This window comes from Lolium perenne, chromosome 5, assembly GCF_019359855.2.
Source record: "Lolium perenne isolate Kyuss_39 chromosome 5, Kyuss_2.0, whole genome shotgun sequence".
In the NCBI taxonomy this organism is placed as follows: Eukaryota; Viridiplantae; Streptophyta; class Magnoliopsida; order Poales; family Poaceae; genus Lolium; species Lolium perenne.
In genome coordinates, this window is record NC_067248.2 from 42,340,978 (window position 1) to 42,413,066 (window position 72,089).

Sequence of the window (72,089 nt, forward strand, 5' to 3'; positions counted from 1 at the left end):
TCATCATATGAATCTCAATCATGTAAGGCAGCTCATGAGATTATTGTATTGAAGTACATAGGAGAGAGATGAACCACATAGCTACCGGTACAGCCCCGAGCCTCGATGGAGAACTACTCCCTCCTCATGGGAGACAGCAGCGGTGATGAAGATGGCGGTGGTGTCGATGGAGAAGCCTTCCGGGGGCACTTCCCCGTCCCGGAAGCGTGCCGGAACAGAGACTCCTGTCCCCCAGATCTTGGCTTCGCGATGGCGGCGGCTCTGGAAGGTTTTTGCGTGTTTCGTCGATCCTATCAGGGTTTTCGTGACGGAGGCTTTAAATAGGCGGAAGGGCAAGGTCGGTGGACTTCTGGGGGGCCCACGGCCGCGCCGGGCACACGTCTGGTGGCCCTGTGGCCCCCCTCTGACCTCTCTCGGGTGTTCTGGAAGCTTCGTGTGAAAATAGGATGCTGGGCGTTGATTTCGTCCGATTCCGAGAATATTTCCTTACTAGGATTTCTGAAACCAAAAACAGCAGAAAACAGGAACTGGCACTGCGGCATCTCGTCAATAGGTTAGTTCCAGAAAATGCATAAATATGACATAAAGTATGCATAAAACATGTAGATATCATCAATAATGTGGCATGGAACATAAGAAATTATCGATACGTCGGAGACGTATCAACCATCAGTGTCATAGTCATCATCGTCTGGAGCATTTGGATCAACATCATCTCCAGTCTCATACTCATTGTCCTCATTGATAATCATGACTTTGCGGTTAGGACAATCTCTCTTGAAGTGACCCTTGCCACCACATGTATGGCAAAGCATATCGCGGTTGCGCGCTGTAGACATGCTAGAACCACTCGTACTTCCAGCAGATTCGGACTTCTTTGCATTAGATACATTGGAGACCGGTTTGCTAGGCGGAGTACAGTAAGGAGCGGAGCGCGTCGAAGGCGCCGGCGCTGTAGAAGGCGCACGGGGTGTAAAACGCCCACCTCCCGTAGCACGTCCCTTAACCTTTGCTTCTTCAGCCAACTATGATTCAGCTTCTCTTGCATGATGTAACAATTGATTCATATTGGTGTAGGTGTAATGACGAACAATGCCTTTAACATCATACTTCAATCCATTGAGAAAACGCTGCATTGTCATCTCTAGAGATTCACGGACACGACCACGCTGCATAAGCATCTCCATCTCCATGTAGTACTCATCAACAGTCTTCACACCTTGCCTCAATAGCGTGAGCTTATCAAATATATTCCGCATGTAATTTGTAGGCACAAAACGAGAAGTCATAACCTCCTTCATAGCACGCCATGTACGGATAGGTTGTGCACCATCTTCGTCACGGTTACGAACCAAAGAATCCCACCAACGCAATGCATAACCATCAAATTCAGAAGAAGCAAGCTTGATCTTCTTATCTTCAGAGTAGTTGGGATGTAAGCTCCATAACTTCTCAATCTTGAGCTCCCAAGTGAGATATTCTTCAACATCAGCTCCTCTTTCAAACTTGGTTATGGAAAACTTGGGCTTACCCAATCCATCTTCTTCATCTTGTCCACGACCATTGCGGCCAAGTGGAACCCAGCCACGAGGACGATGACCACGAGGCGCACCACGAGCATTGTGTGCGTCATCTTCAAGCTCAGGATCTTCATCATCGTCTTGTTGTTGTTGTTGTTCAGTCAAATTCTCAATAGCGAGGCGCATATCTGCAATATTGCGCTGGATATCCGTCATTTGATCAGCCAATCCAGTGACGGTGACATTAGTAGCATCCAGCGTTTGTTTGATCTCGTCAACTGTACCCTTAAGCTCATCATCCTTAGTGCGGAATTCACGTCGCATCTCATTACGAAGAGCTTCATACTCCCTCCATGTGATGATATCTGCCGAATTCTTGTTTTCCTGGTTAACAATCTTATTATCACTAGCAGACATGATTAGTAGGTTAGTGCACTAAATCAAAAATATATGGTGGTACTCTCACAACTCACTCAAAACTGATAAGAAAAGGAAATCTTACCGTTCCAAAGTAAATTAGTATTGCTTACCACTTGTAGTAACAACTAATGCACGGATGTAGCGAAGCGAATATCAAGGGTATAAGAACAATCACACGACAAAGCAGGGTATATGTGGGGCTGTAGGTAGGCTACCTATTTGCACCAATAACAAACTCTAGCGCTGACCGTAGACAACCAAAGATACTCACACAAGGCGATATAATGGGGCAATGCAACTATATGGAGGAAAGGTTGCAATGCACTAGAGAGACGCTAGCAAAGCTCAACGAGACAGGCACAAGATTGCTCAACTACGGGTGCAGTAAAGTAAACTTAGGCCTTCACTTGATTCAACTAGCACTTCACTTTTCTTTTTGGATTTTTCTTTTTGTATAACACACGCAGCTATGTAGCTCTTTTTGCTTCTTTTCAATTTTCTCTTTTTTTTTTGATATATGACACAACTCCTTGATAACACGGCCAACAGAAAAATGCAAAGCATCTAAAACCTAACGAGCAGCCTGTCGAGCGGTAAAACTAGTCTCTTCTGGGGAAGTTCCTAGTCACTTTATATCGATAGGCTGTGTCTATGATTGGAAACAAGCACACTGTACGCTATGTGGACTCGGAGTAACAAAAACTGACACACTATGATAAACTAGATGATAGAGAAAACACAAACCCTAACAATTCTACTAGAAGAAAGATAAAGATACGCAAAAAAAACTACGAAAAGCAACTAAAACTCGAAATTAGTGCAAGCTATGGCTATGGCAAACCCTAACCCTAATTTTTTTTTTGGCTTTTTCTGTATAGGAAAACACTCACAACTCAACGATGGGGTGGATTGTGGATGGCTTACCGAGGAAAACTGGAAATCTGATACCAAGATGATAAGGGGTGGCCCGATCTTCTCAGTAAGCAACGGTGGTGATGATGATTACGGGGTGATGGCAGCGGAGAAACACGACGATGTAGTGGATGATAACTTGTATGACGCAACGAGATCTCTCGATTGGTCCCTGTCGCCAGATGCAACAGCTCTCAACCCTGCAAGATATTCGCAACTCCACACACTTGCGCACGTAGCCGCCGACCACGAAGCGGTAAGTTGCAATCGTCTAATTCCCAATGGAACAGCAGATCACACAAGACTTAAACAGGATCTACACAATATCCAAGCAATATGGTGTAGGGAATTCAATAGTTTTGCAGAGCAAACAACTAAGAACTAGGGTTTATCTTAAACGTGGTCTAAAGCAGCTAGGGGGTCGTCCAAGGCACTTATATAGGCGTCCGGGACGAGTTCTGGTCGAAAAATACAAGTAAAACCGACCCAGAATAGATCTGGTCGAGACAGACTCGGGACTGGTCCGGTGCGGAATCCGGTCGACCGGGCTGTGGACCGGCCGGTCCGGTCGGTGGTCCGGTCAACCGGTCGCCAACCGGAAACTGCGAGTTTCCGGTTTACGCCCGATGATGCACTCCCTCCGGTTGGCGGCCGGTTGGCGGCCGGTCGACCGGGCCAGGGACCGGGCGGCCCGGCGTGGGGGCCGGTCTGACCGGGCGCTGGACCGGCCTGGACTTCTTCTTCTCCTCTCGCGCATTCCTCCCACTCCTCCCTCGCGTGTCCATGAGATATCTTCATGTCCAGCTCCTTGTCCAGCTTCACGTCCATCTTCACGTCCAGCTGCTCCTCTCCTCCTCGTGTGATGCTTGTCTCCTCTTCATACCTGATGATACATAAGTAATAGGACTTAGGTAGTATAAAGTTCTCATCAATCAAGGTATCGTTTAGGAACAAATTCACCTGTTGTTTAAGTAGCTTCGCACGAGCTCGTGTCATTGGTCCAATCCTGACTTCATTGGACTTGAGCTTCACAGCAGGTTCATCTTCAGTTGGTAATGACGGAGGTAGTAGTGAGGTAGGGATGTCCTCATCATGCATGCTTGCAGGCAATGGATGCATGGAGGATGCTGCATCGCTCGGCGGCGTTGGCTCGCTCGGGCTCGACGTTGGCGTAGAAGAGGCAGGCGGCGCCGGTGAGGAAGAGGCAGGCCGTGGCGGTGGATTGCTACCAAATCATAACCTACCAATTTGTTGGTCGTGACTAAAATATTTGTTCTTATTTGGATAGTTGCCAACTTTTTTAGCTTGTCATTGCTCCACTACCAACTCCAGTCTATTTTTTAGCCAATATTAACCGATTTATGGGCAAGAAATAGCTCAACGGAAATTTTGGTAGAGCAATCTTGGACACAGACCAAACACACCCCGCGTACTGCAGCCACATCATTTGGCTTCCCTATCCCGTACCCACCAGCAGCAGCAGGAACGACTACGGGATCGAATTCCTTGGCGCAAAAATGACGAAATTTTGTCAAAAGAGACCACCTGCCCCAATTCATTGACAAAAAGGACCTCCTCTGAATTAAATTGGCAAAAAAGACCACCTCCTACGTGGCGGCAGGTCCCCCAGCCGACACGTGGAGCTTGCCGCCGGCTGCTGTGGCGGCAGGGACCCGCCGCCGACCGGCGTGGCGGCACGTTAGCTGCTCCGGCTCGCCGTCACTTGCCGTTCGCTCCGGTGGGCCATGCCGCCGGCGCATGGGGCGGCAAGCTGATGTGGCACTTGCCGCCACACCAGATGGAGGCAGGCCTCGACTTTGCTAATTGAGCGGGAATCAGCCGACACCGACAGGTCCCATCACATGACTTTGCTAATTGCACTGATTTTGATGCTGATGGAGGCAGGCGTCGACTTTGCTAATTGAGCGGGAATCAGCCGACAGGTCCATCACACTGACTTTGCTAATTGCACTGATTTTAATGCTCTTTAAGTGCTCGGTGTATGCAGCAGTTCCCGCGCGAGAGAATCTGTCCGGACAGACCGACATCATCGCACTGATTTTTAGGCTATACTGTTGCAAATTGGTATGCTTTCGGTGGTGCTCAAACTGTTGCTAATTAGCCAGCTTTCGGCACTTAAACTGTTGCTAATTGTTGATTTCGTCGAGATGAGTTGAGTCTATATAAAGGCTGTCACTGTCCGCGCACTCTCACTCTCACTCTCACTCTCCGCACTCTCACTCTCACTCTGTGCACTCTCGCAGCCTCTCACTCTCACATCTCTTCGGGTACTTAGTATTTCCTCACGTAGTTGATGTCTCCTGCTCGCAGCTGATATCAAGGTAAGGATTTGAAGAAGCAAGCATAATTAGTTGTATAGTGTAATTAGTTTATGTAGTTGCATGCATGCATATGAGTCTGTAGTTTATGTAATTGCATAGGTATTATTGAGTCTGTAGTGTAATTAGTTAATGTAATTGCATGCATGTAATTAGTTTAGTTAATGCATGTTCTGTAGTTGCATGCATGCATGCATAGGTATTATTGAGTATATAGTTTATGTAATTGCATACTCCCTCCGTCCCAGTTCGCAAGGCAAAGTTCCAAAAAATATTTGTCCCAAAATGTCTCACCTCCTAGGCACATTTGCATTTAATGTGGGAGTAAAACTGATTCATTATTGCATGCAAAAGACTCCTCCTTTCGTATGCCACCGTGTAAAACTAGGCTCATTAGTACTTTGCATGCACCATTTGTGAATTAAAGGGTAGAAAATAAAGTTCTTTTTAATTTCCCAATTAATTGCAGCGCTGACGTTAATGTTTTTACATGGAAATTTAGAGCCAATGAGAATTCACCTTGGGCCAAGATATTTGAAAACTTTGCCTTGCGAACTGGGACGGAGGGAGTAGGTATTATTGAATCTGTAGTCTAATTAGATTATGTAATTGCATGCATGTAATTAGTTTAGTTAATGCATGTTTTGTAGTTGCATACATGCATGCATAGGTATTATTGAGTCTGTGTAGTTATGTTTTATTTATGCAACATGCGTAACATATAGGCTACGATTTTATGTGCGTAGAAATATATCACGTACGAGTGATGAACTTGTAATTAGAAATATGACGCTGAAAAATTAATGGTCTAAGTAAATATGTTGAGCGTGTATTTTAGATCGATTATTTAAAATTGTTAAATCACATGTTAGTGTTGTAATCTAACATTATTTTAAAAATATGGTTGTGCGGTAGGTACGATGAAAACTGTGTTAGTGTCACGTCCTAGGGGGTCCCTCTAAGCTGGTTGGTCAATAATTTTCAAGAGTTACCAGCTGATGCAGATAATGCGACCATGATGTGACATCTTTTTGCGTATTTACTATACCTATTTGGTATAATGTTTCCTTCGTCCCATGGTGACATTGTTCTCCCAGGTCTAATTAAGATAGTCGAGAACATAGTAGATTCGCCTCCACCTCCCATCCCTATATACAGCCTTGGTTCTGCAATGCTCGCGTATACCTATAGGGGGTTGTGTGATGCTACAAAGAAAACCAATGCATCTTCAAAGGGGCATATACTTGCTGTAAGCGCAGAGTTTCTTCAGTTATGGTCGTGGGAGTACCTCACCGTTGGGCGTCCCCAGATAATGAACCCAATTCACCCCTACGGTGGTCACACCGAACAATATGCCCCTCTTACTTTTGGAAGTCGATGGGTACATGCTAAAAAACGGTGGTCCAATAATGTGGCACATGGTTGCTACCCAGAATACCACCAACAGTTTGAGGAGCTGCAGGAGACCATGGTTAAATGGGACCCATATACGGAACACGACGTGTACATTGTCTGGGGTCTTGTTAAACCACTACCAGATATGCTGCGAGACAGACGGTTGTGGTTCACACGATGCAACCTACTGTTTATTTGGATGGTTGAGCCATATAACCCAGAGCGTGTCATGCGGTAGTTTGGTCTGCATCAGGATGTCCCCCACCATCACCAAGACGACTTGTTGCTGATGTTCATACGTAAGTTCACTCACTCTAATAGAAACAATGAATTGCATTTGTATTACTCTATTTCATTATTTAATGAAACTTATTGGATTGTAGACAAGATAATAAAGGCATGAGTTGTTTCGACTCGAGTCAGCGTAATCAGACATGGATTACAAAATGGATTGATGAAGCAGAGTCCGATGGAATACGCGAAAATAGGTAATTATATATTTTAATTCATCTTATCATCATGTACGTGCTAACGTAATTTATCACTAATGCAGACGGTACAACGGTGAGATATTGGCAGCGTATAATGAATGGTACCGCGCTAGCACACGGACTCTGCTCACCGGTCCCCCACTATCGAGTCCGACACACCTCACATGGGCCTCAGATTACCACCGTGACACTTCGGTACTTTCTATATAAACATAATTCAGAAAACTTGTGTTCATAGGCAATATTAATTTTTTTATTTCATTCAGATTGACGAGTTTAGGCAGATCGCAGAGGATGCCCAGAACACTTTGCAGTTGCGCAACATGGATAGTTCGGAGGGAAATCCATGGTAAAACGTATTTTTAATACTGCTATTAAAGGGCTTATGCGTCTTGGTTGCAGCTGTCACGATGATGTTGTCAGCCGAGCATTCGACATGCCGGAGGCACCGTCGAACAGACCGAGTATGGTACGTGTTAGCCAACCATCGGCCACACCGACCGTACCAGTTCCCTCTACCTCGCATACATCTAATCCACGACGTGACTCATCTCTACTTGAACGATCAAAGTCCGCACACATATCTCAACGCCATGGCGCCACACAGGTAATCAACTTGCGTACTGATACGTCCAATTTGCATCACTATTTTATATCATAATTTGCTGTTATTCATTGATATATTTCATATTGGGGCACAATACTTATGTTATTTCATCTATTTTGCATGTTTCATCATTATTGGAGGATCGAACACCGGAGCCGTGGATTCTAACTGGAAAAAGCACCGTCAGAACGCAATATTTTGGAAGATCAACTCTGGAAGGAAATTATACCAAAAATCCTATTTTTCAAGATGACGGAGGAAGCCAGAAGGAGGAGCCAGGGTGGGCCCACACCCTAGGGCAGCGCGGCCCAGGCCCTGGCCGCGCCGCCATGTGGTGTGGAGAGCCCACGGCCCCTTTCGCCTCCTTTTCTTCGCCAAACCCTTCGTCCCGAAGACCTAAGCCACAGAGGGTACCTCGCGAAGAGTTACAGCCGCCTCTGCGGGGCGGAGAACACCAGAGAGAAAAGAGCTCTCCGGCGGGCAGGAATCCGCCGGGGAAATTCCCTCCGGGAGGGGGAAATCGACGCCATCGTCACCGTCATCGAGCTGGACATCATCTCCATCACCATCATCATCATCTCCACCATCATCACCGCCATCTCCACCGCTGGACACCGTCACCGCCGTAGCAATTTGGGTTTGATCTTGATTGTTTGATAGGGGAAACTCTCCCGGTATCGATTTCTACTTGTTGTTGATGCTATTGAGTGAAACCGTTGAACCAAGTTTATGTTCAGATTGTTATTCATCATCATATCACCTCTGATCATGTTCCATATGATGTCTCGTGAGTAGTTCGTTTAGTTCTTGAGGACATGGGTGAAGTCTAAATGTTAGTAGTGAACTATGGATGAGTAATATTCAATGGTGTGATATTTAAGTTGTGGTGTTATTCTTCTAGTGGTGTCATGTGAACGTCGACTACATGACACTTCACCATTTATGGGCCTAGGGGAATGCATCTTGTATTCGTTTACTAATTGCGGGGTTGCCGGAGTGACAGAAACCTAAACCCCCGTTGGTATATCGATGCAGAGGGATCGCAGATCTCGTAGTTTAAGGCTGTGGTTAGATTTATTTCTTAATTACTTTCTTGTAGTTGCGGATGCTTGCAAGGGGTATAATCACAAGTATGTATTAGTCCTAGGAAGGGCGGTACATTAGCATAGGTTCACCCACACAACACTTATCACAACAATGAAGATTATTTAGCCGTATGTAGCGAAAGCACTAGACTAAAATCCCGTGTGTCCTCGAGAACGTTTGGTAATTATAAGTAAACAAACCGGCTTGTCCTTTGTGCTAAAAAGGATTGGGCCACTCGCTGCAATTATTACTCTCGCACTTTACATACTCGTACTTTATTCAACTGTTACATCAAACCCCACGAATACTTGTCTCCGTGAGCATTTACGGTGAATCCTTCATCGAAACTGCTTGTCAACACCTTCTCGCTCCTCGTTGGGATCGACATTCTTACTTATCGAAGATACTACGATACACCCCTATACTTGTGGGTCATCAAGACTATTTTCCGGCACCGTTGCCGGGAGTGAAGCGCTATTGGTAAGTGGAATTGGTAAGGAAAACCTTTACTTGTTGTGCTGATTTTATTTCTGCTTGCTATAAGTCATTATGGAGAGATCTTCTCTTCATTTTCTATTTGGGAAATCTACTACTACTGCAATGGTAGTGGATGAAGCGCCAGGTGAGGAAGTGATACCATATAAAATACCTATGAAAATTATTGAACGTGTTATGGATAACCGCTATGAAGGGGATGGAACTGTCCATCCCGGTGATCATTTACTGTTTTTGCATGAATTATGCGGGTTATTCAAATGTGCAGGTATTGCTATGGATGAAGTGAGGAAGAAACTATTCTCTTTATCGCTGTCCGGTAAGGCGGCGCATTGGTATAAATTACTGGATAATGGGGATTCTCTTGAATGGAATGATATTGTGCCCCGGTTTTATTCTAAGTTCTATCCTCCAAGTGAAATTCATAAGGATCGGAATCACATATATAATTTTTGGCCTCATGATGGAGAGAGTATTGCCCAAGCTTGGGGGAGATTGAAGTCTTTAATGCTCAAATGCCCCATTCATGAGCTTCCTGGTAATGTTATTATTGATAATTTCTATGCAAGACTTTCTTTTCAAGACAAGACCTTGCTGGATACTTCTTGTTCTGGATCATTTACACGCAACAAAGAAGAGTTTAAAAGGGACCTTCTTGATCGGATCCAAGAAAATACTGAAGGATGGGAGAACGACAAAGATCGAGAATTAGGTATAATTTATGATTATAAATGCATTGAAGCTTTTATGGATACTGATAAATTTCGTAATATGAGTGCTACATATGGTCTTGATTCTCAAGTTGCTGTAAATCTTTATAAAGCTTTTGCCTCTCATTATGAATTGCCAAAGAAGAACTTTGATAAGTATCATGAACCGTATAAAGATAAAATTGATTCATCTATTAATAAATGTGTTGTAGTTGAAACTGCTGATAATGTTATTCCTGAAGCTTATATTGAAAAAACTCCTTTCCCTGCTAAAATGAAAGAGTACTCTGTTATAAATAGTGCGGTTCATAAAAGTGAAAAGAAACCTGTAGAACCTGAAGAACAAATAAAAATTGAACTCATGTTGCAATAGTTAAAGATCTTGTGACTGAAAATGTGGAGGATGGTCATATTATTTTCTGTGAAGATGCTTCTAATATTGTTTCACATCCTAATAAACCCAAACAAGCTAGTGTTCCTATGATATCTGTTAGAATTGGTGATCATTGCTATTATGGATTATGTGATATTGGTGCAAGTGTTAGTGCTATTCCGTATGAGCTTTACACGGAGATTATGCACAAAATTGATTCTTGTGAACTTGAAGATATTGATGTGGTTATTCAGCTGGCTAATAGAGAAACTATTTCTCCAATTGGTATTGTTCGAGATGTGGAAGTTTTATGCGGTAAGATTAAATATCCTGCTGACTTTTTGGTACTTGGTTCTCATTGCTAGTGATTATTGTCCTATTATTTTTGGTAGACCTTTTCTAAATACTTGTGGAGCTATTATAGATTGCAAGAAAGAGAAAATTTTGACTAAATTTGCTGGTGAATCTTATGAGTTTAACTTCTCTAAATTTACTAAAACTCCTTATAAAGCTGATTTGCCTAGTAATGATATTAAAATGGAGCAATGTGCATCTATTGTTCTTGTTCCTAATAATCCTTTGCAGCAACATTTGGAGGATAGCGAGAGCAAAATTTTTAGGAAAGAAAGAGATGAGCTTGAGGAAATTTTTCTTCGCCAACCTATTCTCAAGCATGATTTACCGGTGGAAGATTTGGGTACAACACCACCACCAAAGGAAGATCCTGTTTTTGATTTAAAGCCTTTACCTGATAATCTTAAATATGCTCATATTGATGATAAGAAAATATATCCTGTTATTATTAGTTCTAAGCTTTCAGAGATTGAAGAAGAAAGGTTATTGGAAATATTGAAGAAGCATCGAGGCGCTATTGGCTACACTCTTGATGATTTGAAGGGGATTTCTCCTTCTATTTGCCAACATGCTATTAATATGGAAGATGATGCAAAGCCTGTTGTTGAACCTCAGCGTCGTCTAATTCCAAAGATGAAAGAAGTGGTAAGGAATGAGGTACTACGACTCCTTGAAGCTGGTATTATATATCCTATTGCTGATAGTAGATGGGTTAGTCCTGTGCACTGCGTTCCCAAGAAAGGAGGTATGACTGTTGTGCCTAATGATAATGATGAGCTCATTCCTCAAAGAGTAGTTGTAGGGTATAGAATGTGCATTGATTTTCGAAAAGTTAATAAAGTTACTAAAAAAGATCATTACCCTTTACCATTTATTGATCAAATGCTAGAAAGATTGTCTAAAAATACTCATTTTTGCTTTCTTGATGGTTATTCTGGGTTTTCACAAATTGCTGTTAAAGCTAAAGATCAAGAGAAAACCACCTTTACTTGTCCTTATGGAACTTATGCTTATAGACGCATGCCTTTTGGTTTATGTAATGCTCCTGCTACTTTTCAAAGATGCATGTCTGCTATTTTTCATGGTTTTTGTGAAAGTATTGTAGAGGTATTCATGGATGATTTTTCTGTCTATGGGAATTCTTTTGATAGTTGCTTGCGAAACCTTGATAAAGTTTTGCAGAGATGTGAAGAAACTAACCTTGTTCTTAATTGGGAGAAATGCCACTTTATGGTTAATGAAGGAATTGTATTGGGACATAAAATTTCTGAGAGAGGTATTGAAGTTGATAGAGCTAAAGTTGAAGCAATTGAGAAGATGCCCTATCCGAGGGACGTTAAAGGTATTCGTAGTGTTCTTGGTCATGCTGGGTTTTATAGGAGATTTATTAAAGACTTCTCCAAGATTTCAAAGCCTCTTACTAATCTTCTTCAAAAAGATGTACCATTTGTTTTTGATGATGATTGTAAGGAAGCTTTTGAAACTCTTAAGAAAGCCTTAACAACTGCTCCTATAGTTGAACCCTGATTGGAATTTACCCTTTGAAATTATGTGTGATGCTAGTGATTTTGCTGTAGGCGCTGTTCTTGGACAGCGAGTAGATAAAAAACTGAATGTTATTCATTATGCTAGTAAAACTCTTGATGCTGCTCAGCGAAATTATGCTACAACTGAAAAAGAATTATTAGCTGTAGTCTTTGCTTGTGATAAATTTAGATCTTATATTGTTGATTCAAAAGTTACTATTCATACTGATCATGCTGCAATTAGATACCTTATGACAAAGAAAGATGCTAAGCCGAGGCTTATTAGATGGGTACTTCTTTTGCAAGAATTTGATTTACATATTGTAGATAGGAAAGGTGCTGATAATCCTGTTGCTGACAATTTGTCTAGATTGGAAAATATTGCTTATGATCCTGTTCCTGTTAATGATAGTTTTCCAAATGAACAATTGGCTGTAATAAAGGTGAGCTCGCGAGACAGTCCTTGGTATGCTGATTATGCTAACTTTATTGTTTCCAAGTACTTGCCTCCAACCTTTTCAGCTCAGCAAAGGAGGAAATTCTTTTATGATTTGAGGCATTATTTCTGGGATGACCCACACTTATATAAAGAAGGAGTGGATGGTATTATGCGAAGATGTGTCCCTGAATATGAACAACAGGAGATATTGAGTAAATGTCATGGTAGTGCTTATGGAGGACATCACGCCGGAGAAAGAACCGCGCAAAAGGTTCTACAATCAGGTTTTTATTGGCCAACTCTCTTCAAGGATGCGAGAAAGTTTATTTTATCTTGTGATGAATGCCAAAGGGTTGGTAATATCTCCAGACGCAATGAAATGCCTATGAATTATACTCTTGTTATTGAACCGTTTGATTGTTGGGGATTTGACTTCATGGGACCTTTTTCGTCTTCAGAAGGTAACACTCATATACTTGTTGTCATGATTATGTTACTAAATGGGTGGAAGCTATACCTACAAAAAGTGCTGATGGTGAGACCTCTTTAAGAATGCTTTTAGATATTATTTTTCCTAGATTTGGAGTACCTAGATATATTATGACTGATGGAGGTTCTCATTTTATTCATGGAGGTTTTAGAAAAACTCTTGCTAGGTATGGTATTAATCATAGAATTGCTTCCGCTTATCATCCTCAAACTAGTGGCCAAGTAGAATTATCAAATAGAGAGATTAAATCTATCTTGCAAAAGACCGTTAATAAAACTAGAAAGAATTGGGCTAGTAAATTGAAGGATGCACTTTGGGCTTATAGAACTGCTTATAAAAATCCCATGGGAATGTCACCTTATAAAATGGTTTATGGGAAAGCTTGTCATTTACCTTTAGAACTAGAGCACAAAGCTTATTGGGCTGTTAGAGAATTAAATAAAGATCCTAAACTTGCCGGTGATAAGAGGTTGTTGCAATTGAGTTCTCTAGATGAATGGAGAAGTGAAGCTTATGAAAATGCTAAACTCTTTAAAGAGAAAGTTAAAAAATGGCATGATAGGAGGATTATCAAAAGAGAATTTAATATTGGGGATAAAGTCCTATTGTATCGGTCTCGTCTCGCATTCTTTGCAGGAAATTACTCTCGAAATGGGAAGGACCATATGTTGTCGAGGAGGTGTATCGTTCAGGAGCAATCAAAATTAGCTCTCTCCAAGGCAATGCTACGCAAGTGGTGAATGGACAAAGACTCAAGCATTATATCTCGGGTGATTCTTATAATGTTGATGTTGATATTATTCAAGTGGAAACACCGGAAGATTTCATCAAAGGGCAAACCGACAGTCCGCGTAACTCGACTTTGAATAGGTAACAAGATCGGTAAAGAAAAGTACGCAATTTACTTTCCGAACAATATTTTTGCTGTTTTTGGAAAATATGCGAAATTACGAGTTCGAAACGGAGTGGAAAGGACGCACGAGGGGGTGCCACCATAGGGCGGCGCGGCCTGACCTGGGCCCGCGCCGGCCTATGGTCTGGCCGCCCCGTCGCCCCTTTCCGACTCTGGTTCGATCTGGTACTTTCCGTATGTCGTAAAAAATTTTGCTATATAATCCCCCGGACCCCTGGAGGTCCGTATATCGTGTTTTCGACGTGTTTTGTTTCGAGCTGTTTCTGCCAGGATCCGTTTTCAGTTTAGAAGCACCATGGCCTCCAACGACAAGGGCAAGGGGCTTTCGGAGGAAGAAGTGAAGGAGGTGCCATCAAGACAAGATCAGCAAGCCGGAGGGAGCAAGCAAATCTTGGTGGGATCTGTTGACGCTCGACGTTCTTTTTCTCATAACTTGCAGGGACCTTTACCACCCGCTCTCAGCCTCGACTCCTTCCCCATGATGGAAGAAGTTCTACGGGTTACCGATGAGTTTTGTGATCAATATCGGGCTCTGAGAAGAGAAGTGGAGATACTCCAGGAGGAGAACTGCCGTCTTCGAAGATTGATTGAATACCACTCGATTCGCGTCACAAGGTCGTCATCGCCAACTTCGGATAACAATGAATCTCTTCGAATCTTAGTGCAGAATTATCAAGCTGAGAAACTGAAGACGAAGGAGCTTATTAAGAAGCTCGGGAGGAATTCATCACCACCATCACCGCAGGAGTAATTCATCATCGGTATTGGCATCCCCTTGGTTTGTTCCAAGCTTGGGGGAGTGCCGCGGTATCATATTATCACTACCTTTTACTTTTATTGTCAAGTAGTGTCATATCATGAGTAGGGAAGTTATCGTATAAGATGGGTTGCGTTTGGAAGTATCTCTCCTTTAGTTGTCTATGTATCCCTTGGTGTGAGTTATCGTTATGGAATATTAATGAGAAGTCTTATCATTTACATATTGCACATCTTATTTTAGTTTGCAATCTCTACTATATGATTCACCTTGTTGTTAGTATTGGTATCACTTTGGGAGCATTGAATAAATCTATTTGGATTTGGCAAACTTAGCATTGGTCAATAGCAACAACACTTTGAGGTTCAAATAGAAAAGAGAAATACATGTAGTTGTTTCATTGTCTTTCTTGTTAGCTCATAGCTTATTATTCTGAAGTTAAAATTGTTTGTGCTTACAAGGAAGATGCATGATTGTTTCTATCATATGTATATTTGTTTGTTTCCCTCGACTCTTATGCTTGCTAATTAACCTTGCTAGCCAAAGACCTGTACTGAGAGGGAATACTTCTCGTGCATCCAAACCTTTAACCAAACCTATGTCATTTGTGTCCACCATACCTACCTACTACATGGTATTTTCTGCCATTCCAAGTAAATACTTCATGTGCTACCTTTAAACAATTCAAAACTTAGTATCTCTTATTTGTGTCAATGTTTCATAGCTCATGAGGAAGTATGTGGTGTTTTATCTTTCAATCTTGTTGGGCAACTTCCACCAATGGACTAGTGGCTTCATCCGCTTATCCAATAATCTTGCAAAAAGAGCTGGCAATGGGATTCCCAGTCCCAAATTAATTAAAATAAATAGACACTCCTCCATGGTATGTGATTGATGGACGGCACCCGAAGGATTCGGTTAGCCATGGCTTGTGTAAGCAAAGGTTGGGGGGAGTGTCATCATCATCATAAAACTTAAATAAAAAGGCACTCCTTCATGGTATGAGATTGTTGGCAGGCACCCGAGGATTCGGTTAGCCATGGTTTGTGAAAGAAAGGTTGGAAGGAGTGCCACACAAAATAAAATAAAATGGGAGCCGCTCTTTGAAGGTTGTCTGGCAAGGGGGTTAGAGTACCCGCTACCAGTCGTTGACAACAACAAACACCTCTCAAAATGTTACTTTTATTCTCTTTATATGATTGCAAAACTGAAAAAGCTCTAGCACATGATTTAATCCCTGCTTCCCTCTGCGAAGGGCCTGTCTTTTACTTTATGTTGAGTCAGTAAACCTATTTCCCTCCATCTCAAGCAAGCATTTGAGTAGTTGTGATCAAACCATTATATTGTGATTTGCTACATCATGTCTTTTATTCTTCCTTGTTTAGTACAAGTTTTATCTGAATGAATATAGCTTTGCAAGTTATCAATGATTATGAGAAGACCATTACGATTGAGTATGCAAGTTGTGCCTTATAAACTCTAACATGAGAGTGCTGCTCAATAAGATAAATATAATCTGTTAGTTGTTCTCTGACCAAGAATGAAGTTTGCCATCACCAATCATGATTTCTCATGCACCTTTACTTGTGATTACCTTATACTTGTTTCAATATGAGTTATAAGAGGTTGTTTACTATAATGTCCTGTGTGAATGAATATGATGCTTCTTGTCCGTATTTTATTTATCGACTCTTCACTCCATAAACATGTGGTCATGTCTATCGAGCTCAGTTTCGCTTGGGGACAAGCGAAGTCTAAGCTTGGGGGGAGTTGATACGTCCAATTTGCATCACTATTTTATATCATAATTTGCTGTTATTCATTGATATATTTCATATTGGGGCACAATACTTATGTTATTTCATCTATTTTGCATGTTTCATCATTATTGGAGGATCGAACACCGGAGCCAGGATTCTGCTGGAAAAAGCACCGTCAGAACGCAATATTTCGGAAGATCAACTCTGGAAGGAAATTATACCAAAAATCCTATTTTTCAAGATGACGGAGGAAGCCAGAAGGAGGAGCCAGGGTGGGCCCACACCCTAGGGCAGCGCGGCCCAGGCCCTGGCCGCGCCGCCATGTGGTGTGGAGAGCCCACGGCCCCTTTCGCCTCCTTTTCTTCGCCAAACCCTTCGTCCCGAAGACCTAAGCCACAGAGGGTACCTCGCGAAGAGTTACAGCCGCCTCTGCGGGGCGGAGAACACCAGAGAGAAAAGAGCTCTCCGGCGGGCAGGAATCCGCCGGGGAAATTCCCTCCGGGAGGGGGAAATCGACGCCATCGTCACCGTCATCGAGCTGGACATCATCTCCATCACCATCATCATCATCTCCACCATCATCACCGCCATCTCCACCGCTGGACACCGTCACCGCCGTAGCAATTTGGGTTTGATCTTGATTGTTTGATAGGGGAAACTCTCCCGGTATCGATTTCTACTTGTTGTTGATGCTATTGAGTGAAACCGTTGAACCAAGTTTATGTTCAGATTGTTATTCATCATCATATCACCTCTGATCATGTTCCATATGATGTCTCGTGAGTAGTTCGTTTAGTTCTTGAGGACATGGGTGAAGTCTAAATGTTAGTAGTGAACTATGGATGAGTAATATTCAATGGTGTGATATTTAAGTTGTGGTGTTATTCTTCTAGTGGTGTCATGTGAACGTCGACTACATGACACTTCACCATTTATGGGCCTAGGGGAATGCATCTTGTATTCGTTTACTAATTGCGGGGTTGCCGGAGTGACAGAAACCTAAACCCCCGTTGGTATATCGATGCAGGAGGGATCGCAGGATCTCAGAGTTTAAGGCTGTGGTTAGATTTATTTCTTAATTACTTTCTTGTAGTTGCGGATGCTTGCAAGGGGTATAATCACAAGTATGTATTAGTCCTAGGAAGGGCGGTACATTAGCATAGGTTCACCCACACAACACTTATCACAACAATGAAGATTATTTAGCCGTATGTAGCGAAAGCACTAGACTAAAATCCCGTGTGTCCTCGAGAACGTTTGGTAATTATAAGTAAACAAACCGGCTTGTCCTTTGTGCTAAAAAGGATTGGGCCACTCGCTGCAATTATTACTCTCGCACTTTACATACTCGTACTTTATTCAACTGTTACATCAAACCCCCCTGAATACTTGTCTGTGAGCATTTACAGTGAATTCTTCATCGAAACTGCTTGTCAACACCTTCTGCTCCTCGTTGGGATCGACATTCTTACTTATCGAAGATACTACGATACACCCCCTATACTTGTGGGTCATCACGTACATACATTCCTCCTGAACTTACAATAATGACACATTTTTTCCCAATTGTATTAGGAGAACGATCATTTTCCGTCATATCCATCTGGACAATGATACTCCTACACAGAAGGCGAGTACTCGCAAAGATTCAACACTCAGGTATGCTCATATTTAATAATTACCTACCAACACGTGATTATTTACATGCCTACTAATAATATGTCGTATACGTTCGCAAGAATCTATTGACCCTACGTGATCCAACATGGGAGCTGGTTTAGGCCACAATATGCCTCCACTGCATGGTCGTGACCACATGTAATCGCAATACCCAACTCAGGTTAATTCATGTTAATTACATACATGATTATTGCATGCATGTTTCTGACGGAGCCATTCAATACGCAGGAATCTTTAGTCCCGACATGGCCCGATATGACGCAGCAATCACAATACTACGGCAGCACTTCTCAACAACCTCGCGATGATGTTACCGGGATAGTTGAAGAATTCTTTGGAGGTGCTATTTTCGGCACAGATGCCAGTTTGATTCCCCCAAATCAGGAATCTCCATACATATTTCAGACTCCATCGTCAGCAGATGAGACACGTACAGAGGATGAGGAAAATCAGTACGGCCGAGGTTTGCATCCACCTCATCCCCCTCGTCCCCGGTTGTCGCCTTCCGGTCCAAGGCCACGGCAGCAACGTCGTCGTCGTCGACAGGAATGATACAAATGGACCTTACTTCTATGTATCATATATTTATCTATGCGCGCGACAGACATTTAATCTATGTATGAGACATTTTTCTATGTATCTTAGAGACATATTAATTTTAGTTCCAATAAGTTTAATTTCTAAATTAACTCCAATAATGAAGATACAAAATAAGTAAAAACGTTTAAGATACAACATAATAACTGCAACGAATTTTAAGATACAACGCGAAAGTAAAACTGAAATTAACATACATAGCTAGTACAACAGATCACTCTATTTGCCCTGTGTCCACCGTGGCCATTTTCCGGACTTGTCGCCGCGTTCTTCTGCCGCTTGCGCCTCGGCAGCTCATCCCTTAATCTCTTCCTCTCCGCTTCACGGGCCTCTCTGCGCACCTCTTACTCTGCATACCTACGTGCAGCCTCATCATCCATCCTCTTCTGATTCACCTCACGATTTCGAGCTTGCTCCGCCCTTAATTTTTGTATCTGTCTCTCTCTGCTTTAGCATTAGCAACAGCCTTTTTCCTACGCTCTTCCTCATGGAACATTACCCATGCACGCCGCTGTTTTTCCTCCACCTCACGGCGTGCCCAATCCGACTGCTCCTGGTCTATCCAATGAAACCACATGCAAAGGGGCGGGGGAGACTACAACACAAATAATACGGTTAATAGACGAAAATTAATGACATACAATTAAATTTTTTAATCATGCTGTTAGAACATACCGCAGGCCTCGAGGACGATGAACTTGGTTGTCTGGGTGGATCATGATCATAGCTCGCGCACATGAAATATTTCATGCCGAACTTATCAGAAAAATCAACCACCTCCTTCACCTTCGCAAGGCGGCCGCACCAACACCTCTCTGCTCTCACCCCCGGTGGCAAGCTTGCATTCTTCCCCTTCATCGGCCTAAAATCCTGGTCCGAGCAAGGCACACTCATACTCACTCCAATATTTTGCGCACGAAACAGAGACGCGGAGAAGGCAAACTCGATCCTGCTGCTTTGATTTGTATGCGGGGAAGCCGACTTATATAGCCTTCAATTAGTGTGAGCAGTACCAAAAAATTAGTGCAGAATTATTGGTATCGGCTGTCGGTGCTCTAATTGCTGTATCAACACAGAATTCCTACGCATATAGGCCGCTTTCGTTGATCAATTTCCTGTATCGAGCGGGAATCTCCGACAGCCACACGTCTCGTCGCACGGAAAGCAAACTTTCAGTCGCGTGGTAATTAGCGTCGTCGATCGTCGGGCCCTGCCTCCACCGGAAGCGGAGGCAACCTCCACGTCATCCTGCCACCAGGCCATGGGGCGGCATGGCCCGCTCCGCGTAACGGTGACGGACGGACGACTCGGCCGGCTAACGTGCCGCCACGCTCTTCGCCGGCATGCCCTGCCGCCACGCCCTCCGGCGGCATGTGGCCACGTGTCGGCAGGGGGCGCTGCCGCCACGTCAGAGGGGGTCTTTTTTTTGCCAATTCGATTCACAGGTGGTCCTTTTTGTCATTGAATTGGGAAGGGTGGTCCGTTTTGTCAAAATTTCCAAAAATGACAGCTGGAGAGTCGAGACGGGAGCAGAGCAGAGTTTCAGGTTAGGAGCAGAGCATGAACACTGTCAGTGCAGGCATGACATGATGGATGAGTGCTTACCTGCTCCTCGCGATCGATGCGCAAGTCCAAACTTGTTCAATTACTCGTTGCAGCTGACTAGTTACACTCAACAACTAATTCTTGATCGACACAGAAGCGTCAAGCGTGTGCTGTTGGCAGCAAATTAACCCATTATATTCATGGATTTTCTAATTACAGCGTTCGTGAACTGGACAGGTACCTACTCGTATGTCACAGGCTTGCAGCTACAGAGGAGACTCGCTGGTCGCTAGCAGTACTGATCAGTACCTCTAACCGATCCAGCTCCTAGACCGGCATATATAGCCTATCGGCGGTCGACGGAGGCGCAGGGCTCGCCGGCCGCAGGGACGTCGTCAACATCGGAGTCATCCTCCTCGGCGATGGTGGCAAGGCAGCCCGCGGCGGCCCGGCGGAGGCGTTGCAGGCGCAGGACGCGGAGGGTGTCCGTGGGCGCCAGCTCGTCGGCGGCGGCGGCGAAGGAGTAGCAGACGGCGCAGGATAGGGAGGCCATGGGTATATGCGACAGAGATCGTCTGATCTGATCGGTCGGTGGTGCTTGTGGTTGCTCTTGTGCGGCGGTGGTGGTGGTGGAAGTCCGGCGGAGGTATATATCCTTCTTTATATAGGCCGGCCGGTGCGGCGAGGTCCCTTGAGCACGTACGCATCCGGTGATCGATCTGGCGCCGCGTAGGTAGTTTCTTGGTAGTCGGGTTAGCTACCTTTCCATGTCACATGTCAGTCACTTTCGCTCATCGCGATCGTGCCACGTACACCACTCATATGCACGTGGCCACGCGTACGTACGTGGCCTAACAAGCGTGACACGTTTGGTTTTACGCACGAGCAAAACGTGCTCCTGGTTGGGCTGTACGTATACACGCATGCAACGGAAGCTCACTTGTTTTCGCCTAGGTTGCTACATTGTTGGTTGCCGTCGAATCAAATCAAATCTTGGACGACCTTTGTTGTTCCATGGGAGATGAACTACACGTCGTGATCCATATGGGTCGGCCGGCCGGAACTAATTAATTAGGTTGAAATTATTCAAACCAATCATCATGGAGAACTTGTAACGTACTAGTATTCTGTTTTAAAATAAGGGTCATAGTCTTTTTTTTCTGCACTACAGGAATGGCTCGCGTAGCCATATTGGGCTGTCAATTTAGGCTACGCCGAGGGCAATCCTCGGCGTAGCTCCTCAGGAAAGATCCACCTCAACAGAGCCACGAGGACCTTTGGCGTAGATCCGGCCCTCGGCATAGCTGTGACACGCCGACGGTGGCTGTCGGCGTCTAGATGTACCCTCGAGGCAGGCCACGTCGTCCCGTCCGCTAATTTTAATTTTTTAGAAAAATATTTTTCAATTTTTTTAATGTCTCACATGTATCATTTTAATTCTAACTGCATTTAATCTTAGGTCAAATTACTTCTTATAGTCAAACTAACCGAAGTAGAGACTTCGCTCTTTCGGTTGTTCCTCGGTGTGTAGCTGAATGCCTCAATAATGGTCTACTCTCATAACGATACTTCATCTTTCAGATTAGCGTGTACACTAGCTTTGTAAGCGTCCTATCGTTCTAGGCTACTCACACAGTCACACCTCACATGAACAAAATGATTTTGGCCACTAGCTTCCCGGCAAAAATGAAACAGGAACAACCATAAACGAAAAATAAAATATCAAAGTCACGCAGTATACAAAAGGCAGCAATTTTCTCCTCGCAACTGAAATAGAGCTCGTAGGCGTGCGAATATTCGATCGAGCGGACGTTACGGCGCCCGGACTCAATCACGCCCGTCCGGTACAGGAGGAGATTCGCGCGCAGCCTTTTTGCAAAAATACCCCTCTAGCTTTTTTAATTCGGAAGTAATCCTGGGCAGATGCCTGTATAAAAGGCCCAAATCGGGATGAACCCTAACAATCTTCCCCCAAATCTCCCCAGCCGCCGCCTTCTTGGTTCTCTCCGCCGCCCTGCTCGTCGCCGCCGGCCGGACTGCCGCCCATCCTCCGGGGTGCCGCCCATCCTCCTCGTGGCCGGCAAGGTCGCCGCCGCCACGCGCCGGGCCGGTACGGCACGGCACCGCACGCCGCACGCCGTCGGCCGCCGTTGCTACTGCTGCTGTTCGCTGCCGTTGACGAGTCGCCTGCGCCACCCCCGAGGGACAGCCCGAGCGTCTGGCCGGCGTCTTGAACCTCCTCCTGCGCCCCCGAGATCCATTTTTTTCGTTTTCTTTCTCTGGTTAGGATCTTGTTAGGATCCGTTGAATTGATTGGATCTAGTGGTTGTTAGGATCTTGCTTTAACAAATGGATCCAAGGATTGTTTGTCATGGATCCAGCACTTGGTTTGTCATGGATACTTTTTTCATGGATCTAGATATTCATGCTAAATCTGGTTTGTTATGAAGATCCATGTAGAACTTTATAGAGATCTGTGGTCGAAATAAATGTATCCAATGGTTTCTTATGATTTTTCATGAATTTTTTGTTGTGGAAAAAAAGTTACTTATACAGGGATATATGGATACACACTGCATTTTGTGAAGATCCTTTTTCACTGTCCAAATTTGGAAATCTTCAGATGACAACAATGGATCCACATAAGAAATTTGTGATGAACTTTTTAAACAATAAGGACTGCTAGATATGAATCTGGTAAAACCTAGGATTTTTTTGCAAAAATGAATCACCAATCTTGATGCAATGGACGGTGAGAGATAGAGTCTGGGCGCCATAAGGTCCTGCATTGCGGCCCACACAGCCCAACCCATATAACTTCGGCAGCAAATATAGCAAACTGGCTGGCGCCTTCTTATTTCCCGCCTTCCTCCAACCTCCTGTTACCTCGATCTCCTTCCGATTCCGACTCCTAGTCCTACCTCGACCTATATAGGAGTGGGCCTCTCGGCCTCTCCTGATGATTTCGTAGATCCTGCAACAGATCGAGGCAAAGTCCACCCACCGGAGGGACACCAGACAAGCGCGCCAAGGCGATGCCTAAGCGGCGGCGGCAGGGTTGCCGCTGCAACTGCGGCGGCAAGAGGCGGCGCAAGCACCTCTACGTCGTCCTGGATGACTGGGATAAGGGGTTCAACGTCCACAAGCTCGACGCCCTGAGCCTGTTCGACTCTGACTCCGACTCCGACGACGACGACAGCGGCGGAGGGCTGAAGCGCCTCCCGGATCCTCCGGCGGTGCGCATAACCGAGGCTCAGCATTCCCCCACGCTCTTCGCCGGCATTGGAAGCTGCATCTTCGTCGCGAACAAGAGACAGTACTCGCCCGAGACCAGCGGCGCCCTCGTCTACGACACGGAGACGGCCGCCATGTCCGTGGGCCCTCGCCTCCCGGAGATCCCGTGCTGCGTATTCGTCGCCGCCGCCGCAGCGGCAGCCGGCGGTGGCGGCAAGAAGAAGAAGAAGCCAAAGAGAGAAAAGGAGAAGACGCTGTACACGCTGGCAACCATAAACCCCGGAGACAGATCACAGCACCCGAGCGGGCACCTGCTCGGCGTGTCCGTCCACGCGCTGTCGGCGCCGTCCCCGGCCGCCTCCGCCGAGTGGTCCTGGGAGACCGTCCCCGCGCCACTGGCCCCGTTCGACGGCAACGAGGAGAATGTGATCGCGTACGCGGTGCACCCGGACGGGCGCACCATATTCCTCTCCACGAGAGATAGGACGTCGTGGCACGGCGGAGGCACCTACTCCTTCGACACCGAGCGCCGCGAGTGGAGGTCGCACGGGGACTGGAAGCTGCCTTTCACGCAAGAGGGCTACTTCGAAAGGGAGCTGGACGCGTGGGTCGGGATCGACGACGACGGCTACGTCTGCGCCTGCCAGGTCGCCGCCACCGACTCCGACGGCGACGGCGCCACCGCGGCGCCGGAGTGGATGAAGACGGGGCAGAAGCTGTTCCGCAAGGGGGACCCGGAGCGGTACTTGCGAGCAACGCTCACCTACATGGGCAACAACGAGTTCTGCCTCGTCGAGAGCGTGATACGGGAGGACGTGAGCCTCAGGCGCGCCTACGGCGACGGCCATGGCTGCGCGCTCCATGTCACCGTGTTTGGCCTCAAGTACAGCCGTGAGGGAGAGCTGCAGGCCACGCTTCGCCGAGCCACCAGCTCGTATGCGGTCTGCAAGTATACGCTTTTCTCTCATGTATCATTCTGGATGTAGGATCACGCGCTTGGCCTCATCATCATAGTATTCCGGTCTATAATTCATTGATCTCCGGTACGTTCTTTTTTAATGAAAACTGCAGGACTCTGCGAGATATATTAATAAAAAATCACAGATAAAAGATAAATTATAAAATCCGGCGGTTCATCTACCCAAATACACGGGAGTGAAATCGTCTCTCTCGATAAACTCACAACCAAAAAAAAATTGAGGATTGAACGTAAATGTTGTCCAACAAAGCCGCAACTACAATCAACGGGAAATCTCCTGATTGAATCGTTTCTATGACGTGCACAGGCTGTCTAAGTGAATAATTATCCGGGAACATCCAATATCATTACTCTAGTAAGGGCTAAAACTCATCTAATAGCACGAGCTTTCAGGGTGTTTTCATCTATGGCATAATGAACTGGATCATTGCAAGCTGCGATGAAGCTTTATTTATTGTCCCAAAGCACCGCTCCAACTTCACCTATTTTCTGGTTTAAAACTTGCATCCACATTTATAAGGATAAAATGTTCCATCAGTTTAATCCATGTACTCTTCCACTTAGCATAATGCTTCCTCGTTGCCCTTGTATTATTATCAGTAATTACACGGATGGACATAGCGGCAATTGGAGTTGGTGGTACTCGCTCGTCATGCACTATTTATCTTCTCATCCACCAAATATACCATCACGTTGTGACGATTAATTCTTTTGCATCATCAGCATGTTGTTTCACCAGAAGTTCCTCAAGTACCGCACTACCCGCTCTATCAACTTGTAATGCATTTTCAAGAATTGTTAATACACCCAATTTTGCATAAATTCAACTCGACACGTGAGAGCATATGCTCCTGCCACCGCCGCACCCCGCCGCACCCCTCCCAACCCTAAACACACCCCGCCGCACCCCGCCGCCGCCGGTAGCGCCACCGGGCAAAGGCCGCGGGGCGTGGCGGCGGCGGCCTCTCCTTGCTGCCGCGCTGGGACGGCGACCGGGATCCCTCGACGCTCGCTGCGGCCGGACGGAATTGGTGATGGGCGGCGGCGGCCAGACCTCGCGCGACGGCCTGAAGCGGCAGCCCTTGCCTTCCGCCGGACTTCACCGCAGCACGCCGGAGGGGCTGGTGGCGGGCAGCGGCCAGGCCATGATCTACGCCACTTCCCCCCCGCCTCTAGGCCGTGTGTGGAGGCGATCTCGGGTTTCTCTCGCGTCACGAGGTCGCCCGAGGCAGCAGCCTTGGGTACGACGGTGGAGGTGGCCATCTTCTTCGTCACAGAGGGTCGGCTTGCGGTTGGTGGTGGTGGATCTATCGATCTATCACCGCTTTCCGGCGGCATGATGGAGGAGCTTGGAAGCTGGCGTCGGTGTCGCCGGTGGTGGGTTGGAGTGGCCAGCCCGGGATGCTCGCCGACGTGGGGGTCCGACCTGAATAAAGGCGGCTGTCCTAGGGCCTCTCTTGCGTGAAGAGGAGGATCTACCGGAGGCCTGGACTCGTGATCTGGCCAGAGTGTTGAGTTCTGGAAGGCTCCGCCGATGAATGTAACAGTGCTTTTGCCTGGAGTTTGTTGGATCGGAGGTATTCGGTCGTGCGCACCCATGTTTTTATTCCGACCGATTGGTTCTGGAGGGAGCTGCGCGAAGCGCTTTTTCTTTGATTGACATCAAGTGACTATGGATCCATGATGAAAGTCGGAAGAAGAGAATTTCATGAAGGTCAGAGGGGAGGACTAGCTAAGGGAGGTTCAAGTCTTTGCGATGTTGAGGGACTTGCTTGGTGTTTCGGGCTTCACAGCAGCGGTATGAAAGTGGGGGCGACAACACAGGTGAAGTGCAGAGTCCTACCTTTCATGGTGAAAACCCAAGGTCTGGCCTAAATTGGTTGTGCCTGGCAATGTCCTTGGTGGAGGCATTTGTTTTGAGAGCGGGGACTAGTCTGTAATTCAGGTGTTGTCTTGGCGGTGGATGTATTGCTGTTGTTAGGCCCGAGATACTGTAGCGGGACTTTTTTTCTTAGTTTTCTTTTCTTGTTTTTGGCTGTGTGCATCAGTAGTGCCATTAGTGTGGTGCGTTGTTGCAGAGGCTGGGTGTAATTGGTATCTTCTTGATATTAATATATTCCCTTTATCGAAAAATATGCTCCTGCCACCGCTAAAATATTTTAAAATGTTACAAAAGCAAATAAAATCGCTAATTCTGATTAGAAAAAAGAATTAATATTTGAAAAAAATCGCGCTTACGGACATTCTACGTGCGCACATCAAGTTTTGCAAAAAAAACCCGACATTTTTTGTGACTTGCATGAAAAGACAAAAAAGACATCATGTACACAACCTTATTTTCCACCAAAAGTTTGTCTTTTTACACATGACACTAAGAATGTCGGTTTTCCGTGAAACCACTTTCTGAATGCGTATAATTTTAAGATATATCCATTAAATTTTGTGTCCAGATTTTACAATATTTTAAAAGTGTATTTAAATCGGAATTTAAAAACCGGGCTCCTGGGTGCCAAAACACCACTCCTATTTTGTTCAAATTTCCTTTGCATGTACACAGCCAAAAAGAACATGTTTTATATCTTCACAATATATAGTACACCGTGAGCATTGACTTGAAATAGGGGCATGCCTATTAGCTAGAACACCATAGCAAAGAAGAATACAATGCAAATATTTTCATGCAAAAAAAAATTACCTTCGCCGAAACTAAACTTTTCCATAGAGAGTCCCACACTCCGTTTGTTCGTGATTGTCCGGGAGCTTGTGAATTTCTCTCATTTTCTCCAAACTGGTGCTTCCATTCTCCGTGATATGCAGATCAAACAGGAAAAAATGAGATTTTATTATGTCTCCATGCTACAAAATCTTCCATACCATTGGATGATAAACATATTGATAGAATTTTGTTTGCATCCATCATAAAGAAGTTCTCACGTATTAATCCCTCATCCCGTGTTTCAGTTATTGGACCGATCAGCTCCTCCATTGGTGTTACAATTCTCCCATCCGCACTATTAGGAATTCAAGGATCATCCCAAATATCAATATCGAATTGTTTCCCACACGCCAAATACATCCTCTACTAAAATATTGAATGCCAGCTATAATGCTTTTCCATGTAAAAGATGCTCCACTTTTCATCTTGTCTTTCAATAATTTATCATTGGGGTAATATTTTGGTCTCAACACTCTTGCATATAAGGACCCAGGCTCACACAAAAGACGGTAGACTTGTTTTGCAAGCATTTCCAAGTTGAAACAGTGAGGATCTCGAAAACCAAGTCCTCCTCTCCTCTTGGGAATACATATTTTTCATCATGCAAACCAAGGTATCTTCTTGTCATTGGCATCATCAACCCACAAGAATTGCGAGATTGCATCCATTATTCCTTTGCAAATGTTTTCAGAATTTTGAATACAAACATCGCAAATATTGATATTGCTTATGACACTGTTTTAAGAAGAACCTCCTTTCCTCCCATAGGTAAAGTTTTATTCGTCCATCCCGCAATAATCTTTTGAACTCTTTCAACCAAGTATTTAAAACAGCCAGTCTTGTCCGCTCCCACTATAAAAGGTAGGCCACGGTACCTGTCTAAGATGGCCTCTATCATAATATCAAGAATCTTGCATATTTCCGCCTTGATATCCACATATCTATTAGTGCTGAAAAAAATACACTTGATTTCCAACACTTACTAAATTGTCCTGAAGAGGCACATTAGGAATTTAAAATGTCTCTCATACACTTTGCATTTGCTTCATCCACCTTCACTAAGATCAAAGAGTCGTCCGCAAATAGAAGATGTTATACCGAAGGAGCATCACGGCAAACCTTAACACCCGATCAAGTATATACATTCCTCCTCCGCATGCGATAACAAACTCGATATTCCCTCTGAGCATATCAAAAAGAGATAGGGGTAGTGGATCCCCCTGTTGCAACCCCCTTGTTGGATTGAATTCGCTGGTTTCATGTGAGTTGAAACGCACACGATACGCACTCCATCATCAAGTTGATCCATCTAAATATCAAATCCCAGCTTCAACATCATTACTTTTTAGAATTTTCCATTTAACTCTATCATACGTTTTGTGCATATCAAGTTTGACAGCACAAAGCCCTTGCTTCCCTCTCTTCTTCTTGATAGTATGAACACATTCATAGGCTACTAGGATGTTATCAGTGATCATCCTACAAGGAACAAAAGCTAATTGTTCTCCGCCAATAATTTCAGGCAATATTTATTTCTACCGATTTGCAAGCAATTTAATTATTAGTTTATATATAACATTGCTGAGGCTAATTGCCCTATATGCAATCACTTTTTTTGGGTCCTCATTCTTTGGAATTAAGACAATTACAGAGTCAAGCGCTTGCACAATCTGAGCTACAAGATCCTCCTCCACCATGGGCCAATTACGATACAAAATGAACTAATGAAATGTTATATTATTAGGTAATTTTTGAGTCAGTTTAATTACAGAAAGCAACGTCACAAATGTACTAGCATACTTAACCATACACATCAAAATGGGCATAATAATCCCTGGTAGACAACCGACGCCAAGAAACACGAAAGCCTCATATTACTTAGGTAGTACAGGTAGTATCTCGCCAAGCAATCCAAGTACAAAGAACTTCTGTATTCCATCAGGCGATAAATTCCATTAGAATAGGGACATCAATCTTGCAAGGTACTATAACTCAAGTAGTTTAGAAGGCTGGTCAATTTAGGAAACCAACACATAAAGAGCTGCAAAAGAAAAGGCCATAATCTGATCCTCTATTTTGGAGACTTCATACACTTTTTATTAACAAGGTTTAAGAAAGGCCACGGCAGTTAATTATTTCTGCATATATCGAAGTAGTAAAAAAATCCAAAATGGATTTTTTTAAGGAATGAACCCCCCCCCCCCCCCCAAGTCATTTGTTTGGTTGCCTTCTTCATCATCATCATCTTCGTCCATGTCGCTGCCAGCTGTTCAACAGACGTGCTCCATCTCACAACGGTTTCTCGTCATAAAATTTCTGGCCCAAATGTTCATAGGACTTCTCTAACTCAGAAGAAAGGCACTCCATTTATTTGATTCCCGCAAGAAAAGAAAGAAGTAAAGACACTAAATATGTGGCCATGTATGGACAAGCTACCTCAAATATACAGGGATTGGGCTGACAACAAGCTACTCCTATGTCTGTCTAACAAGAGGAACTTCCACAGGATGTCTCTATGGTCCATCCCCATCCCTGATACAGCCTGACTCAATTTTACTTCACCTGCCACAGCTAACAAAGAGCTCCTCCTACTAGATGTAACATGTCAAAAGAACCAGTCACTTTCCACCCCTTTCAAGTAATGGACAAACTAATACAAGTATACAAATCATTAGCAGTAGTAGTCATATAAAGTTGTCAAACCTTTGGAAGTTCATAGATAATATATAATAGTCTTATGCTGAAACGCAACACAAATGTGCTCTGATCGACAATTGCTGCTTTCGACTGATGCATGGAAAATGACACTATTTTTTCCTTAAAAGACACACAAAAAATATGTTCCAGTTATAGCAGAAGGCACACCGATTTATCTAAAAATGAAACTTTACGTGCTATATCTCCAAAAAAAAAAATTTAAGTTGAGAACTCTAGATGACACTATTTTACACCATTCTTCTCAAATAGGCTCATCACATCTGAACCACATGCCACAGCTACCATACCAAAAGTTTCAGTGATAAGTACCGTTATATAGTAGATCCCAATTACACCATTATAATTTGTAATCCCTCACTGATGTCTTCAACTCTGCACAAAACTGTCACGTTTTTAGGCATAGTTCAAAACACAGGACCATTATATAGATCCCAATTACACCAAGTTTACTCGAACGAAAATTTCAGTTGCCATGGAGTACAGCAAGGTAATTGTAAAAAGAAAAATACAGAATAAAGACAAAACTTAGCTGGTCAAATTTCAGTTGCCATGGAGTACAGGAAGGCAATTGTAAAAAAAATACAGAACTGAAACATAAACTTGTCATGAAAAACAAAGTAAACTATGATCCTGTAATTCAGGAACAGTGATTCCTTAGTTGTTTGTTAAATGGGGAAGTCTGAGGCGTTATGTACAGTAAGCCCGATTTATCCTTGAAAAATGGTTAGTGGACTTACTTCCAGCTACACAGATGCAAGAAAAACACTGAGCACAGCATATTGAAAACTAAATAAGGAACACTGGTAACAAAAACTCCAGCAAGATGGTAGTGTAACTTATAGATGAGCCCTGACAACTTTTAGTTATTTGTCAGCATATTCAGTGTGCATCCTTCGTTGCACACGTAAGCCTAATCCCTACCAATAGTCCCCACAAGAACAAACTCCATCCTTGAAATGGTGGAATCTGCTTGAATCTCTTACAATGATGTCTCTGTTCACAATCTTCGACATCATCTTGATGGCAGCATGGCAGTCTAGGCAGGCAGATAGATTCTTCATAACTCTAATTGGCGTCCCTGGTGGGGTGTTGATCAGAGCAAACGCAATGGCCAATCTCTCACTATGGTATTTCAGTGACTCCAACTTTAGGTCATCATCCACTTGATGCAAGGCACAGCTAGTGTCAGGCTTATATCCTTGTTTATCCATCTCTTTGTACAACCTCTCTAGCTCGTCCTTAATCTCAGCTATCATTGGGTTGGTTTGGTCATTCGAAGAAAAGCTGTAGATTTTTTGTTTGAATTCAACCCAACTGTAACCCGACTCTTTCCTAAGTCCTCGATCTCTCATGGTCTTCTTCACACGTGCAGCATCTTCCCATTTACCAGCTTTCGCATATATGTTGGACAGTATAACGTACGGTGTCGCGTCTGTGGGCCCCATGCTGAACAATTTCTCAGCTGCAACTCTAGCTAAATCCTGGTTTCCATGGATCCTACACGAGTGAAGAATAGAGCTCCAAATGATCGGATCATCTTCGAATGGCATCTCACTCAACATTTTCTGAACTTTATCGAAATGTCCCACCCGACCTAATGTATCGACAACACACGAATAGTGTTCCTTCCAGGGGGACATGTCATACTCATGCTTCATCAATTCAAAGTATTTCATACATTCTTCTGCAAGACCGTTGTGACTGCATGCTGACAGTACACTCAAGAAGGTGACTGAATCCGGTTTAAACCCATAGCGAAGCATACCTTCAAACATCTTGATGGCATTCTTTGCCTGCCCATAGTGCGCGTAGGCTGAAATAACAGCATTCCACGAGATGGAATTCCTCTCAGGCATCTCATCAAATGTCTGGAGCGCCTCTTCCAAACAGCCACACTTTGCATACATGTCAAGAAGGGCACTTCCCGAGAACACGCTGGACATGTGGCCTGATCTTATGAGATAGGAATGCAATTGCCTGCCTAACCCGATCATTGCAAGGCTCGAGGAAGCCTTGATGATGCTTGAAAACGTCGCCCTGTCTGGGCTCAGACCAGCTCTTCTCATGTCACAGAACAGCTGCAGAGCTTCTTCCTGCTGCCCATTCTGGACATGGCCAGTTATCATCGCTGTCCACGAGACGCCAGTCTTGTCATTTTTGTGGGCAAAATTGGCCTTTGCCGCATCCAGCATGCCGCATTTCGAGTACATGTCGATCAGAGCGTTGCCGACGAGATCCTCTGAAGAAATGCCAAGGAGGACCAGCTGAGCGTGTATCTGCTTCCCAATCCCAATGTGAGGCAGTGAGCCAGCCACGCTCAGCAAAGTAGCATAAGGCAAGGCCTGCCTGTCGAAACCGAGCAGCTGCATCTCCCTGAACAGCCGCAGCACGGTGGCAGCGCACCTGCTCCAAGCATAGCCAGCAATCATGACATTGTACGAGACGTTGTCGCGCTCCGGCATCTCCTCGAACAGCTTCTCCATCTCGTCGAGGCAGTCACATTTGGAGTACAGGTCCAGCAACGAGTTGTTGACGAACACGTTGCACGCGGAGATAGATCTGGCGACGAGGCCGTGGACCTGGCGGCCGAGGCAGAGATCGCCGGTGCCCGTAGCCACGGTGAGTACGCTGGAGAAGGTGAACTGGGTGGCGCCGAGGCCCGCGCGGCGCATGTCGGCAAACAGGTCCAGCGCCTCCCCATGGAGGCCCTCCTTGGAGCACCCCATGATGATGGCATTGTAGGTGATGGCGTCCCTGTGCGGCGTCTCCCGGAACACCCTCCGGCCGGCGGAGAGGAGGCCGTGCTTGCAGTAGGCGTCGAGCAGCGTGTTGCAGACGACCACGCTGGAGCGGAGGAGGCCGAGCTTGACGGCCAAGGGGTGGAGCGACGCGGTGGTGGTGGAGTCGGCGGGCACGTTGAGGACGGTGGAGACGGCGACGCGGTCCGGGGCGACGCCCTCCCGGAGCATGTCGCGGAAGAGGGCCACGGCGTCGGCGGCGCGGCCGGGGGCGGCGGCGAGCGCGCCCATCATGACGGTCCAGGTGACGGCGTCGCGGAGGCGGGGCGGGGAGGAGAGGAAGAGGCTGTGCGCGGCGGAGGCCTGGCCGAACCGGGCGTAGCCGGAGAGCATGCGGTTGAGGGAGAAGGCGTTGCTCCGGTGCGGCGCCATTCGGTCGAACAGGTCGCGGGCCTGCGCGAGGCGGCCGGAGGAGATGAGCGAGTGGAGGTGCAGGTTGAGCCGGTAGGTGGCCGGGTCGAAGCCCGTCTTGACCATGCGCGCGTCCGGCGGCGTGGCGGCGCCGCCGCTGCCGCCGCCGCCGACGCTGGCGGCATTGGTGGCGGCGATGGTGGTGGGTCTGAACGGAGGAGGCGTTGTGAAGTCTTCGTTAGCGATGGAGGAGCAGGGCGTCGGCGAGGAGAAAGAGCACGCAGTCTCCGTCGGGGAGGTCGACCGGCGATCGTCCACAGGTACCAGCGGTGGTCGTGGCTTCCCTCCGGCCACAAGTACAGGCGGGTTTCAGTTCGAGTCAAATGCAGCTCTTGGGTTCAGTTCGGTGGCCACAGGGGTAAAAAGGGAAATTATCTTTTCTCTAGATATATTACCTCCGTTCTAAAATATATTTTTTTTAGAAAACTACTCCTAATTTAGCTTTCTAAAAAAGTTTATATTTCAGCATGAGAGTAGTATCCTTTTCACGACTAAATTATTTTATATTCTATAATCGGCAAAAAGGAGTGCATTTTCTAACAGAAGCGCGAGCGCTAAGGGTTTGCTATGCCCCTAGGAACATAGAGAACTAATCCTACTCACATGTCACAACGGGAAACCATGTCATATGGATTACCAACTTTCCTAATTATGTAAACAAATGTTTATGTCGTGTCTTAACGGAATACAAGTGTTTCATGTCAAACAAAAGTCACAACGGGAAACATGATAAATTGGTAACCATCTAGGGCATGTGAAATACAACATAATTAAACTATAGTTTCACCAACAAAGATCAACGTTGTGCCAATTAGTAGCATTTAAAAACAAAACCAAAAAGTTACTCAGGGTTCGAACTACACAATTGTGTGAGGTAATGGGGAAGGTAATTGATGTGAAGATGGTGATGGTGGTATTGATGGAGATGGTGTACGAGATGATGCTCGCCACATTGATGAGTTACGGGTGTAGAATTTGAGACTTGATAGTAGGGGTGGGCATAAAAACAAACACTAAACCTAATTAATCGGAATCAAAGCTAAATTCATCGATATGGAATTAACCGAGTCTAATTTTGGTGCCTAAATGTCATAAACCGAAATAAAAATAGGTAAATTCGGTTTTGACACCTGTTTGACTGGGGAAAAAACCCAAAACAGCTGAGATATAGGCTAGAGAGAGTGAAACCTTCCATCGAGGTGTCCAATGTTGTGTGTCCGTGCTAGCTTGCATTTGACTAGAGCATGCATTTACGCACGGCTCATGATCGCGTGTTGTGGTTACTACTTACTACTGCTCGTCTTTCAGATGGCTTCTGACCGTGGTCAGTGTCTAGCTGGCTGCATGGCAACATATGGACAAGAGTTAACTGTCATTCAATACTATGTTTCCCTATCAGTATGTCATGTTCGGTTAGATTTGTTGAAAACCAAACACATAACTGAAACTTTGGTTAACCGAACTATTGGTTAATTAGAAAGTTGATATTATTTCGGTGCTTATTTCTTATTACCCGAATTATTGAAGAACCGAACTGACTTTTTTGGATAAAACCCAATGGCCAGGCCTACTTGAGAGGCATGTGAAATGTAGCACAATCTAAAAATATAACTTCACCAACAAAAAACATGCATGGTATCGATTAGTAGCATTCAAAAACAACACCAGAAAATTACTCGGGGTTTCGGACTACAAATGAGAGGTAATAAGGAAGGCAAGTGATGTGAATATGGTGATGGTGTTGTTGATGGAGACGGTGAAGATTGTGTTAGGGATGATGATGCTCGCCGCTTATGGTGTGCTCTGAAAAAACAGTCTACGCTACGCGCCGACTCTGGGAACGTGTACAACCCGGATACACTTGGCCCTGCGACCGGCCACAGCCGGTCACCTCCTCTGCCTATAAATACCTTCTTCCCACAACTACCGCCTGCTCTCCGTCTCCGTATACCCCGGGACACCTCGCCTACCTCGCGGCCAAACCCTAGACACAACGCCTCTGATCCCTCTCCCCCCGATCTCATCTCTATAAAAGGCCAAGGATTTCGAATTCTTCCCGCGGATTCCCACCGCGCCCGAATCGGAGCCATCCGATCGGGATCCTGCAGGAGCCGCCGATCAGGCTGTGGTGGGGGGATCTTGGGGGTGTCGATGGCGGCGGAGGCGGCGCTGGAGGGAAGCCAGCCGGTGGATCTGTCCCAGCACCCCTCCGGCATCGTCCCCACGCTCCAGTAAGTCCTGGATTCCCCCCTCCCATCCCTGCTGAAAGATCCTGTCGCCGGGGGGATTTTCTTGGCGGCCGGCGCTTCTTTGACCGTACGGGCATGGACGAACGATGAGCTCAGTTTGATTCGACCCCGGGGGTTTGTGATTGCACTAGCGGGGAAGATAGAAGGTCCTTTTATAGATCGGTCTAGTACAGCCATAAGTCCATAACCAAGAAGGTTCATGCCTGGTTCAGTTATGCGCGCTGATGAGAAATAGTTTACTACCAAACTAAGATACATTCTGTTAAAAGAATGCATCAGCTGTAGCTGAGGTTGGATCGATCTTCTTCCCCGTGGGTGAGCTCGATTGGATCTGGTTTAGGGGTTGTTCATGATGTTTGGGTTGATTGCGCTGACTAAAAGTACATTAAGACTAGTAACAAACTTCAAGGTTGAGTTCAGATTCATGCCTCAGCGTGAGTTAAATGCTCTGGAATGCATGAATGAAACCTACACAATGCTATGCTATCCACAGTTTGGGGTGGGGAGAAGCAGTGCTAAGATACACGTACTTGAATTTGGAAGGAAAAAAAAGCATGCGTAATTTGTTATGCTCGTTATCACCTATGCGCAAACTTGGTCCATGCAGAGTGTTCAAATTCGCTATTGGTTTTATTTTGTTTCTGGTATATTGGGTTTCGGGAGCAAATAGAGTTCCTTGATGTGTTTTTTACCACTGACGTTCTTGATGGGTTCTGCTTTCTGGTGGTGTTTGCTCTGATGACAGGAATATCGTGTCCACGGTCAACTTGGGCTGTGAATTGGACCTGAAAGCAATAGCTCTTCAGGCACGCAATGCAGAGTATAACCCCAAGGTGAAATCATTATCCTAACACATTCTTCGTGACCTTTGTTTCTCTTTGTGTCTCCTACTTTGTGAATGACCTGGTATAAGAGTTGGTAACTTTGTGCATGTGTTTTTTCGTGGAGCCGATAAACTAAATGCTCTGCCGAATTCATGCTTGTGGACTGATAAATTAGAGAACAGTTGTCACTAAATAGATTAAACAGCGTCTCATGCTTTTCTGACTCATGCAACTTTTTTCAGCAGCATATACTTTATGCTTTCTTTTGCTAACTGTCTATTTTAAACAGCGTTTTGCTGCAGTCATCATGCGTATAAGAGAACCAAAAACTACCGCATTGATATTTGCATCAGGAAAAATGGTAAAGCTTAACCTCTTGTACATCTGATGCAATATAAGTTACTTCTGTTGTTTGAATACTAAATGTCTCTGGAGCTGGTGATTGTACGTACATGGGTAGCTATTTATATGGTAATTATTTGTATGTTGAAATTTATTGCCAATTCCCCATGGACACGAAACGATTATATGTTCTGCCACATCTTTTCAATAGTATATGTCAGAATTAAATCTTTTTAATTAGTAAAAACGTACCCTCTAATTATCATCTTCAGTTGTTGGAAATAAAGCAAAGTTTTGTTGGGAATGGTTGGGATTAGATTGATACTTGAATTCAACTAAAATTTCTTGGGTATCCCATTCACTTTGATGGAAACCTACAAAAGTGTTCTGATTCAGGGGTCTTTGTCAACACTTCGGTAAAAGGGGTTTCATAGTTGTATCAGTTACGTACTGTCTTAGTTCCTCCTAATTACACACTGACGCAAAGTATTTTCGGTGCTGCATTATCAGGTTTGCACAGGAGCAAAAAGTGAAGAGCAATCTAAACTTGCAGCTAGAAAGGTACTGTCTAGCTTTCTTTCCTCTTATACATATAAGAGGTACTTGCTTCGAGGTTTCTGAAACTGTAAATGCGTTCCTGTTTTCAGTATGCTCGTATAATCCAGAAGCTTAACTTTCCTGCAAAATTCAAGGTACCTATCCAATACTTTTGTAAATCGTGCATGTGTTCATGCCTTAATAAATTGATGTTTGCTGAATATTTGTTGACTGTAATCTCAGGAGTTCACGATACAGAATATCGTTGCGTCTTGTGATGTCAAATTCCCCATAAGGCTTGAGGGACTCGCATATTCTCACGGCGCCTTCGCAAGTGTAAGTTACAAAACTGAATTCTGTGCTTCTTGTTCACACTATTTTATCACGTACGTTATTTTCTATCTGTTTTGGAACTCATCCATTTCCTTGTTTTGGAACTGATATTTTATATGGTTGCTCAACAGTATGAGCCAGAGCTATTTCCTGGTCTGATCTATCGGATGAGGCAGCCGAAAATTGTCCTGCTAATTTTTGTTTCGGGCAAGATTGTTCTGACTGGAGCAAAGGTCGGTACTTGTTTTCTGTCGGTTTTCTCTATTACTCAATAATTTTGATAAACCTAACCTATTCCCTTTCTAGTTTCGAGAAGATACCTATACTGCCTTCGAGAACATATATCCTGTCGTCTCAGAGTTCCGAAAAGTGCAGCAATGATGGTATAATTCCTATGACTGTATGTTTTAATGGACAATGTTATGCTGGGAATAGAATAGGAAATATCTTTTTTCCATTGACAAGTTGGATACTTAAAGGTGGATTTGTCCTTTTTTGCTGCTCAAGTGCCTGTGGTGTTTGTTCAGGAATTAATAGTACAGATTTTCGTCTTGGCAGGTGACTTTGGAAGTAAGCAGAATTGGAGATGTTGCTTGCGGCCTGGTCCAACCTCCAAGTGTACATATAACCTGGATTCTGGTGGAGCCTAAGTCCATCAGATTTGGAGTACCTGTTGTCGTAGTCGGCTCGGAGTCTTTTTGTTATGGATCATAGTTGAACATGTTAGGTCTATTATAGTATCGTTCATCGACAGTTGGTATCACCCGCAATGCTCTGTGGGAATCTAACGAGACCAAGAACATTTTGCTCCTGGATCTTAGTGTCTTTTCTGAATGCTTCTGATGATGAAAAGGCAACCTAGTGTATATGTACTTGACGTGTTACATCTTGTTAAAAGGACTTCTACCAATGTCAGGCAAAACTAATGGGTCAACTAGGAAAATGAAATTTGTGTTACCTTTTTTTGTTGTTGTTTTGTCGCTTCTTTGGTTGCAACCATTTTTCTTAACCTACGTTGGTGTCCCAGCCCTCTAAAAAATGGGCATTAACATCTGTTGAAGAATTGTGTAATGTGGCATCAGCACCATGATGTGTCCCTTTTCAACCATAATCAGCAGTGAAAACAATGGAGAAGTTATAAAACCAGGTAGAGCCAGAAAGCTAGAAAAGTCACACATGCTCAACAAAATGCATGACAGCAACGAACAGCATCATCAGCTTAACTTTTTTTTATTTGAGGAACGGGCAGTCATCCGATTAGATAGAAAGGAGTTTTAATTACAAAAGATCCGCATGCGGATCGAAAAACAAAGGACCAAAAAGGAAACCAAAAGCACTAGGCAGAACTCCCGTCCCCGGGATCCTGGGTGTGCGCGTACGCCCTCTGGGCAATGTCCTCCTTGACAAGAGCTGCCACGGCCGTCGGTTGCAATGCGGTGTTTTGAAACACCCGCCTATTCCTCTCCTTCCACACTCCCCACATGGAGTAGATGATCGCATCGCTCGCCTCTCGCTTCTTTTCCTTTGGGAGGTGGGAGATCGTCTCATCGCACCAGTCGTTAAGCGACCTCCCGCCTGGAGGCTGTGGGCCGAAGGTCCCATTCCAAGCGAAGATTTGTTCCCTCACGGTGGTCGAGAAATGACAGTCAAGGGTGAGGTGTTGCACCGTCTCTTGGTGGATATGGCACAACTTGCAGATCGGGTCATGTGGCCAACCTCGAAGCGCCAGATTATCGGCAGTGAGCACCTTGCCATGTAGAGCTAGCCACGCAAAGAATCTGCACTTGGCCTCGGCATGGCCCTTCCAGAACTTGGCCGAGCGGAAAGGAGCGCAAGATCCCGTGAACTGGTAGCGGTAAGCAGAAACCGTCGTGTAAACGCCTGATTCCGTCCATCTCCAGCGAATCAGGTCCAGGTGTGGCTGCAGTACCACCCCCTGCATGATTGTCCAAAGCGCAATGAACTGCTGCAACTGCGCCATGGTCGCAATGCGCGCAAGAGACCTGATCCAATTTTGCTGGTGGATCTCCTTTTGCACCGTTCTCCTCTTTCTAGTAGAGATGGCGAAGAGATCAGGAACTGGTGGCGCAGTGCACCGCCCGGGCTCCACTGATCAGGGAACTTCTTTTTTCATCTAAATTCTAAAACAAAAGGCTTCACTTCTTTTTGTCGACACATGACAGAAATGCATTGCATATGCAATTCACAGCATCAGCTTCACAACTTTTTCTTCAAGTTGTGTGTGTTGTCCTTCGGGAGAAAAGGAAGGGCAGTTCACACAAGTTTGGCATCTTTGCCTGCCCTGCCTTTTGCTTGCTTGTCATGAAAGGAAGGGAACCAGTACGAAAAATAGAATTAGGTTATGTACGTCCAACAGAGAAATAAATTGAAAGAATCTGCTAAAACAATATGTAAAATGCATTTAAGGTCAAGTGTTTGGGTGCCAACTTAGTCTCTCTCGACATCTAGCCTGCTAAAGTAAAGTGAGTAGGGGTAATGAATTGAGAAGCAAGAGGCATGCCCTTTAGGGCGTACCGGAGTGACCCGAATGGGCCAGCAAGAGTAAGCGATGTGGTTGATTTCTCTTGAACAAGAGAGGAGAACAGATTGACCGGCGGGTAGGTTAGGGAACGGAAGAAAAATAAAACGGAGAGAGGTCTGCCTTTGATCGTTTTCAAATAGTCTATGCTTGCCTTCCTTATCCATTTTGCCAACCAAAAGTATATTGAACTGCCTCGAAGGTTTATAGCCCGTACTCCCCTTATACATCTATAATAAGAAAGTAATATTCGCTAGCTCCAGTGTATGCGTTACAAGGCAACTAGCATTTTGTAATGGAAGTTCTTAAAAGAATGTTCTTGTTTTTCGTTGAAAAAACCAACGCCGACATCAAGATCGGTCTTTTTTTTAACATGTTCGGGAGTAGAGCTGAAAAAGACATGAAGTTTCTATTTTAGACACCCACAAGCAAAAGCTAAAAAGATCAAGGTTTTCCACATAGGGAAGGAGAAACTGATAAGAAAAAGGAGCCGGGTTTCGAAAATAGTAATATCATCAAAGCAAGTTCAAGCGATAGTTAGTTGTTCCGGAAAGCAGGTAAATTGGTCTAGGCTTAGGAAATCGAAAAGATGCCATACAATCGCTCCTGTGAACGCACGCATGCATACCCTACCTCTATGACACACCTAAGAGACTGAGTCCAAGAAACTGATCTGGAGGGTCTTCAGATTGACGAAGTCACCACACATGTCTCGCTACCGATGAGTATGTCGCCTCCCACTAAAGAATCTTCCGACTTTATAAAACACATGCGATGCAGATCTCGCACGAGCGGGGGGCCGGGATGGAGGCATGCTGCCTCCTCATGGTGGCCGAGCGGCAGAGGCTGCTTGAGCTCAACACTCAGCGCCAGGCCGAGGCAGTTACCCGCAAGGAAGCGTGGCTCGCCTTGAATGCGGAGGCCGAGATGACGATTGTGCACCGGCAGCAGCTACACGATGTAAGGGCGGAGCGGTGGGCGGGGATTCATATGTCAAAGAGGAAGAAGGCCGGACGGTGAGGCAGGCATATCAACGCACGGCCGAAGGTCAGTACACTAGTGTTATTACTTTTAAGTCAGTTTAGTTTAAATTCCACCTAAGTATGAAGACTTTCATCAAATTTCATTGAAATTTGTCTTGTTATTTTTATTTCATCGAATTTTGAATTTGCTTTGGGAGGCCAGCAGGAAAACATTGTCCCATAAAAATCGGCCTATCAATGTCTCGTATACGGCCAACAAAACAACTTTGCCGAATAAGGCAGGCGAGCGGAGATGCTCTCCTAAATGTATCTGTGCTCCCTGTAAATCTATGTTGAAGTGTCGCTAGTCACGACATATAGGGCATGTTTGGTTGCTCGCAAAGTGGTTTCCCGGTTCCGGGTTGGATCCGCACGTTTTTCCGCTTCTCTGCTTCGCGTGATTATTAAAGCACCGTTGAGCATGTATGAGGAGGCACACTCAATTCGGGAGTTCTTGGCAAGCCAATCTCTTCTCGCTCTCGCAAGGGGAAATTTGCGCCGAGCTCGGGCGAGCGAGAGATGGCGGGAGCTCAGGCGCGTACGGGGAAATCCCGAGGTTGAAATTCGCTCACTTCCCACCGAAACTTCGCCCCTATTTACACCGCCGCGCCTCACCGGAAAATCCCCCGCCACCATTTCCCCCTTTTGAGGTTTCCGTCCAGGGCATCTGCTCATGGCCAACAAGCAGGTAAGCGAATGCATCTTCTCCGGCTGGTGTAGCCCCTCCGCAGCAAGTCATCCTCCTCTTCTTCGCCGGCATGTCGACTTCTTCCGCCTCCTCGGATTGTCAGATCCACGTGAGTAACATAGAACCCTAACTTAGATCTATTTTCCTAGGCTTGTTTTGCTTAGATCTGGCTAGTTTGCTTAGATTTGGAGGCTGTTAGTTCATGCTAGATTAGTAGTTTCTTTACGAAGCGTTTGGTAGTGGCATATCAACGTCTTCTGTCTGTGTTCGTTGCGAAGTGTGATCTTCATTGACATGTAGGCCACGCATAAGTGCAATAGTTGGTACGCGATTGCTTCTGCAACGTGTATGTGCTCTCCTTGTACCAGCTTTGAACTTATACATGCTGATATGTCCATTTTGCATCACTATTTTATATCATAATTTACTGTTATTCATTGATATATTTCATATTTAGAGATGATACTTATGTTATTTCATCTATTTTTCATGTTTCATGATTATTGGAGAATCGCGCACCGGAGTCAGGATTCTGCTGGAAAAAGCACCGTCAGAAGGCAATATTTCGGAAGATCAGCAATTGACGGAAATTACACGGAAAATCTTATTTTTCCAGAAGACGGAGACAGACAGAAGGAGGAGCCGAGGAGGGCCGCCATGGCCCCCCCCCCATAGGCCGGCACGGGCCCAGGCCTGGCCGCGCCGCCTTGTGGGGAGGGGGCCCATAGCCCCCTCTGGCATCCTCTCCTTCGCGTACTTCTTCGTCCCGAAAACCTAAGCTCAGGGGAATAATCGCGAAGAGACACAGCCGCCTCTGCGGGGCGGAAAACACCAGAGAGAAAAGAGCTCTCCGGCAGGCTGAAATCCGCCGGGGAAATTCCCTCCCGGAGGGGGAAATCGACGCCATCATCACCGTCATCGAGCTGGACATCATTGGGATCATCATCACCATCATCTCCATCATCATCACCGCCATCTCCACCGCTGCACCTCGTCACCGCTGTAACATCTAGGGTTGGATCTTGATTGTTTGATAGGGGAAACTCTCCCGGTATTGATTACTCCTTGTTATTGATGCTATTGAGTGAAACTATTGAACCAAGGTTTATGTTCATATTGTTATTCATCATCATATCACCTCTGATCATGTTCCATATGATGTCTCGTGAGTAGTTCGTTTAGTTCTTGAGGACATGGGTGAAGTCTAAATGTTAGTAGTGAACTATGTTGATTGATATTCAATGTTATGATATTTAAGTTGTGGTGTTATTCTTCTAATGGTGTCATGTGAACGTCGACTACATGATACTTCACCTTTATGGGCCTAAGGAAATACATCTTGTATTCGTTTGCTAATTGCGGGTTGCCGGAGTGTGTTATCACCAGAATTTGACCGAGTCAGAGGTGGGCCGCGATCAAGATGAAGTTGAAGAATTTATACATGGAAGAAATACGTGAATCGGCCTTATGTACCAAGTTGGGCGAATTGCCCGTGTATCTGTAACATATTAGGATACGTGTCGGTTAGTTAGAGTTTTACCCGTGCACGGTTAGGTGCACGCCTAAATTAGAAAGTCCCCTGGACTATAAATATGTACCTAGGGTTTATGGAATAAACAACAACCAACGTTCAACCAACAAATCAATCTCGGCGCATCGCCAACTCCTTCGTCTCGAGGGTTTCTACCGGTAAGCAACATGCTGCCTAGATCGCATCTTGCGATCTAGGCAGCACAAGCTCCACGTTGTTCATGCGTTGCTCGTACTGAAGCCTTGTTGATGGCGAGCAGCGTAGTTATCATAGATGTGTTAGGGTTAGCATAGTTCTTCGCGTAACATGCTATCGTAGTGCAACCCTTGCATGTCTAGCCGCCCTCACACCTATCTTAGGTGTGGGGGCGGCACCCCGCTTGATCATTATTTAGTAGATCTGATCCGTTACGATTGCTCCTTGTTCTACAAGGATTAGTTTAATATCTGCAATAGTTAGGCCTTACAAAGGGGTGGAGGATCCAGCGGCACGTAGGGTGTCGTTCGCTGGCCCTAAACAGGATGTTCCGGGGATCAACCTTGTGTTGGTTTTTAGGCCTTGTTTAGGATCGGCTTACGATCACCGTGCGTGGCCGCGAGGCCCAACCGTGAGTAGGATGATCCGATTATGCGGTGAAAACCCTAAATCGTCGTAGGTCTCATTAGCTTTATCTTGATCAAGCAGGACCACCATATATTCGTGCACCTCGTACGAATCATGGGTGGATCGGCTCCTTGAGCCGATTCACAGGATAACCTGAGAGCCGATCGAGGCTCGTATTTAATGTTTACGTGTATGCCATGCAGGAAACTAAGCGAGGCATCTCCATCACCTTCCTGACCAGGTATAGGTCAGGTGGCACACCCTTGCATCAGCATCGGACGTGTGACCAGAACGCTTTGCGGGCCGTCGCTCGGAGGGACCTCAGCCAGCCGCAGCTCTAGGTTGTTCCCGGCTCTACGGTGTTGCCCGTCGCTGCCCGCCGGTGGGTTTCTGATGACAACACATTCTGGCACGCCCGGTGGGACTAGCTTCTACATCAACCACATCGCCATCTACATCTGAGATGGCGGACGGCACGCCAGTCACGTACGAGGATCTGACGGACGAGCTCAAGAAGAAGTATGACGAGATCAAAGTCATCCTCGAAGCCGACCTCATCGGCTCTTTCCACGTAACCCGTTCACATGGCATCGTGGAAGGGGTTCTCGCCTAATGGTGCACCGGATGGGATAGACCTCTCGCCCGTCGGAAGAACGCACCAGGTCCTCGCGGCAGAGATCAACTACTTGGTGGCTCACTCGCTACACCGCCACTCGAGAACCTGGTCAACACGTTGGAGCGTGTCGCTCTTCGCGTGATCCAGAGATCATGAGGCACCGTACTCGCCGTCAGACCAGCTCTCGGGACGCATCAAGGAGAGTTGCCACCCAGTCCGTCCACCGCTGACATACGCGTTGGCAGCACCAGAAGTGCCGGCTACACCGGCATTCGTCGTCTACAAGATCGGTGGTGACCCTAGTGACTACCAGTTCTTGCCCGAGGCGCCTAAGGAGGTCCCTCACGGGTACACGTGCACGTATGTGCCAGACTGTGGCAACTGGGCACTCACAAACCAGGCCACAACATCAGGGACTTCTGGGAAAACAGGAGGGACGTCAGCGACAGAGCTTGAGAAGCAGACGTGGCTAACTAAGTACGCCACCCCGACGAACCTCCGTAGCTCAGCTCCTGCAGCTTGGCTCGTAGCTGGAAAAGCAAACATAGCTGGCTAAGTACGCCACCCCGGCGAATCTTCGTAATTCAACTCCTGCAGCCAAAGACAATGGATCAGATCGCACCATACTCGAGAGACCACTTCGGCAAGGTGCCGAAACGAAGCGCCAGGGGATAGTCCATGCCGTACGCCGTCGCCTCCGAGATGATCCCGCTACCACCTAAATATCGGCTCCCTGACTTCTCCAAATTCAGTGGATCAGATGGTTCCAGCTCCATCGAGCACGTGGGCCGATATTTGGCGCAACTAGGACCGGCGTCAGTGTCGGATCAACTACGCGTGAGGCTCTTCTCACAGTCCCTCACGGGATCGGCTTTCGGATGGTACACCTCTTTGCCACCAGACTCCATCCGGACTTGGAAGCTTGGAAGAGCAGTTCCATATGCAGTACCATTCGTAGGCTTCCGAGTCCGGCATTGCCGATCTAGCACAACTACGTCGAAGCGCGGAGAAACCGTGACAGAATCACATCCAGCGCTTCAGGAATCTTAGGAACCGATGTTATTCGGTTCGTATAACCGAAAAAGAAGCGATCGAGTTGGCAGTAGCAGGCCTTGCAACACAGCTCAAGGACATGGCCTCCCAAGCAGATTATCCCTCACTGGCGCACATGGTTCAGAAACTATCGGCATATGAACAGCGCCACCCGGACCTGTACCAAGACAAGTTCAAGCGTGCAGTAGTCCTGGTCGATGCAGAGGAAGACGAAGTTCTGCGGGAGACCAAGAGGTAGCAAGTGGCTGAATGGACTCGGGGAGGAACCCCGTATCCCGCAAATGGGTAAAGCCACCAGGCCCGCCCAGGATTTGATTTTGACGTGACCAAGACTGAGCAAATCTTCGACCTCCTGCTCAAGGAGAAACAGTTGACGATTCCCGAAGGTCTCAAATTCCCCACGGTGCAAGAGCTGAACGGAAAGCCATACCGCAAATGGCACAACTCGCTCTCCCATGCCACCAACGACCGCAGGGTATGGCGTCAAGACATCCAAGCGGCGATAGAAAAAGGGCGTCTAATTTTCAACCAATACGCCATGAAGGTCGACACCCAGCCCTTCCCCGCCGTTAACATGGTAGAGTGCACTTACCCTGAAGGTTGCCAGCCAGGATCCTCGTTCAGCATCAACATGGTAGGACCTGGGAACCACTGCAAAGATAGAGACGAGGGCAGCTGCTCTCATAACAAGGACACGTAAGAGGCCGCTCCACGCGATCGGCTCCGTCATGATGGCAAGCGCTACGTCACGCGTAGGGAGAAGTGAAGAACATGAGATATCAAAGACCCCTCTCTCGATCACCTCCTCAACAAGTATGTGAGTCGCATGACCAACGCCGATGATCCAAATGATGATGATGAGAGATCGCCCGGCTAAAGAAGCCGTAAGACATCGTCGGCACGATCGCGATGAGGAGGAGCACGAGCGCCGTGCCACAGAAAAATCAAGGGAGCAAGACGACAACGACAGCATCGGGACTGCCCCTTCTTCGTGACACTGCTGGGATTCAGGAATGAGCCGATTGCCCACAATCGGCAATTGCCCGGAATGCAACCAGAAGAAGAAGGAGGCAGCCAACGTGTCCGTGTTCAAGCGCTTAGGGCCTCTCCCGCCACAAAGCAAACGCGCTGAGTCCCCTCGCTGGGCAGATCTCGAGGATTCAGAAGACGAGGGACAAGAAGAGGAAGAAGACAGGTACCACCGGCCAAGGTGGTGCCCTGACGGACTCAGCCGTTCCCAGAAGCGCAGGGTTCAGCGATTGCGCGGCCTGGAGGAAGCCGAAAGGTTATACTTGCATACGTTAAGGAAAGCACGACCTGATCTGGCTGCGAAAGTTCAGCGAACCCTGGACGAAGAGGGTCGTCCACGGAAAATGGAGTGGCGCCCCAAACAAAGGAAAGCCGATGATGAAACATCGGCTGGCACAAACATGGTGTTCATCCTCCCTTCGGAGTTCAGTGCTCCAGGATTAGACGAGGCACCTGTTGCACAACTTGACTGCGGCCCGAGGCCGGTTATCTTTGAGAAGCCACGAGAAAGAAGCTACAGACATCTGAAGGCCTTGTATTTGCGAGGTTATATCGATGGGAGGCCTGTAAATAAGATGCTGGTGGACACCGGAGCGGCAGTCAACATCATGCCGTACTCTATGCTACGTCGACTGGGACGCTCTAGCTCAGATCTAATCAAGACCAACGTGACATTGAGCGATTTCAACGGCCAAGCGTCTGACGCACAAGGTGTTCTGAACGTGGATCTGACCGTAGGAAGGAAAACTATCCCTACAACGTTCTTCATCGTCGATAGCACGAGCACTTATGCTGTTCTGCTAGGAAGAGATTGGATCCACGCCAACTGCTGCATTCCCTCCACGATGCACCAATGCATAATACAGTGGGATGGAGATGAGTTAGAAGTCGTCCAGGCCGATGATTCAGCCGAAATTTCAACGGCTGGCATGAATGCATGGGAAGCAGCAGGCCAAGAACCCCTCTCAGGTATCAATTTGGACGACTGCGAGCGCATCGACGTGACGAAGGGGAGGGTTAAGCTGGTTTTATCCACTGGCCTGACCATGTAGCTGAATCAACGCAATGAGCAAACGCGGCAAGGCTGATCCTTGTGATCGGCCCAAAAAATTGTGAAGGAGCATTACAGAACCTTCAGCCAGCACTCCAATCAATATGGAGGCCGATTCCAGCAATCGGCCAAAATTATCCTAATCACATGTTCTGCCTGTATGCAACGTCAATCTACTGGGCAGCGGCCACGTCGGCAGATGAAAGTCAGCACGAATCCTTGCGGAGCCGACGTGCAAGTGCAATGCCCTAGCTAACCATAAAAGCCGATATCTGCAGTCACCTGGCAGATTCGGCTCGGGGGGCATATAGTCAGATAGACATGTGTAGCAAACATGTGTACAATGAAACATTAGGGGCCGATTAGAGAGAAATCGGCCAGTAAAAAAAAAATTCATAACAGACAGCCGATGCGAGGGCATCGACTTTAGAATTATACGAGGATTTTCACCAAGGGGATCTCCACCAAGTCTAGTTCAGCTATCGAGGATTTCCAACCTTTGATACTAGTTTAGCCGTGTTGACAGAAGGGATATATCGGCTTTCTAAAGGAGAAAGGTGATCGGCTTTGGCGCATCTTCTCTGACATTCTCGCCTCGAGTAAGGCTCGGGGGGCAGCAGGTCTGGTAGACGCTCTGTTCATGAGCCGATTGGGGTACCATCGGCTGATCTTTCGTCGCAACCTTCTTCACAGATGATGAGTGTTAAAGAAGACCATTAGGTTTGGTTGGAAGAATTCAAAGACTTCCCTGAAGGTTCTATATTATCCACCAGATTTCAAGATCATCGGTTGAAGAATGGAGGGGTGAATTTTTAAAGGACTGATGCATTGCTATCGGCTCATTACGCATTGGCAAAGGGGACAAATCGGCAAGGACAGTAGAAGAGGAAATCGGCTAAATTAAACTCAAAGGAAATCGGCAAGATCAAATTGGGGAAAAGTTCTTCATTGATAGATTTCTTACATAAAGAGCTGATTGCTCCCAAAAGGAAGTACTAGGGGATACATTGCCCCATCTACTACTACTGGTCCTATACTAGAGGGCCTATCTACGGGCCGTCGCTGCCCTCGTCGTCGCCATCGTCGCCACTGTCGGCGCTGCTCCCGGCGGGCTCGTCGTCGCTCCAATGGCCGCTGACCGGGCCTTCATTATCCTCGTCCTCTTCGTCAGCGTCGTCGTCGCTGTCGAAGTCACTGAGGTTCCCCGGCCAGGGGCAGAACCGCTTGGCCGGCGGCTCGTTGGAGGAGGTGTCGTCCTCCTCCTCCTCCTCTTCTTCCTCCTCCACCTCTTCGGGAGAGGTGAAGTCGCAGGAGAAGCGGTCGTCGTCGCTCTCCTCCTCCGTTTCTCCGCTGGCGAGGAAGCGGAGGTCGCTCTCCCCGTCGGTCAGGGACTTGTCGTCCTCCGACCAGATGGAGAAGTCATGGCTAGACTCCTCCCCGGCCTCAATGGCGCGGCGGGTGTTGGCTGCGTGGACCTCCGCCGGGTTCGGCTCCGGCATCGGCTCGCGAGAGGAAGAGGACGGGATGGAGAGATCCGATGAAGTAGAGGAGGAAGAAGACATGGTGGCACAGGAGGGCTTTTGGAGTGCTAGTGCGAAGAAGATACGGAAATAAACTGTGCGGAGCGGTTAAATAAAAGGGGATATAGTGGAAATTCAATGTCACAGCAGTTTCCGAGGAAGTGGTGCCTAAAAGAAAAAAATTAACTGCCAGGTCACGCGGAGAAGTTGAGAAGGCAAGGCATCATGATGACGGATACTGCGACGGTTCTGCCACGACATGACCCGACGAAGTAAAGCAGAGTGATTTTGGAATTACCAATTCCAAAACCAGGGGGGCATGTGTTATCACCAGAATTTGACCGAGTCAGAGGTGGGCCGCGATCAAGATGAAGTTGAAGAATTTATACATGGAAGAAATACGTGAATCGGCCTTATGTACCAAGTTGGGCGAATTGCCCGTGTATCTGTAACATATTAGGATACGTGTCGGTAGATAGAGTTTTACCCGTGCACGGTTAGGTGCACGCCTAAATTAGAAAGTCCCCTGGACTATAAATATGTACCTAGGGTTTATGGAATAAACAACAACCAACGTTCAACCAACAAATCAATCTCGGCGCATCGCCAACTCCTTCGTCTCGAGGGTTTCTACCGGTAAGCAACATGCTGCCTAGATTGCATCTTGCGATCTAGGCAGCACAAGCTCCACGTTGTTCATGCGTTGCTCGTACTGAAGCCTTGTTGATGGCGAGCAGCGTAGTTATCATAGATGTGTTAGGGTTAGCATAGTTCTTCGCGTAACATGCTATCGTAGTGCAACCCTTGCATGTCTAGCCGCCCTCACACCTATCTTAGGTGTGGGGGCGGCACCCCGCTTGATCATTATTTAGTAGATCTGATCCGTTACGATTGCTCCTTGTTCTACAAGGATTAGTTTAATATCTGCAATAGTTAGGCCTTACAAAGGGGTGGAGGATCCAGCGGCATGTAGGGTGTCGTTCGCTGGCCCTAAACAGGATGTTCCGGGGATCAACCTTGTGTTGGTTTTTAGGCCTTGTTTAGGATCGTCTTACGATCACCGTGCGTGGCCGCGAGGCCCAACCGTGAGTAGGATGATCCGATTATGCGGTGAAAACCCTAAATTGTCGTAGGTCTCATTAGCTTTATCTTGATCAAGCAGGACCACCATATATTCGTGCACCTCGTACGAATCATGGGTAGATCGGCTCCTTGAGCCGATTCACAGGATAACCTGAGAGCCGATCGAGGCTCGTATTTAATGTTTACGTGTATGCCATGCAGGAAACTAAGCGAGGCATCTCCATCACCTTCCTGACCAGGTATAGGTCAGGTGGCACGCCCTTGCATCAGCATCGGACGTGTGACCAGAACGCTTTGCGGGCCGTCGCTCGGAGGGACCTCAGCCAGCCGTAGCTCTAGGTTGTTCCCGGCTCTACGGTGTTGCCCGTCGCTGCCCGCCGGTGGGTTTCTGACGACAGCAGAGTGACAGAAACCTAAACCCCCGTTGGTATATCAATGCAGGAGGGATAGCAGGATCTCAGAGTTTAAGGCTGTGGTTAGATTTATCTTAATTACTTTCTTGTATTTGCGGATGCTTGCAAGGGGTATAATCACAAGTATGTATTAGTCCTAGGAAGGGCGGTGCATTAGCATAGGTTCACCCACACAACACTTATCAAAACAATGAAGATTAATCAGCTATATGAAGCGAAAGCACTAGACTAAATTCCCGTGTGTCCTCAAGAACGTTTGGTAATTATAAGTAAACAAACCGGCTTGTCCTTTGTGCTAAAAAGGATTGGGCCACTGATACGTCTCAAACGTATCTATAATTTCTTATGTTCCATGCTAGTTTTATGACTACCTACATGTTTTGTTCACACTTTATATCGTTTTGATGCGTTTTCCGGAACTAACCTATTAACGAGATGCCGAAGTGCCAGTTCCTGTTTTCTGCTGTTTTTGGTTTCAGAAATCCTAGTAAGGAAATATTCTCAGAATTCGACGAAATCAACGCCCAGCATCTTATAATTCCACGAAGCTTCCAGAACACCAGAGGGGGGCCAGAGGAGAGCCACAGGGCCACCAGACAGTAGGCCGGCGCGGCCCAAGGGGGGGCCCCTATTGTGTGGCGCCCCCGTAACCCTCACTACAAGAAAAGTTGCCATGGCCGACGAAGTTGAAGTCGCGCCGTGGTTGCTGGTGCACCATGGCCGACGATTTTTGGTCCCTCCGTGGTTCATGTCAAAACTTTTTTTTTCTCGTTTTTGAGGCCACCTAGCCCGACGAAAGTGGCCAAAACGTCGCGTATGGTGGCCCGGGACGTGGTGCATCGCGAATTCTCGGGTTCGCCGGCCGAGTCAACGCAAATCCGCACCGCCCAGGGATATAGGGCCCAGATGGCAGCCTCTCTAGCATTGTTTTTTTTCTCGATCGCGCCATCTCGTTCAACGCTCTCCGATCGAGCCGTTTACGATGCAGGATCATGGGTCCCGCTTGTCATCCTCTATGAACCAAATTTTTTCTTTTCTTGGATTTTTTTTGACCCCCTGATTTTTGGCTACTTCCTTTTTCTTTTGATCCCTTGCCGCCTTGGAAACGTTGAGACCGCTGCAGCTAAATGGGACCCGCATGTCATCATCTATGAGCAATCAACTTTCTTTTCTTGGAGTTTTTTTTGGCACCTCATATTTGGTCACTTGCCTTTTTTTCGATCCCCTGCCGCCTCTCAAACGGTAATACCGCTGCTGCTAAATGGGACCCGCATGTAATCCTCTATGTACTATAAAACTTTCTTTTCTTGGATTTTTTTGGCACCTCATATTTGGTCACTTGCCTTTTTCTTTCGATCCCCTGCCGCCTCTCAAACAATGAGACCGTTGCAGCTAAATGGGACCTGCATGTCATCCTCTATGAGCAATCAACTTTCTTTTCTTGGAGTTTTTTTTTTGGCACCTCATATTTGGTCACTTGCCTTTTTCTTTCGATCCCCTGCCGCCTCTCAAACGGTGATACCGCTGCTGCTAAATGGGACCCGCATGTCATCCTCTATGTACTATAAAACTTTCTTTTCTTGAATTATTTTTGGCTCCTGATATTTAGTCACTTGCATTTTTCTTTCGATCTCATGCCACGTTTGAAACGTTGAGGAACCTGCTGCTAAATAGGACCCGCATGTCATCCTCTATGTACTATAAAACTTTCTTCTCTTGGATTATTTTTGGCACCTCATATTTGGTACTTGACTTTTTCTTTCGATCCCCTGCTGCCTCTCAAACAGTGATACCGCTGCTGCTAAATGGGACCCGCATGTCATCCTCTATGTACTATAAAACTTTCTTTTCTTGGATTATTTTTGGCACCTCATATTTGGTCACTTGACTTTTTCTTTCGATCCCCTGCTGCCTCTCAAACGGTGATACCGCTGCTGCTAAATGGGACCCGCATGTCATCCTCTATGTACTATAAAACTTTCTTTTCTTGGATTTTTTTTGGCACCTCATATTTGGTACTTGACTTTTTCTTTCGATCCCCTGCTGCCTCTCAAACAGTGATACAGCTGCTGCTAAATGGGACCCGCATGTCATCCTCTATGTACTATAAAACTTTCTTTTCTTGGATTATTTTTGGCACCTCATATTTGGTCACTCGACTTTTTCTTTCGATCCCCTGCTGCCTCTCAAACGGTGATACCGCTGCTGCTAAATGGGACCCGCATGTCATCCTCTATGTACTATAAAACTTTCTTTTCTTGGATTATTTTTGACTCCTGATATTTGGTCACTTGCGTTTTTTTCTTTCGATCTCATGCCACGTTTGAAACTTTGAGGAACCTGCTGGCTCATGGGACCCGGATGTCATCCTCTATGTGCTATAAAAGTTTATTTTCTATGGTTTTTTTCACTCTCTGATTTTTGTCTATTTCCTTTTGATGCCCTGCCGCCTTGGAAACGTTGAGTAAGCTGCTTACACATGGGACCCGCATGTCATCCTCTATGTACAATCAAGTTTCCTTGAATTATTTTTGGCTCCTGATATTTTGTCACTTGCCTTTTTCTTTCGATCTCATGCCACGTTTGAAACGTTGAGGAACCTGCTGGCTCATGGGACCCGCATGTCATCCTCTATGTGCTATAAAAGTTTATTTTCTTGGATTTTTTTTCACCCTCTGATTTTTGGCTATTTGCCTTTTCTTTTGATCTCCTGCCCCCTTTGAAACGTTGACTAAGCTGCTGGCTCATGGGACCCGCATGTCATCCTCTATGTCCATCAACTTTCTTTTCTTGGATTTTTTTACCCCCTAATTTCTAGCTACTTTCATTTTCTTTTGATCTCAAGCCGCATTTCAAACATTGAGACCGCTGCTGCAAAATGGGACCCGCATGTCATCCTCTATGTACAATAAATCTTGGATTATTTTTGGCACCTCATATTTGGTCACTTGCCTTTTTCTTTCGATCTCATGCCGCCTTTGAAACGTTGAGTAAGCTGCTGGCTCATGGGTCCCGCATGTCATCCTCTACGAACAATAAAAGTTTCCTTTCTTGGAGTTATTTTTGACCCCTAATTTCTGGCTATTTGCCTTTTTCTTTTGATCCCCTGCCCCCTTTGAAACGATGAGGACGTTGTTGGCAGGTCGGTCCCACATGTCATCCTCTATGAACAATAAAAGTTTACTTTGGTGGATTTATTTTTTACCCCTAATTAATTTCTGGCTATTTCCTTTTTTTCTTTGATCCCCTGCCGCCTTGGAAACGTTGAGGATGTTGCTGCCTCATCGGTCCCGCATGTCATCCTCTCAGAACGATAAATGTTTTCTTTTCTTGGATTTTTTTACCAACTGATTTTTGGTTTTTTTTTATTTTCGATCCCCTGCCGCCTTTGAAACGTTGACGACGCTGCTGGCTCATGGGTCCCTGATGTCAGCCTCCCCGTACAAGAAACATGTGATATCTTGATTATTTTGCAGACAATAAACAGTGTATTTCGCTCTGAGCTATTGCAAACGGATAAATTAAATCTTTATTTTTACAACTTATACCTTGAATCTCCTTGTTTTTTGTTTTGGCGAAGCATAGGACTTTCCTGTTTTTTTTTTGAGAAAAATCCGAACTTTCATGTTCTGGAGTGGGCTGAAATTGTACGAGTCAAAAGGCCCAGAAGGATAGTTCGAAGGCCCAGATGTCCAGATGCAGCCCAATTGAAATCTTTCTTTTCTTGGATTTTTTTCACCCCCTGATTTCTGGCTACTTCATTTTTCTTTTGGTCCTGTGCCGCCTTGGAAACGTTGAGTCCGCTGCTGCAAAATGGGACCCGCATGTCATCCTCTATGTACAATAAAGTTTCTTTTCTTGGATTATTTTTGGCTCCTGATATTTGGTCACTTGCCTTTTTCTTTCGATCTCATGCCACGTTTGAAACGTTGAGGAATCTGCTGGCTCATGGGACCCGCATGTCATACTCTATGTACAATAAAAGTTTGATTTCTTGGATTTTTTTCACCCTCTGATTTTTGGCTATTTCCTTTTTCTTTTGATCCCCTGCCGCCTTTGAAACGTTTAGCAAGCTGCTGGCTCATAGGTCCCACATGTCAGCCTGTATGAACGATAAAGCTTTCCTTTCTTGGAGTTTTTTTTGACACCCTAATTTCTGGCTACTTTCATTTTCTTTTGATCTCAAGCCGCATTTGAAACGTTGGGACCACTGCCGCACAATGGGACCCGCATGTCATCCTGTATGTACAATCAAGTTTCTTTTCTTGGATTATTTTTGGCTCCTGATATTTGGTCACTTGCCTTTTTCTTTCGATCTCATGCCACGTTTGAAACGTTGAGGAACCTGCTGGCTCATGGGACCCGCATGTCATCCTCTATGTACTACAAAAGTTTATTTTCTAGGGTTTTTTTCACTCTCTGATTTTTGGCTATTTCCTTTTTCTTTTGATCCCCTGCCGCCTTGGAAACGTTGAGTAAGCTGCTAACTCGTGGGACCCGCATGTCATCCTCTATGTATAATCAATTTTCTTTTCTTGGAGTTTTTTTTACCCCCTAATTTCTGGCTACTTTCTTTTTCTTTTGATCTCAAGCCGCATTTGAAACGTTGGGACAGCATGTCATCCTCTATGTACAATAAAAGTTTATTTTCTTGGATTATTTTTCACCCTCTGATTTTTGGTCACTTGCCTTTTTCTTTCGATCTCATGCCGCCTTTGAAAACGTTGAGGAACCCGCCGGCCCATGGGACCCGCATGTCATCCTCTATGTACTATATAAGTTTATTTTCTTGGTTTTTTTTCACCCTCTGATATTTGGCTATTTCCTTTTTCTTTTCATCCCCCGCCGCCTTGGAAACGTTAGTAAACCGCCGATCGGTGGGACCCGCATGTCATCCTCTATGTACAATCAAGTCTCTTTTCTTGGATTTTTTTACCCCCTAATTTTTGGTCACTTGCCTTTTTCTTTCGATCTCATGCAGCCTCAAACGTTGAGGAAGCTCTGCTCATGGGACCCACATGTCATCCTCGATACTATAAACGTTTCTTTTCTTGGATTTTTTTCACCCTCTTATTTTTGGCTGTTTCCTTTTTCTTTTGATCCTCGCCGCCTTGGAAACGTTGATTAAGCCGCCGACACAAGGGGCCCGCATGTCATCCTCTATGTACAATCAACTTGCAAGATCTTGGGGCGGAAGAGCTTGTATAAGTGGGACCCATATGTCATCCTCTATGTACAATAAAAGTTTCTTTTTCTTGGATTATTTTTTGCTCCTGGTATTTGGTCTCTTTCCTTTTTCTTTCGATCTCATGCCGCCTCTGAAACGTTGAGTAAGGTGCTGGGTCATGGGACCCGCATGACATCCTCTATGTACAATCAACTTGCTTTTCTGGGAGTTGATTACCCCTAATTTCTGGCTCCTCTTTTTCTTTTGATCTCAAGCCGCATTTGAAACGTTGACACCGCTGCTGCAAAATGAGACCCGCATGTCATCTTTTATGTACAATAAAGTTTCTTTTCTTGGATTATTTTTGGCTCCTGATATTTGGTCACTTGTCTTTTTCTTTCGATCTCATACCCCCTTTGAAACGTTGAGGAAGCTGCTAGCGTATGGGTCCCGCATGTCATACTCTATGAACAATAAAAGTTTCCTTCCTTGGAGTTATTTTTGACCGCTAATTTCTGGCTACTTCCTTTTTCTTTTGATCCCCTGCCGCCTTGGAAACGTTGAGTAAGCTGCTGACACAAGGGGCCCGCATGTCATCCTCTATGTACAATCAACTTGCAAGATCTTGGAGCGAAAGAGCTTGTATAAGTGGGACCCATATGTCATCCTCTATGTACAATAAAAGTTTCTTTTCTTGGATTATTTTTTGCTCCTGATATTTGGTCACTTTCCTTTTTCTTTCTATCTCATGCCGCCACTGAAACGTTGAGTAAGGTGCTGGCTCATGGGACTGTACAATAAAGTTTCATTTCTTAGATTTTTTTACCCACTGATTTTTGCTAACTTGCCTTTTTATTTTCGATCATATGCCGCCTTTGAAATTGAGGTCGCCGCTGGCTCATGGGTCCCACATGTCAGCCTCTATGAACAATAAACCTTTCCTTTGTTGGATTTATTTTTTACCCCTAATTTCTGGCTATTTGCCTTTTTCTTTTGATCCTCGCGGCCTTTGAAACGATGAGGACGTCGCCGGCAGGTCGGTCCCACATGTCATCCTCTATGAAGAATAAAAGTTTCCTTTTTGGATTTATTTTTGACCCCTAATTTCTGGCTATTTGCCTTTTTCTTCGATCCCCGCCGACTTCGAAATGATGAGGATGCAAATGGCAGATCGGTCCCACATGTCACCTCTATGAACTATAAATGTTTCCTTTGTAGGATTTATTTTTACCCCTATTTTCGGGCTACTTGCCTTTTTCTTTGAAACGTTGAGGACGCCACTGCCTCATGGGTCCCACATGGCATCCTTTCCGAACGATAAACCTTCATTTCTTGTTAACGACAGGTTTATCAGTATTATTTTCGCAGACTAATACAAGCTCTTTGGCTCCAAGATCTTGCAAGTTGATAGATTAAATCAAGGAATTATTAGGATATGTTTTAAATTTCAAATCCACTTTATGAATTTTTAAAAATACCGTTATCCATGTGGGTATGGAGCGATCAAGGATTTTCATATTGGGCATGAGCAGTTTCAAAAATTGGAACCCTATAATTCAAAATAAATAAAAACAACTTTTATGTAGAATCTACGTGTATTTTTATTTGCCAATCATAGGATCTGTGTTTCATTAGAAAAGGGCCGAAATTGCATGAGCAGAAAGGCCCATTTGTAGTTATTGGGCTTCGATGGCCGGAGCAAGTAGACCGATAACAATTACCATGTAGATGTTCGTTGGCAACCCAAAAGTGAAATATTGGGCCCAACAGGGGAAGGTTGAACAATACTTTTTCTATTGGGAAGGTGGTACATGGGGTTATCCTGACAAAAAAAATGGAACATGGGTTACTGAAGGTTGCCCATTTGTGCCTAATATGTTTGTCAGCAGGAGCTTTACCTTCCGCCGCCGCCGCTCCGCTTCCGCCGCCGCCGCCATGCCTCGTCGCGGGTCGAGCTACCGGTACGGCGGCGTCTCGAGCTCGGGGTACCGCAGCGTCCGCGCGTGCCCCAAATTAAGGTACCTATTACGTGGAGATACGTACCGGCGACGAGCACATCGGCCTCGGAACGGCACCTACGATAGGCTCGGCTGGCCTTGGGGCATTTACCCCTAGCCTCTTCCATGCTCAAGTTTTTGAAATGTTTCTGGCTCTGTTGAACACGGGATCAAATTTGTCAACATCACCATTCTTATGGAGTAGCAACGAGTTGAATCTTTCGAAACTCTTTAAGTTCTGCAATATAACGACTAATTGGTACTACCTTATATAAAATGATTACATATCCTTATTCTGGTTCCCTAGAAAATCTGATCGCATTAACAGCCGACCCTTCGTTCTCGCTTGTCTCCCCGCGCGAGCGCCTCGCTTCCTGCGCCCGAGTTACAGCAGCCGCCACCGCCTCCCATTATAGATGATGGCGCCATGGGAGAGAAGCTCTACTCCTTCACTCTCGGACCTCCTCTCTCATTTTCTTCCACTCGTTTTCCCGTTAGGTTTCCATGGCGACGGCGTTGATGGTGTTGGTGCTGCTGTCCCATGCCGCCTGCGCGAAGGACGATGGCCAGGGATCGTCTAGTGGCAGGGGGATGGACATGGACGAGGCCTTGGTGGGCAGCCATGCCACGGCGGGTCAGGGCGGAGCCCTGCCTAGGGGTCATGGCGACGGAGGCCTGTTCCCGTTCATGCTGGATGGAAGCATGGAACTGCTCGACGATAACCAATACAACTTCGAGAACAGCGACGTTGCGTTCATGGAAGAACATAGACCGAATATGCAAGTTCTTTTTTAGCTCTGAAAATTGTGACAGAACATGCCAATCGTTTTTAGCTCTGAATATACGCGTGAATTTTGTTTGCAGTGGCTGTGGGATTTGCAAACGGAATTTGAAGCATGGCTTGATAGCATGGAGATCCCACTAGATGTTGAAGATGAAGCACACTTGATGAATGATGGAGTAGCAGCTGTTGATGCGGTTCAAGAAGAAGTAGTTGATGCGATGGCGGAGGGAGTAGCAGCTGTTGATGAATGTGCTAATTAATTCTATCCCAAAGGCCTACATCCAAGACAAACCTCTGTCATTGCAGCTGTGACTCACCTCGACCATTGGAGCCCAATCACAAGAGCGAGCTCAGTCTCAACCAGAGAGGCATGTGTCTCATGGTTAGCTATCTACAACTTGCTGTCTTACTAAAACCGTGCCTATCATAGAGATCACCTCGCTGGTGTAGCAATGGCTGCAAGTAGCTGCTAGCATGAGCGAAGGGGATAAGGAAGAAAAGATTAAAAAAATGGGGTGGGGCCAACAAGCAGGAAAGCTATCTACTAGCTTTATGGATGTTTCTGGAATTGGGTAGAAAATAGTAGATGACACTGTAGCAGCGAATCCCAGAGACCAAGGCCATTGGATGATGTCTAATGAACGGCAGAACAAAATCGGCGAAATTAGCTTGAATTTTGATAATAAATCTTGGGCATTTTCCCTCGAACATGATTTATCAACTTTGGGTAGTCTCTGGACCAGTCTCCCTCGTCCACCAATTATTATCATACTACTGCGGAAAGTTGAGGGCAGTCCCTAGTCCCGAGCACTTCGCCCACTTCCCCTGGCCTCATCCCAGAGATCTCACACCAACCACCTCACCGTCGACTAGCCGCCAGTCTACAGCCCTCCGAAGAATCCCCAATGGCGGCGACGCCCCTACTAGAGCGCTCCTCACGCGAGCGCATCATCGAGTCTGGCCCACATGTCTTCCGTGCCTGCCGTGTGTCGGCAAGCACGACCGACTTCTCCGTCGGCGAGCCGCCGGCCGTGGGCGAGGCGTCCCCGTACACTATGACAGTGCACATCTTCTTCTCGAGGACGTACGAGCTCAGGAGGATGGCCGGCCCCCTCCCTGCCCCACTGGATGAGGACGATATCACCACTACACCCTGCGAAGAGGTGGTGCTGGATCTTGGCTTGCCTCCGAGGGAGCTGCGTAGTGGGGGCAATGTCGTGCGAACTATGCGCGAGATTCTTGCCCGTGTATGGCTGCTCAAGAACCTGAACCTCACGGAGGAGGAGTGGGACATCATCATGCCTTACGATGTTATACACCTGATGTGGCAGCAGGCGTGTCGTCGGCTCGGTGGCCTCCACTTCGACCTCACCCTTAGGGTGGACCACCGGCTCATCGTCAACTTGTCGGCGCTGCATGAAAGTTGGGTCCTAGTTCCGCCGGAGGACGGCCACTGCAGCATATGCATGCTGGGGCTGTCGCAGCGCACAACGGTGCGTCTCCGGGGATGCAAACACCCGTTCCATAGGAAGTGCATCTTCTCCTGGTTTGTAACGAAGGCCAGCTGCCCTATCTGCCGCGATAAAGTGCTGACCCATCTTATTTTGGATTTGTAGCATAGTATGAATAAAACCCCTGTATGATAGGGATGCCATGCCAACTTGAATCCTATGTCAAGAGAAATTCTATTTGATTGTGGTTATAATATATTCTGCATTAGTTTGATCTACTGTATTATCATTCTATTTTCCTATGGGATATGACCCTATGAATCAAACAGCATGGGATTACTTCCACACAATTAAGTTTGACCAACTTTTAGTAGGACAACAAACATAAATAATTAGTCATCATGGGATTACAATCCAACAGATAATTGTCTTCAGGACTCATACATTTTCCAAATAGAAAAATCAAAACAAATCATGGTTCTTCATCTCACAGCATGATACAGAGACAAGAGTCTAATCATCATCATCATCATCATCATCATCATCACCTTCGTCTTCATTCTGATCTTCGTGCATGGTCTCATCCTGCTCGTCGTGTCCATTCTCCTCCTGAGATTCACCAGGTAGCTTCAGTTTATCCATCTCTTTGTCGACTATGCTAACCTCAACAGTGAAATCTACTTCTCCATCATGTGCAGGGATACCTGTATCCAACGAGGTTTCATCAATGTCAGCAACTTTAGTTTGCATACAACCAGCGAAATCATCTTGTCAAGCACCAATTATTGGATCCGCATTCTCATCCAAATCATATATGTTCCTTGCCACAAACTTTTGCACATACTGCCATCCTTTTCTAGATCTGTCTTCCAAGAAAAGTACCTTGGCCGCTTGAGGTACCAAAATATAAGGATCATCCTTGTACCACTGAGCAGTAGTATTGACTGATATGAAATACCCATCATTTCTGGCACCTTTGCCCTTGTTTGGATCTTGGTTGTACCAATAACACTTAAATAGAACCACAGATCGGACAGTAACCTTATCACTATAGAACAACTGAATAACCTCTTCTATGTGACCATAATGGTCAAATGACTCTGATCTCTTTTTTCTGGTTGTCAAGTGATCTCCACTGGTTGTGATGCCACTATTTCGTGTCTTCAAATGTTGTTCACGCTCATAGGAGCTGTAATGGACACCATTGGCATTGCAAGCTGCATCTACCAACACCCTCTTATCTGGACCACGTGATAGGACAAGGAGATCGGCACTAACAGCGCCTGGATTCTCCGCATGGAGTTTCGAGATCTACGATTACAAAATAGACAAGAGGTCATCTCATGTGAAAACACATAGACAAGTCAGAGTGCAGTTGAACATCTTACATGTTTCTCAAACCAGTCCTGAAACCCACTCCCACGCAAGGCCGATAGCTTTCCATTCGTTTCCATGTACAACCTGCAAAACATAGCCAAGTCAGCTGAATATATTTCATTTTGATACAAGTTCATAGTATATGCGAGGAACTGAGGATTTCGGGTGCATAGTACTCACTTAACATATTCATCAGCCTCTGTAGCATTATTCAGCACATACCAAGACAGCTGTTCAAATTCAGAATGCTCTAATGTTTTTTCGGTCCTCTTTCCTATTAGCTCAACACCATGATTAAAAACAGATCCTCCAACTTCCAAAATTCTGCGACCCCGGTTGAATCTGGTCTCAATATCAGGAATATATCTTGAGGCAAATGTATATGCTTCAGCAGCAATATACACCACTGCATCACGTAACCTGATGTTACTCTGCCGGTTGAATCTGGTCTCAATATCAGGAATATATCTTGAGGCAAATGCATTATAACCTGATGTTACTCTGCCTGACATAGTGCCCAAAGCTGGATAATCATGGGTGCAATACAACACAAAGAAAGACGTAATAGAAAATTTTGTTCTTTAGGTTGACACACATCCCGTGTAGGGACACCCTCCCATAATGTTTGCAAGTCTCTAATAAGAGGCTGCATGAACACATCAAAATCCTTCACAGGAGATTTGGGACCTGGGATGAGTAAGGCCATCATACAGTTTGACTGATCGGTGCATGTCTAGGGAGCCTGGTTGTAAGGTGTAACTAGTACTGGCCACATGCTATACGAGTTGCTCATGTTGCCAAATGCGTTGAATCCATCTGTAGCAAGGCCAAGTCTCAGGTTCCTGGGATCTGCAGCAAAATCTGGATGATCCAGGTCGAATTGCTTCCATTCATCGCCATCAGCAGGATGCCTCAAGAATCGTGGTCGGGCGTGAGAATCTCTTTGTGCCATCTTGTTTCCCGAGATGTTTGTTCTGAAGCAAACAACCTCTGCAATCTTTGTACAAGTGGAAAGTATCTCAGAACCTTCCAAGGAATCTTTTTCTTACCACCAGCTCCATCATGTTTCCATCTTGATTCCTTACATACTGGACATTCATCGAGGTCATTATACTCCATCCAAAACAAAGGTACGCTTATTTTTGCAAAAATCAATCTTCTCATATCCAAGTCCCAGTACCTTGATGTAATGCTTCACCTCAGAAAAGGATTTTGGCAGTCCAGCCCCAGGGAGTGCATCGCTGTATGTCTTCGCAACTGCATTGAAGGCTTTATTGGTAATCCCCTAGTATGACTTGTCATGAAGTAATTTCACAATTAATTCGAATCTTGACACAACAGAACCAGGGGCCACTAAGCGCTTAGCATCTTCTATCAGGTCATGGAAAAGAGGCTTTTTGTGATAACCATGGGGCTGTTGGCTTGCATATGGATACAGATCCCATAACAAATTAGCAGTAGCCTCATCCTGGATGAGATCTTCAGGCTGATAACCATCAGAATAAAGAGGATCAATAATCTCAGGCTGATCATAGTGTTCACCATGGTTAATCCACCTGATATATGTCTGGTCCATCCCATAAACGAATAAATGATCTGAGACTACATGTTGAGGCTTGGACCCAATATTCAAACATACGCGGCATGGACAAATCACTTCCTTTGTCGTGTCGCCGTCAGTAAAATCACTAACATGCTTCATGAAGTCTTCAATACCACTCAAATATGTTGGTGTGTTTAATGAGTTAAATAATATCCAAGTTCTGTCCATCTGTTGAGGGAATAGATGGTCAGAGAAGCAATAAGCTATTTCAACAAACAGGTCACCTACGAATGTAAGCAAACATACCTGAGCAAACAGGTCGAATATAAAACTATAAATGCTACATTACTTGAGCCGATTTCAGCAAACAAACTGAGTGCAAAACTACGGCTACCTAGCGAACCGATTTTTTTTTAGGCTGACCACTGGGTTTCCCCACTTTGTATTTTTTCTTTTTATTAATAAAAAGAGGGAAATATGTACAAAAGTTGCTGGAGAGCAACAACTAAAAGGATCATAGATCCCAAACAGCAAAATATATATAAAATGTTCTACCCATGATATGATTTCCTCTTTGCCTTATGAACAAGGAGAGCAATTTCATCGTTGAATCTCTTGTGCCATCTGTAAATGCTTGGGGGGGCGAACAGATCTATCGAAAGCAATACAATACCAACACATTCTTTCTTCTTTTTTGCCGTAATTCCGCCGATCTATTAGCAGTGCAAAGAAGCCAAAAGTAAGAAGATTACAAACAGGTCCATAGACCACCAGGGCCGTACCTGAGAATACGGAGGGCCTGAGCAAAACAAGAAATAGAGGACCTCAACATGATCATTGGCAACTAAAATGATTTTATATATACTAAAAACTCCATTTCAATAAACAATGCACCCTTGTTTTTCGTATTTTATCTTAAAAAAATATTAATCTATATCTCTCTATTTAAAAATGATGTTTCAATTTTATGTAGATATACATGTATTTAGATGAGTTTAGTTTGCATATACATGCAAGTTTTGATGAAGTTGAAACATATTTTTCAGGATGAAGTATATAAAAAATATTTGATATAAAACTGGTATCATTAGAAAGTATTTTCCAACACGATTCTAACAATGCTTCTTATGTATTATATGATCGTGATATTGTTGTCCTATTTATTTGGTCAAGGTTCACATTGAAATGTGGTAAAATAAATTAAAAGAAGTGCATCGTGTGAAAAAGCAATCTAAGAATTCAAAAGTGCTAATTGTTAGTCGAAACATGACATCTTTCAAAAATGAATCTTCAATTAGTTCTTCATAAAAATCATTGAGACAAAATATTAATATTCATTGTAAACTAACTGAATTAGCTGGAATCGCGATGAAAGAGAAAGAGAAGATACGGGTAAGAGCAAGTACAATAAGGTACAGTCTTTTTTTTGTTTGTTTGGGTTGCTCATCAAGCTTATCGCACGATACAATAAGGTACACTCAGCGGGAGTGGTGTTTTGGAACATGGGTGCATAGTGGGTGGTATCATGGAGTACTATCATAGATATGCTATATTTATTATAGTGGAGTATTGAAAATGGCATAGAAGGGGATATTGAGAATTGAGAGTGGCATTACCACAACTTCAGTTTTTGTAATGGCATAAACACAACTTGTGAATTGAGGAGTGGCATAGAACCAATTAACCGTTGTTTCAATAACAGCCATCAAAAGCCGATCGAACGCACGAGAATGGATCCAAAATTTACCCATTTTTAGTTTCACGAGAAAATTTTAAGCTTAAAATTCGCGCCTATAAGTTGTTGAAACAAAAATCCAGTAAATCTTATATGTTGGGTTATGCATTCTGGGGGAGTTTCATCAGATTCAGCCATATTGTTTATCAATAAACCTCATTTTATGTTTTACAACCAACTTTAAACTTAAAATTCAAACTATCCAGTAAAAAGAACAACAATCCAGTAAATCTTATATATTTCTTCTGCATTCTGGGAAAGATTGGTCGGATTCGAAAAAATAGTTTGGGAATAAACATTGTTTTAGTCTGAAAACGACTTATTGTAGAGTGATTTTTGGTTGGATACATTCATGTGCGTTCGATTGGCTTTGGATGGCTGATATTGAACCAAAGTCAACGCAGCTCCAGTGACGTTCAGGTCAAAAGTCCAGCCATGACTTTGTCTCAATAACAGCCATCAAAAGACGATCGAACGCACAGGAATGGATCCAACCAAAAATCACTCAACCGCTGGAATTTTGACCTGAACGTCACTGAAGCTGTGTCCATACTTGCCCAACAGGTTGCGTACGAATGTAAACCAACATATGTGAGCAAACAGGTCGAATATAAAACTATATAACTAAATGCCACGTTATTTGAGCCGATTTCAGCAAACCAACTGAGGTCTATTTTTTTATGTTGGATAGTGGTTTCCTGGCTGTGTATTTTATCACTGTAATAAAAAAGAGGGAAAAGGTTACTGGAGAGCAGCAACTAAAAGGATCATAGATCCCAAACAGCAAAATCTAGCTAAAAAGGTTCTACCCATGATGATAAGCCAATAAGCCATGATATGATTTCCTCTTTGCCTTATGAACAAGGAGAGCCGTTTCATCCTTGAATCTCTTGCGGCTTCTGTAAATGCTTGGGGGCGAACAGATCAATCGAAAGCAATATAATACCAACAAATTCTTTCTTATTTTTGGCCGTAAATCCACCGATGTATTAGCAGTGCAAAGAACCCAGAAGTAATAAGATTACAAATAGGTCCATAGAGGACTGGCACCAAGCGACGACTACAGACATTGGGCAATGGTGAGCAAGATAAAGGTACAGCATTTAACGAATTCGAGCAAACAGGTAAAGCGGAAAACAATGTCAAACAAACACATCGAGAGGAAAACAATATCAACCGATCGATTCGAACGAACTAACGAACTTATAAGGGCTGGGCGACGGCGACTGACTTCGATTGAGCTATAATGAATCGTACTTGCCTAGGCCTGAAGATAGCATGCATACCGTGAGGATCTACCAGCTGACCGCACCTGTGCGGCTGGAGAAGAACGGCGCCACCAGCAGTCGCCGGCTGACGCGGCTGATAGACAGCGTGGGGAAGTTTTGGTGCGCGGCCTGGTTCACCGAGGGTGTGTCTAGAGAAGAACAGGGCGCCGAAGGAGGTGTCTAGAGAAGAACAAGGTGGGCTGGGTGCTGAGTTAAAGGCGAGCGTTCGAAATATTGGGCGCGCGTTCGAAAGTTTAGGTGCGCGAGGGAGGTGTCTGCTGAGTTAAAGGCGAGCGTTCGAAATTTCCCCGTCCTCTTCTTTTTTGGGCTAATCTATCTATACCTCTATCTATCTACATGTTTTTTTTTTCTATTCTATACATGAGTTTTTGAATTTGAATTTTTTCACTCTGTCAGCCTTCCGGCCAATGCTCATTTGAAGTAATTGAAGCTGTTGATTTGCAGCTTAGAGGTGCTATCTACCGCTCATCATACAAGGACTCTTCAGATCTAACGGCTGTGAATGCACGGATTCGTCGCCCATCCTTCCCTTGGACTGGCGATGCTGAAAGTCTGAAACACTGGAACCTTCTAGATACTTCGGGGTACCTTACTGCTCCACATTATTAAACAGGCCTTTTCCGACATGGGAAGTCAAAAGTTGGGGGCTCCATGCAGTACATATGAATACTCGCTAGCTGCATGGTCTAGAAGCAGACTAGAGTAAATCATCAATTCATCAAATCAATTGGTGTATAATTATTTTAGGAGCTAAGACGCCGGCATGAACCATTTTCAAGCGTTTAAATTCCTCCTACCTGAAAAATGATTCTTTAGATTGACACCAACAAGAGAACTCTTTTAGAAAGAGTGAGAGAAAGGGAGATATGATTGTATACACTGTTCTTAGAAAGGAAATCATGTACTTGTTCATGGAGAGATACAAGTATATCGACTATCTACACTACAATTTTGAAATAAAAGAAACAAAATTGCAAATGTCTATTCTAACTAGATATGTTGATATTTCTAAATAGTACCAAAGCAATACTTATTCTAAGCTGGGCACTCAACTTCTGAAATGTGCGAGTATTCGTAGGTCGATTTTTTTACGCTTTTATTATTATTACTAGGCAGCACATGTGTTTGCCCGTCCAGTGAAACTCTTTCATTTCATTTTTCTTTTCCGCAAGGTCGGGAATCGGAGGAAGAGGGATCACACTTCACACGGGAGGAGACGAAGGGAGAGCAGTCACGGGGCCCCACTTATTTATGGTGTCTAGATTTTTTCGGGTGATGTTGACTGTTGTGCAGTGTTGTCACATGCTAGGTGCGAGCGAGCGAGGCCGAGAATGAGAGAGATTTTTTTATTGTACTTGCTCTTACAGGGACAACCGAACGATCCTCAAGGACCCAGATTTCCAATACGCATCAGAGCACAGTTTACAGCAGGACACAAAATAAACAGGAAATTACGTCTAAATCCTAGGTTTGACCATGGTTTAAACAAGTTTAAATCATGAATATGAAAAATTAAGCATATATCCTTCTTAGTCACTCCAAAATGTAGCTCTTGGGAGGGTTTTTGAAATTTCCATGTTTGAAACCAAAAAGCACTTCTCTTCATGCATGCTTGACTTCATAAGACAGAGTTTAGGGTTAGGGGTAGATATATACATGATTTTCTGGTTTGAATATGTCTAGACCTTGTTTATCAACTTGAATGCTTACTATATATATGACATAAGAATGCTATGTCCTTTGTTTTTTCATTCTTTTGATTTTTTCTGAATTTCTATGCCCGTTTGAATCTTTTGGTCAAATCCTAGGTTTGACCAAGATTTAAACAAGTTCAAAACATGAAAATGAAAAGCGAAGCTTGTATCCTTCTTAGTCACTCTAAAATGAAGTTTTTGGTAGGTTTTTGAAATTACCATTGTTTGAAACCCAAAACCACTTCTCTTCATATGCTTGACTTCATAAGACAGGGTTTAGGGTTAGGGGTAGATACATGATTTGTATGGTTTGAATATGTCTAGACCTTGTTTATCAACCTGAATGCTTACGATATGACATAAGAAGACTATGTACTTTGGTTTTCATTTTTCTGATTTTTATTAATTTTGTGTCCATTTGAATCTTGGTCAAATCCTAGGTTTGACCAAAATTTAAACAAGTTTAAAACATGATAATGAAAAGGTTATCATGGATCCTTCTTAGTCACTCTAAAATGAAGCTTTTGGGATGTTCTTGAAATTTCCATGTTTGAAACCCAAAATGACTTCTCTTCATGCTTGACTTCATAAGACATAGTTTAGGGTTAGGGGTAGATACATGATTTGTCTGGTTTGAATATGTCTAGACCTTGTTTATCAACTTTAATGCTTACTATATGACATAACAAGACTATATATGTGCTTTGGTTTTTCATTTTTCTATTTTTTTGAATTTTATGCCCATATATTTGAATCTTTGTCAAATCCTAGGTTTGACCAGGATTTAAACAAGTTTAAATCATGAAAATGAAAAGGTAAGCATGGATCCTTCTTCCTGATGTCTATGTTCCCCCTCCTTTCCTGTAGACAGTGTTGGGCCTCCAAGAGCAGAGGTTTGTAGAACAGCAGCAAGTTTTCCCTTAAGTGGATACCCAAGGTTTATCGAACTCAGGGAGGAAGAGGTCAAAGATATCCCTCTCATGCAACCCTGCAACCACAAAGCAAGAAGTCTCTTGTGTCCCCAACACACCTAATAGGTGCACTAGTTCGGCGAAGAGATAGTGAAATACAGGTGGTATGAATAAGTATGAGCAGTAGCAACGGTGCCGTAAAAATAGCTTGTCGGGCGTGTAGTTGATGGTGGTAGTATTGCAGCAGTAGTAACGCAAAGAAACAAGAAACAAGCAGCGATAGCAGTATTTAGGAACAAGGCCTAGGGATTACACTTTCACTAGTGGACACTCTCAACATTGATCACATAACAGAATAGATAAATGCATACTCTACACTCTTGTTGGATGATGAACATATTGCGTAGGATTACACGAACCCTCAATGCCGGAGTTAACAAGCTCCACAATAATGCTCATATTTTAGTAACCTTTAGTGTAAGATAGATCAAAAGACTAAACCAAGTACTAGCATAGCATGCACACTGTCACCTTCATGCATATGTAGGAGGAATAGATCACATCAATATTATCATAGCAATAGTTAACTTCGCAATCTACAAGAGATCATGATCATAGCATAAACCAAGTACTAACACGGTGCACACACTGTCACCTTTACACACGTGCAGGAGGAATAGAACTACTTTAATAACTTTGCTAGAGTAGCACATAGATAATAGTGATACAAAACTCATATGAATCTCAATCATGTAAAGCAGCTCATGAGATCATTGTATTGAGGTACATGGGAGAGAGATGAACCACATAGCTACAGCGAAGCCCTCAGCCTCAGGGGTGGATTACTCCCTCCTCATCATGGAGGCAGCGATGGCGGTGAAGATGGCGGTGAAGACGGCGGTGGAGATGGCTCCGGGGGCAATTCCCCGTCCGGCAGGGTGCCGGAACAGAGAGTTCTGTCCCCCGAATTGGAGTTTCGCGATGATGGCGGCGGCGCCCGGAGTCTTTCTCGAGTTTCGTCAATTGGTACTGCGTTTTTAGGTTGAAAGGGCTTTTATACGCGAAGAGGCGGCGCAGGGGGCACTGGGGCGCCACACCCTAGGCCGGCGCGGCCTAGGCCTGGCCCGCGCCGCCATGTGGTGTGGTGGCCCCTGGCCCCTCTCCGAGCTCTTCTTCGGTGTTCGGACGCTTCCGGGAAAAATAGGAGGTTTGGCGTTGATTTCGTCCAATTCCGAGAATATTGCCCGAACAGCCTTTCTGGAACCAAAAACAGCAGAAAACAGAACTGCACCGTGGCATCTTGTTAATAGGTTAGTTCCGGAAAATGCATGAAAATGATATAAAGTGTGAACAAAACATGTTGGTATTGTCATAAAACAAGCATGGAACATCGGAAATTATAGATACGTTGGAGACGTATTAGCATCCCCAAGCTTAGTTCCTACTCGTCCTCGAGTAGGTAAACGATAAAAGATAATTTCTGAGGTGACATGCTACCAACATAATCTTAATCATACCATTGTAAAGCATATGAGATGAATGCAGCGATTCGAAACAATGTAAATGCAATGAGTAAACAAGTGAATCATATAGCAAAGACTTTTCATGAATAGTACTTTCGAAACAAGCATCAATAAGTCTTGCATAAGAGTTACTCATAAAGCAATAAATTCATAGCAGAGACATTGAAGCAACACAATGGAAGATTAAGTTTCAGCGGTTGCTTTCAACTTGTAACATGTATATCTCATGGATAGTTGTCAATGCAAAGCAATATAACAAATGCAATAAGCAAGTATATAAGAATCAATGCACAGTTCACACAAATGTTTGCTTCTTGAGGTGGAGAAAGATAGGTGAACTGACTCAACAATAAAAGTAAAAGAATGGTCCTTCAAAGAGGAAAGCATCGATTGCTATATTTGTGCTAGAGCTTTTATTTTGAAAACATGAAACAATTTTGTCAACGGTAGTAATAAAGCATATGTATCATGTAAATTATATCTTACAAGTTGCAAGCCTCATGCATAGTATACTAATAGTGCCCGCACCTTGTCCTAATTAGCTTGGACTACCGGATCATCACAATGCACATGTTTTAACCAAGTGTCACAAAGGGGTACCTCTATGCCGCCTGTACAAAGGTCTAAGGAGAAAGCTCGCATTGGATTTCTCGCTATTGATTATTCTCAACTTAGACATCCATACCGGGACAACATAGACAACAGATAATGGACTCCTCTTTTATGCATAAGCATGTAACAACAATTAATAATTTTCTCATATGAGATTGAGGATATATGTCCAAAACTGAAACTTCCACCATGGATCATGGCTTTAGTTAGCGGCCCAATGTTCTTCTCTAACAATATGCATGCTTAACCATAGGGTGGTAGATCTCTCTTACTTCAGACAAGACGGACATGCATAGCAACTCACATGAAATTCAACAATGAATAGTTGATGGCGTCCCCAGTGAACATGGTTATCGCACAACAAGCAACTTAATAAGAGATAAAGTGCATAATTACATATTCAATACCACAATAGTTTTTAAGCTATTTGTCCCATGAGCTATATATTGCAAAGGTGAATGATGGAATTTTAAAGGTAGCACTCAAGCAATTTACTTTGGAATGGCAGAAAATACCATGTAGTAGGCATAGTGTTGTTTGGCTCAAGGATTTGGATGCATGAGAAGTATTCCCTCTCGATACAAGGTTTAGGCTAGCAAGGTTGTTTGAAGCAAACACAAGCATGAACTAGTACAGCAAAACTCACATAGAAGACATATTACAAGCATTATAAAACTATACATCGTCTTCCTTGTTGTTCAAACATCTTACTAGAAAATGTCTAGACTCTAGAGAAACCACTCATGCAAACCAAATTTTAACAAGCTCTATGTATTTCTTCACTAATGGGTGCAAAGTATATGATGCAAGAGCTTAAACAAGAGCACAACAATTGCCAAGTATCAAGTTATTCAAGACATCATACCAATTACTACATGTAGCATTTTCCAATTCCAACCATATAATAATTAACGAAGAAGTTTCAACCTTCGCCATGAATATTATGAGCTAAGAACACATGTGTTCATACGAACCAGCGGAGCGTGTCTCTCCCCCACACAAGCATTTATTCAAACAAAAACAAAAACAAGAAACATACAGACGCTCCAAGTAAAGTGCATAAGATGTGACCGAATAAAAATATAGTTTCAAGAGAAGGAACCTGATAATTTGTCGATGAAGAAGGGGATGCCTTGGGCATCCCCAAGCTTAGACGCTTGAGTCTTCTTGAAATATGCAGGGATGAACCACCGGGGCATCCCCAAGCTTAGAGCTTTCACTCTTCTTGATCATAGTATATCATCCTCCTTTCTTGACCCTTGAAAACTTCCTCCACACCAAACTCGAAACAACTCATTAGAGGGTTAG

The 72,089-nt window shown here is 45.0% G+C and overlaps 3 protein-coding genes and 2 long non-coding RNA genes across 6 annotated transcripts; 2 read left to right on the forward strand and 3 right to left on the reverse strand.

Annotated features, from left to right (window-relative positions):
- The first annotated feature begins 5,767 nt into the window (after positions 1-5,767).
- LOC139831245 (uncharacterized) lies at positions 5,768-7,266 on the forward strand. Its single transcript, XR_011745921.1, has 3 exons — positions 5,768-6,885; positions 6,970-7,074; positions 7,140-7,266. It is a non-coding gene; the product is annotated as an uncharacterized lncRNA (long non-coding RNA).
- Positions 7,267-18,990: 11,724 nt separating this feature from the next.
- LOC139831246 (uncharacterized) lies at positions 18,991-20,116 on the reverse strand. The gene is made up of 2 exons (XR_011745922.1): positions 19,540-20,116; positions 18,991-19,459 (listed from the first exon to the last, which is right to left on the reverse strand). It is a non-coding gene; the product is annotated as an uncharacterized lncRNA (long non-coding RNA).
- A 10,610-nt stretch (positions 20,117-30,726) lies between these two features.
- Positions 30,727-33,574, reverse strand: LOC127299720 (putative pentatricopeptide repeat-containing protein At2g01510; the record flags this gene model as incomplete). Its single annotated transcript, XM_051329754.2, has 1 exon — positions 30,727-33,574. A coding segment is annotated over one exon (2,601 nt), but the record flags the coding sequence as incomplete, so codon positions are not given.
- Positions 33,575-35,288: 1,714 nt separating this feature from the next.
- Positions 35,289-38,510, forward strand: LOC127298501 (TATA-box-binding protein 2). 2 transcript variants are annotated; one of them, XM_051328349.2, is made up of 9 exons: positions 35,289-35,496; positions 36,260-36,347; positions 36,628-36,699; positions 37,191-37,241; positions 37,328-37,372; positions 37,461-37,553; positions 37,682-37,783; positions 37,867-37,933; positions 38,109-38,510. In XM_051328349.2, the coding sequence occupies exons 1-9, from the start codon at positions 35,417-35,419 to the stop codon at positions 38,198-38,200; spliced, it is 690 nt and encodes a 229-aa protein (XP_051184309.1). In that variant the 5' UTR covers positions 35,289-35,416; the 3' UTR covers positions 38,201-38,510. The 2 variants fall into 2 exon arrangements, with proteins under 2 accessions (XP_051184309.1, XP_051184310.1); XM_051328350.2 differs by having other exon boundaries at positions 35,290-35,496; positions 37,857-37,933.
- A 376-nt stretch (positions 38,511-38,886) lies between these two features.
- On the reverse strand, positions 38,887-39,531 carry LOC139831469 (uncharacterized). The gene has a single exon (XM_071820749.1). It carries the CDS (start codon positions 39,529-39,531, stop codon positions 38,887-38,889), a length of 645 nt encoding a protein of 214 aa, XP_071676850.1.
- Positions 39,532-72,089: the final 32,558 nt, after the last annotated feature.

Excerpts from the sequence above, each read along its gene's own strand:
- LOC139831469 (XM_071820749.1), bottom strand. The coding sequence starts at position 39,531 with ATGGCGCAGTTGCAGCAGTTCATTGCGCTTTGGACAATCATGCAGGGG.
- LOC127298501 (XM_051328349.2), top strand. The coding sequence starts at position 35,417 with ATGGCGGCGGAGGCGGCGCTGGAGGGAAGCCAGCCGGTGGATCTGTCC. Across the intron at positions 36,348-36,627 it reads ATGCAGAGTATAACCCCAAG|CGTTTTGCTGCAGTCATCAT; the intron begins GTGAAATCATTA and ends TATTTTAAACAG. Across the intron at positions 37,934-38,108 it reads CGAAAAGTGCAGCAATGATG|GTGACTTTGGAAGTAAGCAG; the intron begins GTATAATTCCTA and ends TCGTCTTGGCAG.